Genomic DNA, 72,089 nt, shown 5'->3' on the forward strand with positions numbered 1-72,089 from the left:
GGACTCATGGATGCAGATACTGAATTACCTAATGTTAGTGGATGCTGTTACATGACAGTCCGGTATCTCTTGAGAGAAGCATTTTATTCGGGTTTTATGGACGTGCGACAATTCGAAGAAAAGTATGAAGTTTTATGAGAAGACTGAAGACAGCCTAGAATTTGATGATTTATTACAGTGGTACACTGGTTTTGTTTTATATCGTGTTCATTGGATACAATTTATATTAAATCTCTCATATCTGACACTGTCTGTGCCTGGTCTCCAGGGTTTGACATAGTCTTTACTAGATTGTTTCGAAGTGTCTACCCATGTGAAGTGTAGGTCATACTACGTTGTGTGACATAATTGTAAAATCACCATAAAATTTTCAATTCTGATGTATTGTGGTTCAAGTAAAAACGAACTAAGTATGTCATGTCTGAAATCGTGTTGAGAAATAATATTTCTTCAGAAAAGAATAGATTATATTCTCTAGAAAAAAGTGGTTCGTTTTTACTTTAACCATAATATATAAGGATTGAAATTTTGAACGTGGTTTTATACTGATGACACGCAGTGTACGTCTGTTTTCATGCAAACTATTTTTTCTTCGATATTTACGTATAGACGGTTACTATACTGTGCATCTAATAATTAATAACACTGAATACGTTTCACGTTTTCCTACTAACATAAAAATAAGAAGTTAATAGAAGATACAAAATAACAATTCATTGATAAAATCAGTAGCAAAGTATTGTTTGTGCCATTGTGCCAGTTATCAAGAAAAATTACAATCTTACCATATAAATAGGAAACCGTAAACAGATGCAACGATAGTCACGAGCGTCGGGCGATATATTTTCGGTATCACACTTCTCCGAACCAGGTTCAGAGTGACAGATCGCGCAAAAAATGGCAACCTTCGAAGTGTAGGAGGAGAAATTGATCGTGAAAGAAAAATCGCGTTTGTTTCCCCGGTTACGCTGGATTTCCGGTGGCTATTCTGTGAAACGTTTTCACGGTACATTGTCCCTAATGGCGGCGGGTCCGTGCAATTTCGAAGCAGCTTCACGTGATTTTCACGCCGACCGTATTCGTATATTTCCCAGGATATACTTTCCTTGCATATGTTTTCCTTTACTGCTGTTGGAACTATCATTCCAGATTTGCTTTAGAAGATTTCACAAATTTGCATCCCTTTATACTTATCTTTGCATACATTTGTTTTTTAATCCATCTGGCTGTTTAAAGAAATATTTTAAATCACACTTACTGTGTCCAAAGTAATATTTCGTGGTTAGTGAAACTTAAAGGAAACTGGCTGTTTCTACTTATTGCTGTCCCCAGAAGATTATGAGAATATGAAAATTTATATAAACACTTACTAGATTGGAGATAATCGCACAGAAATATTAAAATAAAAGACTCGAATTATAAATACCACGTTTTCAATGGAGTTACGATCTTTGATCTTGAAAACAGGTTACACTTAATCTGAGAAGAGGACTCATAATGGAACTCTTTTTAAGATCTACGTTTAAATCAAGTACTTCTGAAGAAAATGTACATACTACCAAATCCTGCAACATGTACACTTTCGCCAATAGAATGTGTATCCTTTCTACTGTCTTACTATCCTATTAATATAAAAAACTGACAACTACAGCTATGCAAAACGTACCAACAATTTCCATATTAATCTTCAATTACTCGCATGGGGACATTATAAGTATAGCTTCCCAATTAGATCTTTTTTATGAGATTCTGGTAATGGCTGACACCATGCGACTAGTTACGCCAAGAAGCATATATTGGGATCCTACAAGACCATATTCGATTAATCTTGCACAGAGCGGGGTGCGAGTAATTAAAGATTAATTCCACGATATAAAGGCATCGATTTTAAACACGTCAATAAAATATCCACTAGTCGATAAAACCCATAACCGTTACGATCAATTAATTTCGAAACCACTCAACACCGTCTACCGTTTTTCCCCGATATTTTTTCGCCTCCCCTCGCGGGTACACTTCACCCGCACGGTCACCGCGCTCCTCCCTTTTTTCCATGAAACTTTTCTGGTTTTCACCGGAGGGGATCACAGAGAAAAGAGCGATACAGAGATAGATAGAGAGAGAAAGAGAGGCAACAGCCGTTTGAACATCAACAGCTGCATCGCAGCCCGCCCCAGCTAGCCGCCTCTATTTGCTCCTCTCGCATTCTTCGTGGAATAGTTTGGTCTCGCCGCGGATATACACCGACTACGCCCAGAGAAACGAAAGAGATTAAGAATATCTTTTGGGGGGCTTCGGAGGCGGTCGAACCGCCGCGAAGCGTTTCCCGCCGATGTGCCCGACGAGACGGTTCGAGCACCACTGGTGGAACGAGAAAAAATACCCGTTGTTCGACCTTTGAACCCGAGCCGCGTTCTCGACCGAGTGGAACGCTGGGAGGGTGGGCCAAAGATCGGGAACAGCTCTGGAATTATAAATTTCCTCGAGATAAGGGAAACCGAGTTTCGAAGTCTGGAAGGAGAGTTCGACAAAAAAGAGACACACAAGTGTGATGGAAAGAATGGAACTGTATGAACCACGAAAAAATAGCGACACGATCTTCACTGATTTTGGGTTCGGAACAATTTCTAGTTATGATGTAGTTCGCAGATATGCCCGTAGGGAAACGAAACCAGAAACTCGATGTAAGACATTTCGGTTCCATGGTACCCGAGGACTTCCTATGGGGAAACCAGTCTCGTAAACTTGGCTAGTGTAGGAGATACTTCGCTGCGGAGTCTACTCGCGGGAAAGGCCAAATTGGGCACCTATGGACGTAAAACAACGACCAGGTTGTGGTTTCGTCGTAAAAGGATCGAATTTTCCGAGCTTGGATGTTATGGTTCTTGGTCTTCAAGCTTCTAATTTCATTGTACGAAAATATTCTTCGTCTTCTGTTTTATCATTTACAACCTTCCAAAATGGCAACTCCTTTCCTAGAAAATTAATACCACGGGATGAAAGCGCACCTTCAATAATAATTATCGTTTTCATAGATTATCCCGCCGTCGTTCCAGATTAATTTCTGATCCACCGTCGGGGGAGTATCGCCGCAGTTTCGAGTGGGAGGGGGGAACTCTAGCCCAGGAATTATCGTGGTTGGAGATATCGTATCCACAGATAATACCTCGCAGCTTTCGTGGATCCAGGATGAAAGGTATTTGGTAATTGGCAGATCCAGGGATCGAATAGAAAACGTAGACCGATGTACGTGGAAATAGTACTCCTTTAATAATACCTGACGAAGCAAATATATATAAATTCTATGATACATCCGCGGTTTTCCAGTCGTTTAAATAAAAACTCATCTTTCGACCATTGTCGTCCGTTCAGCCATACTCCGCGCGCGAACTAGAAAAAGATACAACAAAACCGGGGCGGAAACGTTACTCCGCGTTCAATTTTCCTATCTTTATACAACGCTTAAAAATAGTCCCGCGAGAGAACCCGACGGTCCTGGTTCCTCCTCAGCAATATTCATCCACGGTAGTACGTCACCACACCGCACGCTTGGTCAGCAAGCACGAATTAGGAAATATGCAAGAACCACGAGAGAACATCCTTTCAGTTTTCGCTCTCGACACGCACGCACACACATTATATCACAGACAATCGGCATTGGGCGTCGTTACACCCTCGCCATGTTCACGGAATCTTGGTCGGGTTTGGTTGGCAGCGGCCTGTTCGCCATTTTGCACGCTGGGGTCAAGGTTTGGGGTTCAGGTAGTTCCGAGTAGAGGTGGGTTGTCGCGTCGGACGGTTCCGCGTACTCGCAGAGCAGCGAATTTGGCCTCTTGTTGTTGCCAGTCTTCGAGCCACCTAGGATACTCTCGCCGAGAGCCTTCAGGAAGCTCATCGGCCTGCCTTGGTTTCGAATCGGTTCGAATTTCGGGCTGTCCGGTGGCCTGTGGTTCTCGGTCGTCGGAGTGCTGTACGTTTGGCTCGAATGACCGTTTATCAGATGATCGTTGACGACATCCGGTGGCAGTGGTTGCGGCGCTCGTCCCGCTAGGGTAGCTAATATCGGTTGGGACAGTCTGCTGGTGCTGGGTACCGTCTCGTCACCGGGTAGCTCCGCGTAGAGATGATTCTGTTCGTTCGTTCTTTGGTCCCTGGGCTCCGTGTACTCGGTCAACGGTGGCCTGGGTTGTATACCACCTGGCAGTAGTTTCTCTAACGATGGCACTTTGGTGCCCACGCTGACGGTGGGCTTGGGCGGGCCCTTTCTTCTTTGCTTCGGTCGGATCACGTCGTACGCGTTTTCCTCCCTGTCGGACGGTTGCCTGTCATTATTATTGTTGCAGCTCTCCTCTACTTTTATCAGATCGTAGAGGTGCTCTATCATGTCTCTGGCTTGGTTATAATTATCAGGATCGTTCAGCCTTTCTCTGAGATCCCTCAGGTATTCCTCTGTTAGCTCTTCCGGTAAGGTCTGCGTGGCCTTGGTCTCGGTGTATGGATAGAGTCCCTCGGCGTCTTCTTCTTCGTCCTCTGTTGCCTCCGGCTGCGTTTCTACCTCTAGGATTCTGGTCTCGGGTTGAAGACCAGCGTACTCGTGTACGCTCAGTCTTGATATCGACCTAGCTGACGTAGCAGCTGTCATTCCGCTACTGGGTGAGAACAAGCTGGCGAGATTCATTAAGTGACCGGACGTTAACTTTGGACAAACACCGTTGCGACGCATGTAGAGGATACCCGAGGCAAGAATGACAACGAGGACTGTGAACACCGCCACCACGCAGATCACCACGATGATCCGTTTCTCTCGTTGCAACTGGTCCGAGTCGCTCATCTCTAGGTCGAAGTAACCCTTGTGCCTAGGGTACACGTGAGGGCCGACACTGGGCGGACTGACACTCGGTTCCGGCTTGGCGGACGGTTTCTCGCAGTAGATGTGGTCGCCAGGCATGCAGATCACCTTCGTAAAGTTCCTCATGGACATGTAACCCTGGGGCAAGTTGAAACACTTGTCCAGAAGTTGATCGACCACGCAGTAACTGGAATCCATCATCCACGAAACCGAGCTGTTCTTCCCGGTCACCTCGCGGATCCACTTGTCCAGGGTGCATCGGCATTTCTCTTTGAAATAATTGTTGCCCACGCGTGCGGTGTTCACGCGTTGCGAGATCGCGGCGAATTTCAGGGAGCCTGGCCTAGCTTTGTGTATGTGATTCCCCGTGAAGGAGAACTCGAAGTTTGGGGCTGAAGTCGCTTCCACCTCTGCCGTGATCGCGTCAGTGTTTAGGTCCACGAAGAGATTGTAATCGATCGCTATGTGGTTCCATTGATGCAGCACGATCGCTCCCTGCTGGAGGTTCTGGAACTCGTTGTTGTTGAAGCTAACCGTCGCTGCGGATATGTCGATGGCGCCAGTCTCCACTTCGGAGAGCCTGCAGAAGTAAAGTGTTAGTGTCTGATTGAACCGAAGGTAGTCGAAAAATGAGAACGTCGCAGGGAGTTCGATCGAAGAGGAAGATAACTGCGTGTGTATGTGTACGCTCGTTCCTGTGGTATTTAATTAGGTGTATCTCGGCGTATGATTAACCGTTTACTCTCATATCCGGGGCCTCTCGCGGTAATGTATTGTAATAAGTAGCTGTATAATACGGCGGCGGGTCTTCAATTTGTGAGCCATTAACGACTGGATGCAATACAGTTTATGATGAAGAATTTTATTGGTTAACATTGGTTCTGAAACATATTGCTGTATAGTTAGTAGTATAATACTCTGTTTTGATTGTGTTCTTCTCAATCTCCTCAATGAAAATATTATATGACTGTCCCCACAGTCAAAATAAAATGTAATTGTTATTCATTATAAGTCAAGGTATCCTAATCGAAGAAATGCAATTTAAAAAATTAAGGCAGATAAAGCTAAAAATAAGTAGGACCACATACTGGGAATAGCTCTACTATCAGACATCGGCCAGATGATCTTCTACCGACTTTAGGATTCGGTCATTGCTATGTCCGATGCCTACATTAGTAACATACATGTTCAATTCTGTCGTAATAATATACGTGTATGTGTATTTGTCCTGAATTCTTGATCAGTATAAGTCAGCCTATGTTGCGCTTTAATTATTATTCTATTTAACTAATATTACTCAAAGGTCATGTACGCGTACATGCCAAAAGTGTCCTCTTACTGCATTGTTCAAAGTAGTGATCGTGTAAAAGCAATACAATTTGAACAATTTGTACATCTATACAGGACGAGTCAGCTAACGTTGGGACCTCGAAAATCTTTGTTGTTTCTAAAAGTATGTTAAATGTCTTAAGGACAAAGTTCTATGGTTCAGTGGGGTACATATAATGCCACAAAAATGATTGTTTTCGCGACGTTTCTTTTTTTTAGAGATATCAAAGTCATTTTCAGACACCTGCAATGATAGTCGATTTATTAGGAATTCAGTGACTATAGTTAGTCAGGGTCATAGCTGTTCAGAGGCAAAAGCGACTAACTCCATTTTCTGAACTTTTTCGAATTCTAGTGCCGAAACACTTGATTGGTGCTTAACTTTGTACATTTAAAATTAATTTCTTTAATCATTTTTGTGTACTCAATCACTTTGGCGAATGATGGGCTCGTATACTAAACGACTTATCATGATAATCAACGCAAGAATGTCGACCCAGGACTGCAGTAATGAAAATTCAAACTCACTGAAGAAAAACGCAGCTAAACATGTTGTCTCACCTCGAATATTGAATGGTGAGGTTGTCGTGACCAGCCCGGAACGCTCCCCTTTCGATGCTCTGCAGCCTGACGTCGACGAATTCCAGCCTCTGGATCAGGGCTCTGTCGCTGAAAGCGCCGGTCTCGATCTCCAAAATGGACGCGTTGCTGATGGTCACGCTGTAGATCGTCATGGCGCAGAACGCGTCCTTCCGTATCACTTTGGTCCAAATGTCGTCCATTCGAACCTCTGCGATCGCAGACGGAAACACCGCTGTCGGCAGCTCTGTGATTCTCACGCTTTGGAACATAATCTGCGCAAGGGATACAATCAGAGATCGAGATTATACGCGGAAATATCTCCAGGTGGAGTTGGCGTTGCGATTGGAGTGTCGCCAACGCACGTAGACGCACCAACGAGCGGTTATCGCGAGATCGTTCCCCCGATGGATTGGCATGTGGCTACGCCAAACGGGGCAAATAAACACGAAAACGATCTAACCACGGCTTTTTATAAACGTGACTCTACGCGAATTTCGCAACGCCAGAACCAGCTGAAAACCTCGATCATCGCTTTGACTCCGTTTCCATAAATGAATTTTATCATGTTGGAGAGAGTTTATTCGTTCTGCAATTTTTAAGCGGTACCGGGTGAAAATACAGTTTTCACGAACGTAAATTTTGTAAATTGTCGAGCCGGGTACCGTGGCGCAAGTTTTTCTCTTTTTTTTTTGCTTTGAATTGGTACATTGGATAAATTGAAAATTCACGATTGTAAACGGACGCTGTGTAGGTACATCTGACACTGTAATATTCGCGTTTTGGTGGAATACGCAAATTTTTTGGGGGAAAAATCAAGTGAAATATTTGGAACTGCGAACGACGGAATTTGAATATGCGAGTGACGACGAATGGAGGAACGCGCGGATGCCACGACACTGTTTTGGGAGCTACGGAACTTTAATTAACGCTACGTATTTATTTTATGTAAATTTATACAAATATTGATTTATAGATGGAATAGAATCTTTGATTTAAACTCAAAATATGGGCTAAACAATATGGAAAAGGTGTTCTACATAAACATTGATCTAAAAATATTGTCTCCTTGAATAAAGTATCAGTATATAAAGACTGTCTACGCAAACTAGATAAACAAGTGATATCGGCACACTCGCATTCTGATTATTAAATAGTACAAAATAATAAAGGAAGTTTCATCTGTATTTAATAATTCGTATGACAAATGCCACGTTTTTATTAAAATAAGTAATTCTGAACAATTCTTTTAATAAAGAATAATAAAATACTGTTATGAAGACTGTCTAACAGAGAATGGAAGGAAGAAGAGATTATACTACTGCAGTAAATGGTTGTAAGAGGTTTTCCAAGTCGACTGTTTCTCTAACCCAAATACAGGTAAGATACGGCATCCAGCAGTTGTTCTCGCCCCACTGGATAATTTAATCCTCTACAACCCCATTTTATTTGAGAAGACATTTTCCGTAACAGAACAAACAAGTAAATACTCGACGTTAGGTATAAATTATAAATGTCTTCTTATAAGCAAGCTCCCTCTGAAATGTCCACTGAAGGACAGATTTACTGCACTTCAGTAAATGTGTAACTGAATACAAGATGAACAATCCAGATTATCCGAGTTAAGAAAAATCTGAATTGTCTCTTAGAAGAATCATTGCAGAGTAACATTATAATAATGTTGGGAAAAAGAAATCTTCCACTTGGATCTTTCGCTTTCATGGCGACTGCTTCAACCAATCCATAATATTATTCAATTCTTCTTCTCCTAATTCATGTAAGATATGCTTACATATCTTTATTACTAATCGAATATATATGTACACATACATAGTGTGGTATAATTATAAAACCACCTTAAAGTTTTCAATCCTTATATATTCTGGTTGAAATAAAAAAGAATCACTTTTTTTCTAGAGAATATAATCTCCCCTTTTCTGGAGAAACATTATTTCTCAACACAATTTCAAACATGGCATACTTGGTTCGTTTTTATTTTCATCATAATACATAAGAATTGATAATTTTAAGGTGAGTTCATAGTTATGCCACGTATGTGTATGCCTTCAGTAATAACTAGACTGCGGAAGTTTGTGCAAATTCGCAGTTTTAAATATTAATATATAATAAAAATTGAATCAAATCCTCAGCCAAATACTAAGGATACCTCCTTAGTATAAAATATTATTAAATCTTAACCCTTTACGACCTGAATTATGTTATACTTGAAAACTGTTCAAATATGTTCTTTTTTGTATTTTTTTATTTAAATATCTAAATATAGTGTTTCTGAATACTGGCACAATTCTATAGCATCTCAGAGAACTTCCAAAGAAGTAATAAATACTTATAACTCCTAGTCAGGTTCTAAGCATATTGGTTCATGGCAGTATTCAATGTTTTGTACTACAAAGTACCGTCAGGACATAACGGGTTAACGCGTTTTGAAGGTTGTCGGAAGCCATAAACGCACAAACATCCGCAGTCTGTTGATAAAGTCCGATTCCTGAATGATATCTGACCTTGGTCGCTGGTCCATGTCGGCCGTGTTGAGAAGCTTCGAGCTTGAACGCGTTGCTGGACAGCTCCAGCGTGGGCACCTCCCGAACCGCGATCCACAATAACCGCGAGAATGCGTTCGGCTTGATCCCCACGTGCCTGCACCTGGATATCGAGACGCTCAGCGTCCCCCGTGTGTTTCTGAACGCGTGACTCTCCAGGATCACGCTGTTGCACTCGGAGACCTCGAGATGCGTGTTCGGCGCGCTAAGATTCTGAAAGGCCTGCCTCTTCGCCACCAGACTATAGATCCCGGACACGTGGACCCGTTTCAGGGGCGAGCCATCCGCGAACGCGCCCGACTGGATTCTCAATTCCCTGCAGTGAGAGACCTCCACCTCCATCGCGTCCGATGGAATGGTTCCCTCCAGTAACTCCACGTCCTGTTGACAAAGAAGGGAAATAGAATTGGTTATTTGTGGGTGAGGGGATTATATTCCCTTGAATCGTTCTGGCCTGACGGAGGCGTTGATCGGTGGAAAAGGGTACTTTAATCGCTCTTAGGGTTGTTTGGAAAACGGGGGAAAAGGGATTTGATCTTGGGCCGATGATCGATTGTCGGGGATACGACAGGTAGCTCCGACCTTTTTACTGACTTGCTTCGGGAATTTATGTGGGTACCTGCGGAGGTGAGAAGCTGGACCACAATGGGAGTGAAGAATGTTGTGACTCATAGACAGCGTTTGTGGTATTGTCGGTCTTGTGGTTGGAATACATTCCTTTAGATATTAGGGTGATCTTTTGTGGTGTCATTTTTAGGTTTAATTGTTATTGTGAACTGAACTAAACGGGTTGATGATAAATAGTAAAATATTGGTAATTCGATACTTTACAAGCGGCTGTTGTGGTTTTCGTATTCTGAATTGATCAGTGTATAGGAATCAGATAAGTAAATAACCGTTTCATGTGTAATATAATGGCGTATTCTGTAGTTAATTGGAAATTTTAATTGTACGAAAGAGTTTGAATGACTTTCTTTAGGGTTTGACCTCGATACCTCCAACGTCATAAAATTTCTGTAACTGCTGGTATCTTCTTTCGAATGTACTTTTCTCTCCTTTCCCAATTCTCTAGCAACGAAAGGATCGGAGGTGGAGGAGTTTTAATAGACTCCTGAGAATAATTTTACGGAATAATTCGCGTGTTACGGCTCCGACTGCGGCCAATGATAATTACGTAGTTAAAAATCTCCATAATGAAGCGGAAGTACTTTGCCCCTGTCTCGTTTTAAAATCAACAAGTGAACGCCGATTGGGAGGGATTATTCGATCGTAATTGTGGAGGCAGTTCGGAACAGGAGGAAAGGAAAACGTGACACAGCTTGATACATCGTTGACCAGTTAATGTCCCTAACGATGGTTAATTAATTTTCCCATTGAAAATTCTACATTCGTGACCCAATTTCATTTCTGTGTATTGGAAATCCAGTTTAGCGGAATTAACGTGATTTGTATGGTGTTAACGCATCCGCTGTCGAGTCATGGGCCAATTAAAATTGAATTAAAATTAAATAGAGATTTAGCAATGTCGCGAGTGCGTTAGGAGGGTACAAATACTAAGTGATTTCAACTCTATTTCTTCAAATACAAAATATTTACAATAGACTGGCTAAAAGGTTGATAAACAAGTTATCGTTATTTACACTGTTCATCTATAACCGTATCTACAGTAAATTTGTGCCGGCGATATTCTAAACAAAATTGAACGTATCACTTATTTGGTGTTACACCGATTTATGTGACAATAATATGAAATCATTTATGCAGAATATTTAATTGCAGAACATTTAACATTTTTTTCTCTTCAAAGATAGACTTAAACTGATTTAAAGAAAAATTTCATTTGTACACCATAGAAAATACAGAACAATGAATACTTGGATCCTTATTAAATCCTAATTAATTCCAAATGACCGCTTCATTTTCTTTTCATTAAATTACTACACTATTCTATATACAAATATCCTAACTCATAATGTTTGAAAATATCAGCAGATCCGAGTTTGCGTACTAAATGATGATTGGTGGCACACACACACCGAAGGATGAATCCATAATGAAGCGGAAATCGTTTTGCGCGGTACATCTTCGTGAGAAATGAATCACGGAAACGTTAAAAACACCACGCAATTACACGGGATATCTGTATCGTGCTCCATCAAGGTTACAAGTCTCTACATATTTATTATATAAATGCGTGCGTTGCAACGGGACGCCGGCAATCGATGCCATCCCGGGATTGCCATTCGCCGGGCGCAAAAAGGGTTGCTAACGACGTCAGTGCCGTCTCTTTGCGGTTCCGCGGACTGCTCGCTTCGTACCGACCGAGATTACAGCGGGACAAAAGATCTAGTCTGAAATTCGAATGAGCCGGTAACGCAAGAAATCGAATTTCTCCCTTGGTCCTCGTTAAACAACGAAACGAGCCGATTGTTTTGCCTTTATTCCGTCGTTGCTCTGTTCTCGGGACTAGGTTGAAATTCATTACACGGTGAAATGAATATATTACCGTGCCAGTTTCCATTGATTTGCCATTTCAACAGTTTTACAAATCCTTTCGAATTTCAAGTTTTTAAGAAAAATTACGTACGAATCAGATTATCATTTTAATTGGGAAGAATTTTCTTTCTATTGCCTTTGTAGATTTAGGTAATTCATATTTTAGTATCACTAGTTATTACTTTGACATCGCTAGTTATCACTAGTTGTTGTTGTTGGTATTACTAATTATCACTAGTCATCACTAGTTACCATTAGTTACCATTAGTTGCCATTAGTTATCGAACAAAGTAGGCGTCTACTAAGAATGAGATACAGAAATGACAGGATAAATAAAATGATCATAACTACTACTAAATGGTCATAATTATTAAAGTCAAGTAAGGTTGAACAAGATACAAATTTTGAAATTTAACTCTTAACTGTTTTCGAACACGCTATATTAACACATATTGTGTTCATTTGGTATTGAAGAGGGCCAACGAAAGTGACGAACGTTGATTGAATTAATCCGCTGGTCATTAGCACGCAGACACCGAAACCAGCTTTGTGTTTTCGGTGCCATACTGATCAGGTTCACAGCACGGGATAGAAAGAGATGAAGAGAAAAATTGTTGGCCCACGATGGGTTACCTTTAAAAGTACTTCCGCTGACGTCGGCTTCCTGGCTGTTCCCCGCTATTCGTACGTTTGTCAACGAGCCAGTTTAATGAAATGTTCGAACGCCATGCCAAGCAATAATTCCGACGTTTCCTCTGTACTCTCTTTTTTTTTTTTAATGTTCGAACAAGCCATAGCCGTATACGCGGAATTGCAAAATCGAGAATTGGTTCGGTCGCGAATCATGATCACATTAAGCGTTTCCGGAAGTATTGAACTAGAAGAAAAATGCAACCGATGCAAAAATAACCCATTGAAATAAAAAGGGCAATTAACGGAATTTTTTAAATTTGCAACGTACGTTTTCACGAATTATGACTAGACTGCGGATCTTTATGCTAATATCAATATTTGAAGATTTCTTTATGGAAACTAACAACCAAAAGAAAAGGGGAGAGAGAAGAATTGTTTTACTGCTTTGAAGGTTCTATCTGGTCGTACATAAAATGAAAACCGTACTAAAATGTATTCTTCTTAATTTCTTAAATATACTGAGTATTTTACCTTTTTCCAAGCGCTGAATATTTCAGAACTTTGCTCCGAAAATTCGTATTCCCTTTCCTCGACTAAAAATAGTGGAATTTATTTAGTACATCATTATTAAAACAGCATCTTTGTCCATGCACCATTATTTATACATAACACGCATTTATTTACAAATTATTCTATATTTTGTCCTACATTATAACTAGACTATGAACGTTTATGCATGTTTAGATGCATATGTAAATGTGTAAATTACAGAGAAATACAATTTTTTTGTGGAATTTAACAAAATTCTCAAAAAACAGTTGAATCTCGGTCTAAATCTACGATTCGTGCATACATACAGTGATTCAAAAAAATCTTCATTGCAGTCTTAGATAAAAAAGTTGTAAAAAGCGATATATCCAATTTTGTTCGCGATTCCGACCAATTCTAACTTTTTCCAAATTTTTCTTACACATCATTTAGTAAACTAATCTTTGTAACTTAACAAAAAAAACTCAAGTCACCTGGTCCAATTTTAAAAAAGTTGTTCTGTTTTAAAGCGTCTGAGAAGACTTTTTGACTAACTGTAAATCGTCAACGGCGTGAATTTGCATAAACATTATTTCAACGATCATTTCTAAATAGAATCTCGGAACGATTATTTCAACCACATCGGTATTACACATCCTTCGTGCTAAAAACGCCAAAACACCATCCGAGTCGAAAGCCTTCGCCAGATGACGCCGTGATTTACAAACGCGCCAGCGCGGGACCAATTATTTAATTATTCCTCGCGCACACTTTCCGTGGAAAAAGATCGTATTTCTTTCCGCGGGCTCTGCGGACCCAGCATTACAATGAATCAGGGTCCCCCCACCCCGTTGGTCGTCGTTAGAACCGCTTAGCCGCGTCCCAAATGGATGTTGTGATATCTTACCTACCAGAAATACCCCTCAGATAACGAATTTAGCTCTCGAAAAACGACAGCAGAGGGGAGAGAAAAGAAGTCCAAGGTAAAGGGGCAGTCTTTCCACCGAGAACCAAAGCGAGAGAGAAACTGAACCGAGAATAGCGTGCGACGAGAAGGATAAACAAATTGTCGAGGATTCCTCCGAAAAAGAGGAAGTTCCACGATAAAAATAGTAGAAAGGCCCAGTCGAAGAACCCTATAAAACTTCACCTATACATTCTCTCGAGAACACTCTCAACGGATGGAACGATCGATCGAGTTCCCTTCCCACGGATTTTCGATCATCCACCCATGTAATGCACGCCGTCGAATGGTTTCGAAGCCGACACTTTTCCGCGTCATTTCTCCCTCGCGGTTTGTAGGTCCGCGAGAAACTTCACTCCCTGGTTTCACCGTGGAAAAGGCTCGAGATACGAGGGTATTAAGGGATTAGAGGCATCTTCTCGTTGGACTTACGTCGAGGATCGACGCCTCGACTTTGTCGCTCGACGAAGACTGACGAGGACTCCTCGAAACCGGCTTCACGCATCTCCTGGTTGGCACAATGAACCCTCGTAAAGGTGGAGCTCCCTTTTGTGCATCGTGGACCGCCTACACGTCGTCCAGGACACTCACCTGTCTGTGTCTGTCACTGGAAAAATAGGGTTCTAGATTGCGCCTCTGATTCGTCGAGGTTTTTTTTTTATATTCGGAGGGTTGGATACCTACCCCGCGTTATCGTTCCCATCGCGAGGCTACTTTTCCGTGAATGAAACGTGTAACCACCGGACATGCCACGTTTCCTCATGTAAATTCCAAATTCACCTCCTCCGTGTTTGGACTACCCGTCCCGGAGCAGATTTCCCGGGCTTTCTGTTTACGCGGGCCGAAACACGGTCGTGGGAAAACGGAGCTTCCCTGAATTGTTACTGGAACACCACGCGGGGCCCGACCATGCGTGTGCCCCTTCTCTGTACTCTTTTGCGAAGATAAACTTTGCACTGGCGCGAATATAAATCACCGCCGTAGTTTCGAGGAATCACCGGGGGGAAAAATGAGATACGGCCGGGCCGAGTGACAGGCGAACTCCATTTTTCCTCAGCCCTTTTACAAATTGGGGAGGAAAGTTTCCTTCGTACGGTGGTTTGTGGATGGAATATAGTCTTTGTTTGGAAGGTTATTCTTGTAGAAACTGCGATCTGATTGGATGTAAAACTACTCTGTTTACATATATTGGGCTGGTGCAGAAATTTTGTCCATTGTTTTTTTTTTTTTTTTTTTTCGAAAATAAAACGAGGGAGATTTTGTGCACCTGGAGAAACTGGCCACACAGATATTATATCGGAAGATGTGGAAATTGATGATATTAAACCTCTTCCGTCCTTCATTTTCACAACTTAATTTGTCCCTCGCTGACAAGTTTACACTGTAGTAAAAACTTACTATAATGAAGAAATAAATGGTTAAATTTGTAAATTTTTTAAAATATATCAAAGTCGCGGAGCCCCAGCTAGATTTATCTGCACATTACAGAATAATATATTTTCTTAGGAGAAAAATGTGTCAAATTGACACAAGGGACGAATCAGGGTTAAATATATGTAAATTAATATAGAATGCAAACTTTTTTAAAATAAAATTCAATTGTTAGCTAGTGTCTGGAAAGGATCAGAACTTTCGCAGCAACCTAACACAATTGAGCATTATAAAGAGATTTTTAATGAGAAGTATTGTATCGATAGATTTGGAATTTTAATTATGCCTCACAGAGTTTCAACAGATTGGAAAACATAAAGGCAAAAATCAGTGAAGCTGCTAAGAGGATTTTCACCACACTTTGTTTTTCCAATAAATCCCGATCAGATATTTTTTCGTTATAGGTAAACACTTTACCGTTTTCTCAGGAAATTAAACGTCAGCGTATAATATTTTGAATGTATGAAAACAGAAAATGTGCTTGAAATGTGAAAGTTTATCATAAAGCAATTCTGTGAAAAATGAAACACCTCATAGAGTATTGTGTTTTTAATGACGTTACTATATACGTTTTATACGCTGAATGGCACAAGGAATCAATTTATGCAGAAAAAATCGTAGTCTTCCGTTTATAAGAAAAGTGCAATTGCAATTGCACCGATGCACTTGTAAAACAGATAATACAGTCGAACAACAGAACTTGTTAAACAAGGCAAAATGTTCCTCTGCAGTTTCTTTTCTAACTTTATTTGGAACAGCGATATAATCCAGTTACTAGAATCACCTTGTATTATACATATATTTGGATCTCAGAGCGAAAATGTATTAAGTTACACTTTTTAAATGTTAGAAAAAATCGGTAAGAATTCACCAAGAAACAATCACTACTTTCGAACTATTAAATAGACTTAAGACAAGTCTGGATGTGTAGTAATAGTGAACATTGCATTAAGTCCCCTATGTGATAGATTTTACACCATTTGGCTCGAAAAAAGACATAGACTTAATATCATATTTAGGTATACTATTATATTACAAACTAAACGATTTAGAACGATATAATTTTGTGCACTCTAAAACGTAAATTAAGCTTCTAAAGAGCAACAGACTCAAGCGTTCGTTAGCCACCGGCATGATTCACGTCGTCTCCAACGACTTTCAGTCGCGTTTATAGTTTCGACTTTCCTGTCGCGGTTACACGACGTCGTAATACGAATCCACACGGCTCCCGTAACCGTCCTTTTTCAACCTCGCCTCCGCGCAGCGCGATTTACCGGCTCGATTTCCAACACAAGTTCGCCTTGAACTCGCACGCGCGCGCACTGCCAGCTCAGGTGAAAAACGCGTCGTTTCCGATCGAGCATCCATCTAACCGCACGACAAGTATTAGCGCCCACGCGGATAGTTGTTGTTAATTGAAGCGGGTTAACCGAACCGTGGATCGCAAAAGGACTAGAGAACGGTGTCAGGGAATCCGAGCAGGGAGAACAATGAGGCCAGTGTGCCTCCAAGAGTCTTTTGATCTAACGAGGCGTTGCAGTGCTCCTCGATCGGGAACCTAGATTCTCCGATTCGCTCGAACTCTGGCCCCTCTTCTGCCCTCGTTTCGTCGAAGAAGAGTACGATGATCGTATCTTTTTTGTTGTCACGATTTTTCAAAAAGAAAGAAGGAAGAGTAACGTTTTATAATTGAGTCTTTGACGTGCCCAAGGATCGGTAGACATAGTAAATGAATGCTTTGTTCAAGATCTACGATCTGCGGAGTGATAGGTTTATAAAGTTCGTTTACTCTGTTTTATGTTTCTTTTAATCGTTGAAACGGAGATTAATGATCGTTAGAGTGATTTATCTAGGATCGGGGGAATTTATGTTTTGTTTATAGGGCGGAAGCGTGAATAGATACGAGGACGGTTGTGAATTGGCATATTTAGTTCCTTGCTTTGAATTGCTGTGGAGAGTTTGAGAAGAGAGTGATTTGACTGCAAACTACAGAAATGTTTGCAAATGGTGAATTTCGAATAAATAAATTTATACACTTCATAACTTAAAACCCCCCAAAAAAACTTAACTTCACGGGAATGAAAAATTTGTTCGGAGATTTTCAAGGGTTGTTTTAACTTTGGTTATTGATCTAATCTTGAAAAACTTGGAACAGCGATATACATATGTATCGCCATCTCGTTACATAAATCTGTTCATGTAGAGAAGGAAGCCTAGAGGAAATCCAAAGCGTCTAGATCGAGCGTTTAAGTCTAGCGGACAGCGTTCGCTTTACGCGAAAGACGAAACCGTTCGCGTGACGAAGAATGATCGAGCACAGGGTGCGGCGATGCGACTGCAATTACTTCCTGCTGATAAGAAATAAACTCGAAACGGAACCGTCGAATTACATTCTGTTTCGTTTATTACCGTAATCTTTGCATTGAAACGATGATCACACGTTACACGGACCATTTCACCCCGATTAATACACGGATTTGAGTGTTAAAATGGATTAACCGTTTGTGATTCTCTATTAAAGAGAAATCAACACTATATTTCGTTTATTTTTAGTTTTGTGTTTATTTGAAATAGATCGAGGAATAATGTTGGATGATAATGACTTATTACCATATGAATAGACACATGAAGAAGAAACTAATATTTGAGAAAAATTTTTATTCAAACTAAAATTTTAACTTAGGATTTAAAAAAAACTAGGAGTATTATAACGTTGGGTGATCTAGACTGACAACTGAATAACCGTGGACTGAGACGAAGAGGAATGGACTTTTGGAAATATTCTGAAGGTGGATGGAAATGCCCTGGGGTTCTTAATGATTTTCTGGAAGGGTAGTAATAGTGGCGGGTATAGGAAGCAAGCATTCGTAAGGATGACACAGTTGACTACGACCAAGGGTGAGGTAGCATTCCGTCAATAACGCATAGAAAATCGAGGTGACGAATAGATAAGGGGGTGAACAATATTACAATTAATTCCCTCGGTATTAGTGTATAACAAAATAATTATAACGGTCAATTACTTATTACTAGACTGCGATCATTATGCAAAATAGCATTTTATAAAATAATCTGCAAAGACAGAATTAAGAACAGAAACTTCGTTATCCTCTTAGGGTGTTTATCGGATGAAGAATAAAATAAAAAATACATTAAACCTAATGGAAGTTATGGTTACTCATGGAATGACCTAAGATTATGCATATCACGAACTAACATACTATTTTTACGAGAATTCGATGCTTGTTCAGTCAAAATGGAACGTAATTTCTAAAGCTTGAGCGGTAAATAAACGGATTTATTAAGAGGTGCTCTTCTGCTCCATAAAGAAGGGAACGAACCCGAGATTTACGAACACGATTCCCCGTAACCCATAACAAGAGCCTCGATGCGTTTTCTCGTGTGCATCGGTGACGTCACACCGCGGTGCATCGCTCGGGAACAGCTGGGACGTTCACGTCGAAATAAAGAGGAACGGGGCCAGTGGCTGTTCGGAGCACACGCTTCTTCCTACCAGTTTTCTGCGTAAGATACACACAGAGACTCGGGTTCCATGGACGATGAATGACTAAGACTCCTGCTCTTAAAATTCCCGCGATTTCGCGCGCTGACTCAAAGGATGGGTCGGGGCTGCTATTTCTGCAGCTAGTTGCCACAGCACAAAGAGAGGGCTCCCCCGAGTTATGAACGGCGCCAGAATTTCGATCATTGTAACGAATCGTTTCTTCTACTGAAACGCTCGCGAATTACATCGTGGAATCTATCGAATAGATTCTGGACAAATTACGGGCTGAAACAACGAGTTATTACATATTTCGGAGGAGAATAACAACGAATGGATCTCGTTTCGAAGATGACACGTTGGATATTCTTGGATGTTGTTTGGCCTTCGATTCGGAGTTATGGATTCTTATACGATGCACTGATGTTTAAAGATATATGTGATGATAAATGGTTTTTACACTTCGGTCGAGTGGGTATTACGAATAGGTTTATTATTAGGAGGTTTATGCATTCGTACTCTTTTTCTGAATCACGGAACGTGTTGAAATACAGGTTTTAATAGAGTTTAATTGTTTTTGTGTGTTATTATTGGGTTTAGCGATAAGAAATCCACTATGTCTGCAGGAAGGTTGTGATTAAACTTAAGTTCAGAATACCTGTTCGATATTTTGTTTAGTCAAAATTGTTGATGATGTTGAAAACAAACAACAGATGTTCACGTAGCGTGAGTATTGGAGTTCTTTCGAAAAGGAGACAGAATTTACCAGAAATAGTGAATTACTTATTAGTACACCTAAAATTGAATGAATTAGTGCACCTAAAATATTATTACCGTTGTAAAGCTTCTAGTAGATTGTTTAAAATTTTGTTCATTGTTAATTTCTACAAAGTATTATTTAAAATTGTAAATTTGCGTCGACTTAAGAGTCTAATTATAAATGTGGTACCGGTGACATACAGAGCCTCACACATTCGTTAATATACTTTCAAAATAACAAGTACGTGTTAAGATTTTTATGCAATTCTTTTGTCTAAATCCTCGTTACCTTTACTTTTCTCATCCTTTGGTGACGTATATATCTTAACTTTAAACTAAAATTTGCAGTTTGGTACGTAATTTGGGCACATAAATGTGACAGCCTTCTGGGAACAACTTTGTGACTCACTGTATTTATTCCGAACATAAAGCCTTCTATTAATCCTTTTGGTCGTTTAAGAACATTAATGACAGCAGTTGGGTGTATATTACTACAACCACATAAAATACAGTTTACAAATCCTATTAAATCTACCACCACTAAAAAGAGAAACCACAATAATACTTTTCATCTACATCCCAAAGTAACAAGAGCCCAATTAAACAAAAACATTTCAAATTCTCCAAACTGATAAAGATAATCACTGCGATGGAATTCCTCGAATCTCGGCCAAGAGCATTACAACATTCAACGCCGTAAAGTCTGTGTGTGTATGTCGCCGAATAAACTTTACTTCGGTCCCCTCCGTCTCATTCATACAAAAGAAACTTCCTCCCGGCCGCTGAACCAACGGACGATATTTATGTCCGTGGACCGCGGGCGACGAGAAAAGAAAAAGAAAAACTCCGAAACTCGTTACCTCGTTATCAACCGCCCACATAACCATGCGTCCTCAACGCGCGATAGCTTCGACAATGGGGGGTGGGGCTGGTGGTTGAAGGGCCAGAATGGAAATCCCTAACGGGGTAATCGAATTTGGTGTCGGGCCGGGTCATAAGCGACAAGAGGGATGACGTTACTCCAACGTTCGTCGGCTTTTGCGTAAGGTTTCCCCGTTGGAAACTTCGTCGCGCGGACAGAATGTTTCCAGGGGTGCTCGAAGAAAGGGGTAGCAGGCGAACCCCCGGAGGCGTCGTCTGAGAAGAAAGAAAACAAACGGGGGAAGGGAGGGCACAAAGTCTCAACGGGAACGGTCGCAACCGCCGCGGGGGACGACTGGCGAGGAATTCCTCGCGAGTCTCCCTAGTCGGAATTATACAAGGGCGGCGCACGCTCGCACCCCCACCCCAAGGATAAACAAACGTTTTAAGATTGTTCACCCAGCCTGTCCGCGGCTGGTTGCGTTCGAGGCGCAACGAGATCTGGGTAAACACGCCGGATAAACCGGGCTTCGGGGAAATAAACGAATGTTAATTAAGCCCGCAATTAACCGACCTTTGTTCGTCGACAGAGAGACGAAACTGGTGGAACACGGTGTGTTTGCCGACGAAAAATAGGCTAGTCCGTAATACTGTGTATACCTTCACCGCGTAACCGAGTCGTGGGACCGAACAAGGTGGAGGTAAGTTGCAACCGTGGGGAAATGTAGATCCTCCTTGGAAGGCGATCGAAGATTCTGAAGTTTCGTTGTGTCGCTGAATGTGGTAGGATTTGCGTTGGTGCAGTGGGATTGGGAGCACTGAAAAATATTGGAAGAGCGAGTGCATATTTTTATTTTGCTAAGCTACGTCTACACTGTATAGTATAACATGTTATATAGCGAGATTATAAAACTTATTAGAAAAACAGAAACAAAAATATTGTATAATGTGATACATAACATTTTTCGTGTTATATAGCAAGTTGTATGTTATCCATCAAGTGTGATACTATTATTAATAATGAGTTGCGAAATGTTATACTAATTTGTTACATGTTATAATCTTGTAACAAGTTATAAAAACATATTATATAGCAAGGTTATACAATAATTTATTATATAACACTGTTTTGCTGTATAGTGTAGAAGCAGCTTTAGGCTCGATCGACACTTGTGGTCATTGAGAATTACGCCATTAGGTCGGAATGTTGGTTTCGTTTTGAATGTGACATTAACCCTAGATTACTGGGACTTACGCTATTACTAATCATTCGTAAAAATTATGACTGAAAGAAAACACGTAATATTTTCGAAAAATATCATTTTGATTGAGATACTACGTCATAAGTATTTATGGTAGTTACACGTAAAAATAATGAAACATTAAGACAGTAGTTATTCAGCATAACCTGCAGGCACGTTGACATCATTGACAGCAACGTGCCGATTTCTGAGAATCGCGAATATTCAAGGTCGTACTTTTTACGATAGTTCAGTAATCTAGGGTTAATATTTGAGTTCTGATCCCTTTCCATTTATTCCCGCATAAAAATATTGAAGGAAACAGTCAACAGTTACTTCCTCAGGTTTGGTCGAGTAACATATAAGTGGTATGTGTCACTTTAACCCTGCTACGGTCTTCAGGTCTATCTTAATCGGATCACATTGTCGTTTTTTTTTAACGCTTTTTCAATTTTTTACTTTTTCGACTTAACACTAACCGTACCGAGACTTTTATATACCTATTTGTACCGTATTTAAAACCGGTCATTTAGCGGTCGGTACGGTTAGTGTTAATCTCGTTTCTTGATGGGTTGTGACCAGTGTAAGGAAATTATTATCGGTCCGCATGTTTCTCCTACCATCGTCATTATTTCGAATGTATAAGCTAGACCGAGGACCGTAGCAGGGTTAAAGTAGCATTGTCTAAGCGTAGAGCCCCTGAAGCGATCACGTCTCCCTCACCATATCGTATTCTGTCTGCACAAAACACGTGATACTCTCTACCTACGGAACGAAAGTGAGGGAAGTAATAGAGAGACGGATCCTTAAGCTCCGAGCGGTTGAATCGAACAAACGCCACTGTGTATGAATTATTATCGAGATATCCTCGAGCAGGTATTAAGATAACTCATACCGAAAGAATGCTATAATCCAAAGTGTTATTCCACCAGGCGGTTCCGCGCGATTCTCCGAGAAGTGGAAAAAACTGGCCCGCGAAATTTATCGTTTCCGCGGGGGAGAACGCGTGCCCCAGTGGCGTTAAACGCGACGATATAAATTATGTCTCGGGAAGATACAAATGTCTCGCTGCGCGAGCGAACGCAAAGCGTGTTCGCCGTTTCAAGGCTCTTCGAATCGTATTTCGAAGCACCGTCGACCCTCAAATTATACGGCCGAAGAAATACTCGATCGGGAAAGATAAATAATTAAGCAGTTTCGTGGCGCGTGCCGCGAATACCGTAGGTGGAGGAAGGAGGTGAAAGAAGCGAGATCTGCTCCCTTCGGTTGCAACGGGGATTTTAAGGCTACCGGTCACGAACTATCGGCGATCCGCCGGCTGAATCGAAATTGACGAACGACCGACAACGGTGGATTATAACGCGGCTCCTCCGCGAGCCCTGCGAAACACCAACCTTTGCAGACCGAGCTTGATTTTATGTACGAGCCACGGGCACCGACAACGACACGAATCAGTTGTGTGTTTGTGTGTTTTTTTTTTGCTTCGTTCTCTCTTTCTCGTTTCGTAGAAACAAAAGGCTTCGCGTTTGGGCTGAATGTTAAACCCGACTGAATTACGTGAGCAATAGCCTCGTTTTTTTTCTGGGCTACGTGCATGGGAAGGATGCTGGAACTTTCTTCTGCAATGATTGCCGGGTTAATGGGAAATTGTATTGGACTCTGGCGGAGAACAAACTCTCTGGAATTTCTTCGTTTCTTGGTCCAGGCGCAATATGTAGGTAGTAATGGTTGTTGATTCGTAACAATGTTTAAGTGGTAATTATTGAGTCGTAAATAACTTCCTCCAAGGAAGGGGGAAATATATTTTTTCGGAAAAATCTGTGATTACCTAGCCCTGATCAAGTGAAAAATAACTGAAGTGTGATCAGTAGACTGTGGATCTTTAGGCAAGTTCAGATTTTTATGGATTAATTTACTGAACTGAAATTATATCAGAAATTGTTTCCTTTATTAATACGTCGACTGCCAGTGACAAAGGCCGTAGGTAGCCGGGCATACTTTAGTTCGTTTTTTCAGTCATAAATCGTTAAAAATACATGCGTTTACTTGTCAGAGGCTGACGGTCTTCTTTTAAATTATACTGTCATATTAATTATACACAAGAAGTTTGTAACGGTATTTATATAATCCAGCCTGTTTGCAATATACGTGTCTTCTATATTTGGGTTATTTGGCAGTCACAGTGTTAAAGGTTTTGTTAGGTTCAAATCAAAAAAATATGTATGGTAATGTTTTTGAAAATTTTTACTGTATTGCATTTTGCACATTCGCATTTACGATGAATACATAAAATCCATTGTCTAGTGATGAGTATAGTAATGTAGAAGACTGTACAAAGTAATGTAAATTATAAAGTTTCTACGAAAGAAAGAAAAAGTAGGAGTGAAAGATAATTATGAATCGAACTATTATTCGTTTCACGAACGAAATTGTTGAACATTAAAGGCAGGTAGTAAATATAATAGTAAAAAATAATAAAAGATAGATATTAAAAATCTATCCTGAAATTTTTATTTGTCTTTCCATTACGTTTATCGACAGATATTTGAAGAACACTGTAGACTAAACTTTTGAAACTTAAGAAGGTATATTACCCTTCAGACAGCGATACCTGGGGCTCCTTGAACCCAAGATTTCTAAGAACATTCTCTAATTTGTCAATTATACAATATCTGATTCAACCCTCCGTAGGCAATGTGAGTCGTTAACGATGCAACCGAATTCTCACTTTTCCGGGCCTTTCCTCCGGATTTTTATTGAAAAAAGTTTTAAACACTTGACTCAACAAACGATTGTATAATCTAGTACAGATAGAAAGCCTAAAACAGTAAACAAATTAGTTTTCAAAGAATGTAAAAAGGAGGTTGAAGATAGTAGTTGTATATGTTTAATCTAACAAAAGGCCAAAAGTGTCTCGACGAAATACATTGCAAAATATAATTATTCAAATAGAAAGATACCATTAAAGCTATCCGTCTACCAAGGGATAATACACGAGTTAATGCAACGTTTCACCTCCATGAATCTTTCCTATGCAATTGTACCACGTAAAACTTTTATTCTTTGATTTGTTTCGCATTCATAAGCGACTTCTCGCTTTATTTGCATTTTTCCCGTGCTTATAACGTAAATTACTTCCCGCGATTAAAGTCTCAACGGTTCCGTGTTGCTTTGTCGCGATAATAGGTCAAACGTAACGAAGTCCGAGAACAATGAAGAGCTTTCGAAAGCATTTGGAAAGTAACGCCTCTGTTTCCTTCAGCGACGAACTTGGCCGCGAGGAAGGAAAGCTAAATGAAGAAACCTAGAAACGGTTGCCCTGTCACCCTTCTTCACCCTTACTCCTGCGCGGGGACGTTTGGCGTTTATAGTTGTAATTCCAGTTGAGACGACGGTAATCGAGTTATTCGAGATTCGATTAACCGCGCCCGACGCATTGGAAATTCTGTCTTGTTCAAGGATAGAGTTAACTGTACCTACTGAATTTTTCCTGTCCGGGGTCGCGACGGTCGCTTCCGGTTCGTGTGTTTCAAACGCGTGTTTTGTAGTCGATGAGGCTCGATCGTGTTCTCCATATAAAATACTAGTAATCGCTATTTAATCATCTCTACCAGTAAACGAGAGTGAAAAAAAGGATAAAATAAAATTGACGGCAGAAAAGTACAAAGACAACTGCAATTTTGTCGATTTTCACTTTTTACATAAATAAAATCCAAGTACATATTTAGATTCTGTTTATGTAAAGAAACGAAAATCCACAAAATTGCAGTTGTCCACTTGGAACTTTGTTGCCGTCGAAATATTCAGTAGTTCGAGACAAATTATATTTCAAAAATAAATTTTATCCATAAAGAACTGAGTTATACCATTCTATTAGTTCGACGTGAATTTTTGTTACTGCAATAGATGATTAACAGTATCTAAAGGCGAAAATCACGAGTCGGGAATCAACACAATATAAAAGTGAGCTTGGCCCGTGTAGATCGAAGGAAAGTAGAACGGTAAGTGGGATTACGGCAAAGCGATGAACAGGAAGAAAACAAGAATCAAGAAAAAGGACTTAAGAAAAGAAATGTGAACGATAAAATGGTGGAAGGGAGGTGAAAGAGTACCGAACGGGAAATAAAGGAACAGAATACTGTAAGATAGAAAAAGAAAGGAAGATAAGAAATAAAAATAGTGAGAAGGAAATGGGGTAGGGGGGGAAACAGAAAGGGGGATTTCACGGAAATTCTATGGGTGGTACGAAGTAGTTAGGGTTCGTGAGTTCGACCTTCTGTAAATCCTTCGTCGAGATACCGAAAGTTTCTCTTTGTCGAGCACCAAAAGTCGCGCGCGGGGCGGAGGAGGGGCGGTTCGTTACTTGACGCAGTTGCTGTTGAGCAAATGTTGAATCTAACCGCAACAGGGATTTAGTTGGTTGTTCTTCGCCGAAGCAAAATCGAATTAACGTTTCGTCTGTCACGAGAGAATAAAGTTTTACTCGTTTTTTGCTTCGTTTTATAAGCAAACTGATGTTTCATTCATGGATGGTAACGTGGAACTGAAGAATCGAACTGAACTATACTAAATAAGAGCGTAATGTTTACGATTGCGACTACAATTATGAAAATTATCGGAGAAAAATTAAATGAAGTGATTTAAGAAGATATGGTAACTTTGAATAGTGAGAAACCGCCAGTTGTAATAATGGAGAGAAATTACAACAAAACGGAGTGAAATATCGCAATAAAATGTTTTAACATCGTGACACATTAGCCTGGAACCGCCAACTATATCACTGTTTTAAGTATTCGTTTCTTTCGCGTAAAACTGATATGTTCGCAATCGGTTTAAATCTGTTTTCGTGCGCGTTACCAATTTTCGTAAACATGACAAACATCGCATGATAAATACTCCTTTAAAGTTCTTATTATGTAACACGTTTTCTAGCACTCACGATTCCATGCATATCGCGCTCTTATTTCTCATTTCCCCTGTTTATCTCGAAGTTTATTCGTTTCGTGCGAGGGTGTTTGCCTCGGGGACCATAACACTTGATCCACATCATTATTACCAGATAAAGAACGTTACGAGAATGGAATTTCACAATTTTCACGTTTTCACGACACCAAAATCCGAACTCCGCGAAATCGTTGGGCCGCTTTTGTGACGGTTCTCCGATACATTAAGCTCGATTCGTTTACAAACACGCTCCGAGTGCATCCCATAAAATACCCTCATTAATACCTTTTCAGTTCGTTGATCGAGATGAAATTGAATATTCCTGGCGGGGGTTCCATCGCTCTCTAAAATAACTAACAAAGGGGCGTGTGTTTCAATCGCGGTGAATAAAGTTTCCATCTTCCCTCGATCATAGTCAAAATATAGTTCCGTCGATGATTCGAATACAGTTCGATGAATAACAATGTATTCCGTAATAATTCCAATTTTTGTTTAATACGTCTACAATACGAAATCCACAAGAGGGAAAGAAAACGATGCAATTTTCGTTTAATGTGTCTACAATATGAAATCCACAAGAGGGGAAGAGATAGGAAGTGGATGATGCAAAATAAATGACAGACGTAGTTCCAGGGAACAGTCTGTTCGCGAATTATGCCAAGGAAGAATGAAACTTCCGTTTCAACTTGATGCATGAACACGCGCGCGCAACGGTCGCAAATGAAACGCGGATAACGTTGCCTCGTTGTTACACGGAATACGAGACGTGTTTTCGAAGATGGTCTCGGGGGTAATAATCGATAACCGGGACAGTATCAACTGGCATTCTCGGCTACCATTTACACTTCGAGTCGTGTTGCGAGTCCGACATGCACCGTACGAAAGGAGAGACCCGTGAACACGAGACTCCAGAGAGGTGTAGTACGAGCTCGAGTTCAATGTCCGGATCGATGGATCACCTTGCAGCCAACCGGTGCGCCACGGATGGCGAGCTGCCCCCTCGTATCGTTCGAAATTACCCCGACCGCAAGATGCTTACGCGGATATACTTTGACCTCGAATTCGCCCGGAATTACCGCCCCCATCGATCCCCTGGAACTTCCCTCGGGTTACTTTAACGGGAGTTTTGTTACCCCTGATAATGTATAAAAACAATGCTTTTGGATTGAACATTCGGGAACACTGCGGTATAAGATGACCAGATGAAATTAGAGTTACGTTAGGTTTTTAGAGAAATGTATTTACGACTGTGGTAAAGATTCAGCACTTATTTCATTTTGAAGGGTTTCGATGGTCTGATAGTCAAGACTAAAAGCACTTCGTATTTCGCGTGTATTTGTAACTAGACTGCGAAGGTTTATGTAAATTCACAATTTCAGATGTTAGTATGTATCTAAAAATTTAAATGGAGCAGAATTTTGAATTTTGTTCTAGAAGCTACAGTACGTTAATAACAACATATAAGTAGTATTAAACTTCATTAAACCTTTACTTTATTGGATTTTCCAAGTTAAGAGATGGTATAAATTGCATAAACATCCATATTTTTAAAAAACTGGGTATGTGATTGCTTGGAATGAAATAAAGTGTAAAGATACTTTCCACTCAAGGATGAAGTATATCTATATCCTAATATTAGAACGTTCTACTAACCGAACTCCCAGTGTCTTCCAGCAACAGACGTCTACTCTGTTGCAAATACGTAGTGCTTACATACGATGTATACTTTCTTCTGTTCCATCGAATTCTCGCGCAGTTATTTATCTTGAAATATTACTATAAGTTTTTAGCAGCCAAAAAAATGTGACATTTAGGAACATTCAGACAAGCCATGTATTTCCTTGATCTCTATTTGTCATACTGGGTCAAATTGACCTAGAATTTGACGTTGAAGTAAAATATCTTTGTGGCATTATTGAGAATGGTACTTTATTGCCATGGAGTAGTAATTTCAGGTATCCTAAAATAATTTCTTCTAGAATTTTGTTTGTTTTCCAGATTTTTTTTAAACATGATGAAACTTTCCATGTCAATTGTTACCAATGAAAATATAATCTACAATGTTCAAACTAGATCTCAGAATTTTTTGCGACTTAATTTAACAAATAGTTTTTAAACAACAGCTGCTTGAATATTGACTTGCGTCAAAATGACCTAGTGTGACAAGTTGTCACTGACAACTACGCTTGAAAAAGGAGGTATGACAATGGAGGGTTAAATAAATTGAGTGTGGTATTAGAAAAATGATCGCCCTATTATCTGAAAATTCGTTTATACGAACATTTTTCTCTCCCCTACTACTTCGGAAACAGGAGGCTCTGTAGTACTTGATTAATTAATACATGTAGCTTAACTGTGAAAAATCTTTGAGACATCCATTTCCAAAAAATTTCTGATCTCGTACTCAATAGGAATCTAAAATGAATCACCTCCGAAGGTTTCAATCAATTTCTCTATTTTCCATCACAAACGCTCTCAGCACTCGACACTCTCCTCTAAAGCCAATTATCCACTATCCGTTACTTATATCCCCAACAATAGTCTTCACATCAACCTCGACCTATTTCCACCGTTACAAAACACGAATACTGCTTAGAAGTGTTCGTCGAGTGAAATAAACAACACCGACGAAATCTGAAGTCCCCAGGTGCTGGAGCATTATCTTCCAGCATCCTCCGTTGACCGAGCCGCAACGTCCAGGCCGCAAAACCACCGTGTTACGCGTACGCGTGCATTACCGTTCCCCGTGCACGGTGAGCGCAAAGTGTGCTGCTCTATCTCTGTCTCCTCCTGCGCGAATATCGCGTCCCACGAATTTCACGTAGAGAACCCGTGTGGACCGTCATGGTTGTCACGGGAATGCCGGAAGTTAATTCGCGGAATGACGATGCACGGGCGCTGACGCTTCCTTCTCCCCGCGGAGCAAATTACTTTTGCCCCACACGGTGGGAGGGCGTGTATGGGGGACCGGGTCAGCGCGCGCGACACACGAAACCAGGGAGATACACCGGATCCGCCGCCATTATGCGAGAGCGCCCTCGTCGCCGGATAATTCGGTTAATTGTCGGAGCATCATCGCGGCTGGACGTGTACCGCGGACTAAAGTGCTGTATATTCTTTAGGTAGGGAGGAAAGATCAGTGACCGTCATACCTTCTCAATGTACGCTGGACTTTCGTTATGCGGCGTAATTTTGAAGTAATGGCGGGAATTTTAAATGAACTCAAAAGAAATTGTAATGGATCAGGTTTCTTAAACTTCTCCTAGGATGAAACACTTTAACAATCCTGAAATTTTAACGGAACACCTTGGTTTGTTTTATAGGGTAAGTAGATATAAATAATAAATATAATTAAATTATAAATAATATATACATTATTCTCGAATGTTCATTATTTAAAACAAAACACGTAAAAATAATTTTTCACGCAACGCTTATTGACTTTTCGCGGAACACCAGTGTTCTGCGGAACATAATTTGGGAAACGCAGGTCTACAGGATAGTAGTTTCTTGTTTGGAACATTTTGCTCGTGGTAAATGCGCAATATGGCTGTGAGTGGCAACTATTCAATGTTATTAGTAGCCTGCAGATTTTTGTGCGAAATAACATTTTATGAAGGGATTCGTAAAGATAAGAGCAAGTGTAGGTATTTCTTTCTACTCTTAAATATCTTATTAGGTTTGAAATAAGAACGAAAATTCTGTGCATCCGTGCAGTTTTGGCTTTTAATTAATTTAGAGAGTCCTGTAGACTATAAATGCATAAGAGCCGCAGTTTAGTTATCAACAATGACCCTAAAAATTTCTATCGATATTTAGAACATAACCTCAGTAATAATATAACATGAGACACTGAAAAACAGTATGCACATGTCAGTGTAATGGATTATCAATGGACGTACTCAAATGTTTTAGAATAATTTTTTATCTAGAAAATTGTAAGTTACTCGTATATATTTCAGTTGTCTTTGTTCAACTTTCGTTGTCAATTATAACGCTCGACATAACTTAAAATGCTTTAAAAATGAATTTAGAACCGCGGTATGCTACAAAATTTTTTGTTAATGTCGAGGTAAAGAATATTATACATATAACGTTTCATTTTTCTGACGAGGTATGGACGGTTCGGTAAATATAGAAGCCCTGCATCGGGAAATAGCATGGGGCGAGAGAGTTTTCCATGAGAGGGTGTGACGGAAATGTTTAGGAAATAAGCCAAAGTGGCTGACTGAGTGATGTCTGTGAGCGTGCCTTGGCTAGCCTGCGGGGGAGTCTGTAAGTACAATTAGCGAGTGTGAGGAAGAGGGTTCGTTTAATTTTTCTAGAAGCTCCCGGAAAACTAAGATCGAAATAGAACAGAAGACAAATAGACAGACTTACTGTAAGTGACAGTCTGTAATCGTTTCTATAAAAAGAAAAGGATTACTTTAATTGGGATTGTTTAGCATAAATTTTCTAGCTATTGCGAACGCACGCAGAACATTTGACGATTATGACAAATGTGCCAAGGATATAGCTGTTTCGCGCAAGACCTCTCGCCGTCTGGCATGTCGAACGGAGTTGGAGATTGTGGAACTACTTCAAGATGTCGAGCACCTCTCGCGAACTAAAGCCACTCGAGGATCCTTCTGTCAGCAATATTGCCTTCGGGATCAACAGGAACGTTGATCCATATTGATCGTTTCGGCTTCCGTTGCCCCGGTGCACACAACGTTCGAGGTCCATTATTTCAAGGTTGACGCCTCGACTACATCGTTTCACTGAACGCAACGGTGATTTATGTGAACATTCCACGGTAATCACCATACCGAGGCAAAGAAATCTCGAACCGAGATCACGCTCGATAAATCACGGGGACGTTCGAACGTGAAATTCCCACGTATGCCTGTTATGTCGCGTCCTTTGTAAAACGAGCCGAGACGAATTCGAGTTTCCGCGGAAAACGTGAAAAGCCTGCGCTCGGGGCCGGAAGTGCAGGAACGGAGGGCAGAACGAAAAAAAACTTTTGGTCACGCTTTATCTCGGTTGTCGAGGGCCTGACGAAGTAATCATCGTTGCAGGCAAGAATTTGAAACAATGACTTACTTAAGTTTCCTTGATCTTTCTCGTTGTATCCATTCCTGAAGACATGCCAACACGTCTTGTATTCAAGGTTCGAGAAATGTTCAATATGTGAATTGGGATTGTGATCTCGGCGAATATTGTCCATGAATTTAGACAATACTATAAGAAAGAAGATGATGTATTGCAATTGCTGTGATACTGTCTGTGCATAAGGTTGGTGCACAGGACTGTTTAAAACTTGAGGAATGTTCAAAATACGGACTATATGTCTGTGTTATTAATGAGATTAGTTCGTAAATACTAATGATTATAGAAGGATAAAAGTGAAATAATCAAAAACTAACGAGCTTTGATGGTGTTCAAAATACAGTGATTCCTCGATGAATGCAACACAAGCAACGGCGCTATTGTCTAAGTCCCCCTGTGGAACTAATCAAAGCAGAGTAAACAGAAGCTAAGCAGAGGCTGGGCTTCGGGCAAAAAACAAATTATGAGAAGCTGAGAACCTTTTTGCCTTACCATGAATGCTCCGAAGTGTCCCTAAACTCTTGTGAAATACAATAATTTTTTAAAATACAAACTAAATATATGCAGAGGGTAAAACTGAAGATGGTATATTTTTTAATTGAAGTGGCTATATAAATTCCATCTCTCAATTTATCATTAGATAAAACATAAATATCTCGAAACTATTTAGAAAGAATTAATTGCCAACTAATAAATGTACAATGTAACGACGATCACAAATATTTTCGTTGCATTGAATTCTTACCTCAATACATTCTTAACAAAGCTCACACATTTTCAGAGACCTAATAATACACAGATATTTATAGTCAAATGCGGCAGACAATAATTAGAGAAATAATGTTCACAGACAAGCTGTTGCATCTTCTGTGAACTGATATATTTAACCGAAAAAAGAAATTAATTTCTCGCCGTATTCTTAACACAGAAAAAAAAAACGAGTATGAGAAATTAGGCTCATAAAATGACTATTTTTATTTCGTGCAAGCTGCCCGGAAGTTTACACAAGCTTTTATTTCCGACGAATATTATTTTTGCCAGCGCATAAGTCATCGAGCGTTTCAACTGCGGTGAGTCTGTCTCTCGATCAACATTCACGCGGGAACGAGCGTTCACGTGCACAGACTCGATTGCGACATTTCCTTTCACGACGCATAGAATCTCGACGAGTGCGCGCGTGTTACCGCCGCCCGTGCCGCGCCGCTCGGCAAATAACGCCTGCAATTAGTAAGTATCTTTCTGGAGCCGGTAACGAGTCGCCGATGAGTAACCGTGCGAGACACGCGATTTGACTGACACAGCGTCCGTGTCGGGAATCTGTAGGTGTCTTGTGGAAAAAATTACATGGAAATTATAAGAATAATCTTGGTCACCAAGGAGATCCATTATTTAGTTCATAGAACGTATTTATCCGGTGAACTGAAACTGAATATTCTTAAGTAAGAATTCGTGACAATTGTTGAAAGAAAATGAAAGAGATCTCTGGATAGAATGTAGTAATATAAAGGGAGCATCAGGGGGAAATAAAATCTGAAAAAGGGAATTCCATGAAATGGGAAGAAAATATAGTATGATATTGTTATCTGAGGAAATTCGAAATTTTGTTAAGAAAATATTAAATTCAGCTGAGGGTGTTCGTATAATCTATATTCTTACATTGATTATATTCAGAAGGTTAAAAACTATAGAATGATAAAGCGTGTACATTGTTCTAAAAGTGATTGCACTAACTATGCTCTGAGATTCTAGAAACTGCAATATCAGAATCTGTTGAAAAAAAAGGTCCAAGGTGTTCATGGTACTCATCGAGTGGAGTAAAAAATGTCTAATCAACATATATTATCAATCTTTTCTAATCAATCCTTTCGATGAAAAATGCAGAAATTTATTTTCACACTTGTTACAGATGTTCGACATGTCTTCCTTTCATTTCGGTACAAAACACATCTGCGGATCATAGATCGACGTACATTTTCAAACATTTATTTCATGTCCTATATTACGTGTTGTACAGCCTTGAATTAAGTGCACTTTTAAACCAATTTTTCTGTTTACATACAATATGTTCCGAAGAGACTCATTTACGATATCGGACGCTCGTAAATATAAAAAGTTAATTATACCTGTTGTCGTACAACCTTGAATTAATCTAAACCAATTTTTCTGTTTACATTCAATATGTTGCAAAGAGTCAGACTTACTTACTTATTTGTACAACGACGTCAATTATACATCGAATGAATTGATTTTAGGACCTATGTCTATTTTCTGCTCTATTTCAGTGGACACTATAAACTCCTAAAGTCTTAGACTTTTTTCTTTGAACACCCCGTATCGCTATGTAGTTATTTAAAACCAAATAAGCACGTGTAAATAGTTTCAGTACCCATTGTATGATAAAACGGAGCCCATCATTACCCCCTCGAGATCTCTTCAGTGGCGTCACGAAGTTACAAAAACTCACGTATCTCCTTCAAGCCACAATTATCCAAACCTACAGTCGCCTCGGAAAGTAAGCTAACGACCAACCGTATGTAACATAATATTTCGTCAAGATGCTGTTAAAATAAATACTAAACACGCTAATGAATCTCCAATAAATGCTAAAACGAACACAAGAACGTTTAATCTGATACAATACCAGATTCATCATTGTTCCCAAATCCTACCAATTCAGAGGGACCGTTTATTTCCCGAGACGATTGTATGTCAGAATAATAATAAAAAAAAAGGAACGACCGTTAAAACTAATTTCAACCAAGCAAATAAAGAACAGAAACAATCGCCACAGCAGATCCCAAACCAAGGAAGAGGCAAAGTCCATACCGCACCGCAGGAAATAATGACGAAGTCCTCGAGCGAGGAGGAACTGGGCAAGGCCGCGGAGCGTCTCGAAACCGCGAGGATCCCGCTCGGCCAATCGACGGGTCGTTAAGTGAATGCTCGAGCCCAGGCGAGCAATCTACAGCCCGTGACTTTACAAGCGGCCGTGCAGTGAATTACATACACACGGTGTACAAAGTACAGGAATCAAAGCGAGAAGCACAGACATAGAAAGGGAGAGGGGGTCATTTCGCACGTGTGACCAATCGCGATAACTCGAGTGTGCTCGCGGGGTGTTACAGAGAATTATCGTCGGGAATGAACGAAGCAGGATGTCAGCTATATCTACCGCCCCCTCCGAGCAAATTCTCCAGACAAAGCCGGCAAACCACAATCGGGCCAGATGCGCGATGTTGCGCCCTGTATATGTGTGTATGTATCATGCCACCCGAAAGGCCCACGTTCGAAAATAATTTATCCGACCGAGTCGCACCAGCGGGGACCAATAATAAGCTGTAATCACGATCTACACGGGCTCGTTTATTGGGTTATCGAAGTTATCTGCTGCGTTAACCGGTGTCAGCTTAGACCCGCCGCCGTGCTCCACGAAGGATTTCCGCGGCTTAATTGCGATGACGCATGGAAGGGCAGTGCCGAGATACGGAACGTGGCCGGCGTATCGCTCTGGCCTAATCACGATTCCGTCGTCTAAACGGTGGTATTCAGTTTTCGAATTAGACGAGGAGACTGGTGAATATTTTTAGGACGGTGTTGAGGTCGTGATCTGGGACCGGAGATGGGCAAATTTAGAATTCAGATATAGGGTTTTGAATAACTAGTAAAAGATAGAAAGGTACTTTGCTATTTTTAATCGATTGACAGTAGAACTACCGAAGATGAAAGTGTTTCTATTTTCGTCACGATGGTGGAAAGGACAACTTGTTCAAAATGTGAAAATTGATAAATTAACGAATTTCTTAAATTTTATATTGTAATATAAGTTGCGAAGAATCTTAGAAAATACATGTATTGCTATAACATTTGATTCATTTTTATAGGAGTCCACGAATCAGTTATTTTGAATACTTTGGTAGTTCTAGTGGTAAACGTGGAACTTGCAATTTTTATAATAAAGTAGTACTTCTTCTTGAATGAGTAGAGACTTAGCAGATGATTATTTAACCCTTAAGTTGGCAATCGGGTGCCCATTTCTATATATTGCCTACATTTTTTTGGATGTTTTTACGTCGATTTACGTTATAAAAATGAAATTGTGGGAAAAGAATATTGTATATCAAAAATTTAAACAAGCGTGAAAATGTTTGTTGCCAACGGAAGGGTTAATCTCATTAACTGTTTAAAGCTCAGGATGACGCTCGTAGATACTGTTGCTTTTCATTATAATTATTCGAATAAAATTGTACCCAACTCTGTCTGAGACCAACTGCTTTTTCACCTGGTCGAGAGGTGAAGTTGTATTTAAAGAATTTTTTAATGGCTCTATTTAATGATACGGATAATTATAATTGTCTAGTATTTACACTCCTGCTCGTAAGTGTTACGACACTTATCGAATATGCAGTAAATGTTACAAGGCTGAAATAATCCGAAATAAATATTGTTTAGTTAATATTAGAAATCGATGGACAATGCCTATGCTACAACGAAGTAATAAAAGTGGCCTGAAATATATCACTTTTACGAATTTTTCATCGCGTTTCCTTGATATAAACCGGGTGTCCTAATACTTATGAATGGTAGGTAGTGTATTTACATCTTATTGTTAGATGTACCAAGGTCTACTATTTCTTAAATCCTACATCATTTTTGCGTAAAATGAAAAAGATGTACCTAAATTTTACTTATTCATTATTAACTGGAATATTTACGGGAATATTTGTAAAAAGGTATACAGGCTTAAATAAATTTTTAAAATTTTAAAATCATACCAAATTCATAGTTACTATGAGAGCAATTGAATATATTTGACTACACATTCTTAGGAAAAGGTCCATACACACATATAAATGTAAATTTGTTTTATTCATACTTGATTTATCTGTATTTTATACTGCCCACTGAATGCACAGATTCCCGATATTTATCGCGTTCGACTCCAGCAGAGTTCAAGAAAACGCTCGTCCGGAGCCCCTTCCTGTCGGAATGATGTAAATTTTCGATTACCGTGGGGGTCTCTCTTATCAGATCGAGCTCAGCAAGCCTCGGATCTAATGAATTTTCTACGAGTTTCACAATAAGTTTCATCCACGATAGGGAAGGTTAGAGGTTTCCTCTCTATTTCAAACCCTGAAATCGCTAACTCCCAACTATCTAAAAAGTCCCCGATAACAGATCCGAAAGCGACACGAAAACCTATTCCTTATCCTCCCAATTTACTGATAAACGAACCAAAAAGAGGATTTTCAAAAAAGCGACAAAAAAGATCAAAGAGTAAGAGGAACTAGTGGATACGGTGGAGCAGAGCATCCCATGATAAACGACACCCATAATTTTTTCCCCTTCGCGCCTCGTCCCACCGCGACACAGCGCGCCCGCATGATTACCGGCTCCGCTCGGTAACACCCAGAGAGATTCGTCGTGGACCGAACAGTAATTCGTTGAAAGAGCCTATTGTGAATAAATTGAGCCGGGGCAAGGATTGGGCAAACGGTCCGAGGAGAGTTCGACGCGGCAGTATCGTGTCCTCTTGCTTGTGTGTCGGGGGTTTTGTACGCATAAAATTCCCACCGCGGATCGTAAGCTTCCCCCCTTTCCTCGCTTGTCCCTCTACACCCTTGTGGACCGTCAATTTATTAATCCAACGACCGCGTTGGACAACGGCACGAATAAAAGGCCCGCAGAGGTGTGGACCGATTCTCGAGGACACCGAGCCATTGTCCCCGAATCGAACTTCCCCGCGAAATCCGTGGATGCCAGCCTGTAACACGATCAAGTCTGTGACACAATCCAGTTTGTGACACGATCGAGCCATTTTAGGGTGGGAACCAGTCGGAACGATAATTGCTCGGGCTAATTAGAGCTCGCAAGAGCCATTCGAACGTATCGTTGACGCGTACGGGGTCTCGCTAATATCCATGGAACGTTCGTTTCCGGCGTAACTGGGGCTGTGTGCTTTTATCGTTCGAGCACGAACAGCTCCGTTTCCGATCGCAGCCGCTGGCATTTATTTGCCCTCGTCGAGGGCACACGATCGCAGTAACGTTTACATCGGCGGTTATTGTATCGCGGAGCAGATAGCGAGTAAGGGGGGGGGCGGTATACAATGGCGGAATTAATCGAGGACGCACGCGTTTGCCTGCGTATGTTATTAATTGACGGGATCATTTGTGGCTGATCGCGTTGATATCGTGTCTGCAATTGAATGAACGACACGAATTACATACGCGATACGTATCGAACACACGTTAATCGTGAAATCGTGTAACAACCGGCTCTCACGTCTAGGTCAACGTACCCCGTTGACGGTGTGATAAGCTTAATCTTCCAATTTTTTTCCGCGAACTGCGAGACTAAGAATAGCCTCGACGGGGAGATCGAATCGTTTAGCGAGAGGCTGATCGAGGAACAATGCCCTCGGCTCTGGGGTACGAAGAAATATCTCGTGGACGCCGATGACTATGCGTCATGGTCTCCTCTCTCTCTTTCTGTTGATGACTTCGAGCCATGGTCACAACCCCATCGACCGGAAGTCGCGAGCAGCGGAAGCAAGCCGGCTAGGTTTAGGCGAGCGACGATTTCGTGGGACCTATCGCGACGATCTACACAACGGGGTCTGGCCTTCGCCCGAACGCTCATCTGAATGCATAAACGCACGCGGCGCTTCGTGTTTGTACGAGATTCCTCGAAACGGTGTGTAACCTTGCTGACGATAGTCCCGTCCGTCTGGGCATTGTTAAGACTAGAACGACCGATGATGAACGTCTGTCTATTTCTATGGAATCGATAAGCATGACAAACTTTGGAAAATATACAAATCTATTGGGAAAGTATGAATTTTGATACGCCATCTAGTGATAGAAAAATTAACTACGGAGAGTAGGTCGAGTATCCATATTGTCCACAATGTTTAAATAGACAGATTGAGAAAAATCAGTGTTTTTATATTTATTGTGCTATTTAATGCTTTTAAATTAATCGGTATAATAACAGTTATAATTATTTAAACATTATTTTAAAAATGTACACCATGGAACTTGCTCCTAGGAAAAATAAAGCAGTGTTCGGCTGTAACAGTCGTGCATGTAACATCGCTTTTACCATTTTCGCCGGGAACAAGTAAACTTGGCGAGATTACAAAATAAATTAAATCAGGAAGAAATTGACCGTTTCAGTGCATGGGTGAAATTTTTACAAATGGGCTAGAATGTATCGTCCTCTATGAGAGTATACTCATTACACTTTTCAAAACACGACTTTATCCCAACAAGCAAGTATTATTGGAATCAATAAATAGTGTTGGACATAAAATTTATGAGTTCCAGGTTGCATGCGCGAACTTACAAATATCGTTTATGAAAATTCGCATTGTTCTTTCAATTCAAATCACAGACTTCCGATTTAGACAATTTTAAAACTGTTAAAAGCTACTTCGCATTTGAACTGTAAACAACTATAAACTGTAACCAACATTCAAACCACGCCTCCATCGATTTTTCCAATACATTAACATTCATTAATCTTCACTTTTATATTGCAGTAAATGTTGTAACAAATCTCAGAAAATGCATTGTTGTAACACATTTTAATCGTCATTACAAGAATGTACTGACCAGTAATTTGTACTGTTTTGGTAGTTCTAGTGTTAAGGAAGCGTTTCGAAGCTGATCTTACGTTACACAGTAACAACAGTCATTTTTGTAGAATGAGACCAATATTCGTGTCGATGAACGCATTTATCAATCACTGTCGGCACAAGATAAGATAACGTTTTCAGCTTTAATACCGATGAAGGAAATTCTCGAGAAATTAGTTAATGATGTTCTGATGCAACGATTACGATTTGTAATCGCGTAGGTATTTCATTCAACGAGGTATCAGTCGTCAACCAACCGAAAGCCCACGATCGAAGAAAGCCTGACTGGCATTTAACGCAAACAACCGCGCGCCAGCAACGGCCTGTAAATGGAATTAACGACGGTGGAATGATAAGTGGCGTCGGTAGCTGGATCTGATTCGATTAGGAAGTATATTTCGCCCGAGAGACTGACTCGTGGCGAACTAACGTGGTGTCAACGAACTGCGCGCGAGATATCATCGGTCATCGCGAGAAAAACCATCGGTTTTAATCGTTCCCATGTTCACCGATGATTAGAGAGACACCCGGTATACATTGTAATGCGTGTCACGCCTACGCCTGTCGCGACAGGCGTTTGTCAGACCGACAGAAATTGCTTTCAATAATGCGAAACATGGTCAGGCATAACCGTTCGCTCGCGGTGAACACGTACATACATATGTACTTGACAAAGAAGCTGGAAAATATTCCATGATAATCGTGTCATGAGAACCAGTAAGGGATTAGCCCAGTTTGGAGCTGATATAAAAGGTATTTTTTGGCAATTTTTTCGTGCGAACATAAGGGATTAAATGGGAAATCTATTAAAAGACATTTATTGTGCACATCTTCAGGTATGCGAAAAATTTTTTTGTAGAACAAAATGGCGACGTTGGCGGTTTTTAAGTGAGCACCTAATCGGCGTACAGAATAACTTGACAACAGTTTTACGTAGAACAAAACATTTTTACGATCTACATGAAAATTCCTAAAGAAATACGTCGGGATCTTCCGATATTTTAAAAATTTTATTTACTATGGAGATTTTTGTATAGAATTTTTCGGTTTAAAAACGATACTTTTTTCTTCAAATATTCACTATTTGCACAAAAATCGTATTTCTAAAAATCCTTATGTATTTCTTTAGTAAATTTCATGTAGAACGAAAATGTTTCGGGTTTTGTTCTAGGTCAAACCGTTTTCAAGTTATCCTGCACACCGATTACTTACATAGATTCTCTCTTAAAAACAGCTAAACGTGGATCAACCCCAGCGTCGCCATTTTCTTCTATAAAAGAGATTGTTCCTAAATCTTATAAGTATATCTTAATTCTAATAAATGTATGTTAATAAATTTCCCATTCACTTTATCATTTTTGTAAAAACAAATTGCCAAAAAAAAATTGCATTTTTAGACTTCAAAGTGGGCTTAACTCTGCAACGGAGAAAATAGTTAACACGGTAACCGTAAACCTTCTAATCGTTCCCTTTCGAGAGGATTTCTTTCGTAGAAATCGGAGGGAGTTCTCAGGTTCTCGTCAGAACTTTCCGTCGTTCTCGTGACTCTCCCATAAATAAACGTTTATTTGCAAACTTGTCGCTACAATGTTTCGAAACGTTCTAAAGGCAACGACTCTTGTAAAATTCACATACGAGAACTCGGTCCGAGTAGACGTTATTTCGTAAAACGTGAATGTGGCCGCGCAGAGAACTGGTTATCCTTGCGTTTTCCACACGGTTCTAAGATCCGGGCATAAAGATAGGCAATAAGCAGGGAGGCCCAGTTCGCAGTCGAGGAGCGTAGCATCGATATTTAACCCCGGACGGCCGACCTCAGAAATCGAGACCATCGTCAATTCCCCGACGCGTTACATACAATTAACATACGAACTCCTTCCTTGTGACTGCTGCACCAGCACTATCAAGCGAAAATTCTGTACTAAAATTAGATCCTACACTTTATCGATCCATTTGACCAGCCGTATTTATCCATTACCATATAGCAACCCCCGAGTAATTTAATTGACAAACTCTTGGTGTCGGTCGTGAATGAAAATTATTGTGTGTCCATCATAGTGATCATTAACTATACCAGTAAATAAAATTCCAAGAATCAAGTTCTGGATTAAAATTAGATCCTGCGGTTTATCACCGAATTTAATTTATTATTACCGAAAGTAGCTACCCTTGAGGAATTTAACACTTCGAGTACATCGAAAGGAAAAAAGACACCAGTACCTAGCTTGAATTGAACCTTAATTTTTGAAAACGTCCTCACTTTAAGTCCCTTCATTATTACTTTAATTAGCTAGTTTTTATGAGCAACCTTCGAGTCATTTAATTCACAAACATTGTTAATTGTGAAACATGTGTCCATTTTATAGTGATCGTTAATAATACCCATTCGTTATCCCGTTAATGACGGTCGCGTCTGCCGCGATTTTAAGTTTCTTGCGAAAGTTCCAGATCGAAACTCGAAAGAAAGAGAGCCGGTTTCTGCGCGGTACAACCGTAACACGTTCTCTCTCTTCTCGAGGTGTGTATATGGTGCCATCAGTTGGACTGCATCCAGCCAAGCGCAGATGACAACGAGACACGGCAAGTGGAACTCCGGATATGTACAATGTTCCGAAACGTGTTCATAGAAGACGACTGTGCAGCAGTACGGTCGAAGTCTCACATGTGCACCCTACTATGTGATTCCCGGCTTGTTCACGGACCAATGATTTGTATGCTAATTCTAACCGGAATACAATCCCCCTGAATCCTCTGGGAACTTTCTCCGTTCGAGAGCTGCGAACTTGCCGTTCACCTTGAACAACGGTCATTAGCAATTTCGGGCGATCGCGAGATACCTCGACGATATAGACACACGTGTTGACTGAAGAAAACGAGTTTTATAAAATGATTCCTTGTAGGATCAACTTATCTAATCTATCTTTCAAGTTATCTTCAACCGATTTGATATTTTGATGTTAAATTTCAGATTGGAGGGATTTCTGAAGATTCGTGTATGATTGAATCAGGAAGATTAACATGTTCACTGCGAAGCCTATTTTGGCTGACTTTCCAGGCCAACAATCTTTTGATATATTTGAACTGTGATTATCTGTTGACATGTCGATCAACGTTGGTCGATGCGACACGAACGGAAAGTTTTCTGGCGGTCACCGGTGACCGACGCGACAATGACTATGTCAAAGAAAGTATCAGAGTACTTGATTTCCTAAGATCCTAACAAGGTTCTTTGTTTTCAAGCTGCAGTAGTATGAGACTGTACCGCATAGTCACAGGGGCATCGAAGAGTTTCCATTTTTAGATCACGCGGTCGATCTCACTGAAGATACCCAAAAGTCATAATCCCATGTACGAACGTAGCTGGAAACCTAGAGAGAGAGGGTTAGTCACTAACTACTACATTTGCGTCGCATGTTTTCGTTATCATGGCGGTCGCGAATTTCAACGACAAAGAGCCCTCAAACGGTTAAGAGGGATCCAGTCGATCGATTTCCAAAAAGCAGAAGCATCGTCGCCGGTATACATACATACGTAGATTCCGTGGGTTAGTCACGAAGGGTAGTGTTTTATTCACCTGATCGTTGGAGAAGACACACTTGACGTTAATCCAACGGTGTGCCTTGACGGTGCAGTTGCACCCGTCCATCGCGCATATCCCAGGCGGTGCACTCTCGACGTTACCAGGCAGAACAACAAGACACCACCACATGAACACCGACCATACGACAGCACGATCACACTTAAGCCCGTCCAGGGCACTGAACACTCTCCTTCTGCCGTTCATCTTTCGGATCCGTCGAACAGACCCTCGAGACAAAAGGCCGCGTTGTTCCACGGTCGCGATCGATCGAGCCTTCGATTTCCTCCGCGCGGAGAGAGAGAGAGATCCTCTTCACATCGTTTACAAACACACCGTTATCCAGTTACCACTATCCCATCCACTTTGATTCTTCTTCCCCCGATACTCTCGGAACTTTCACATCTGGCTAAATCAATCGTTGTGAACCGATCCCACAAGAGACCCTCTTCGATCCGTGACGGATCCGCGTGTAGAACAAAGGGAAGACTGTATACTCTTAGGGAACTTTCAAAAGTTTCCAATGTTATCGATCTTCCTCCTCGAACACCAAATTCCACTGAGGCGACTCGCGGGCGCTGTCGGGGCCCAATCCTGCCTGGCCGAGATGCCGGACGGGAAACTGCTCGCGCGAGTATTATAACCGCCGCGCAAGCAAGTCCAAACACACACACGGCGGACCGACGGGCGGGCTTGTTTTCCGTTGAGGTGGGGGGCGACTAGAGGCCAGCTGACGCGATCATGACGGAGGTTGCTTTCAAACTGTGGTCGGTGGCATGCACGATCGGTGTCTCCTCCCCACCAAGAACCCCGTGTTCCTTCGCTCGCTACGCTCCCGCGTGTCTCTCCCTCTTCGGGTCTTTTAAAAGATAAAAGGCCAGCCAGCCAGGCCATGGTGTGTGCACGCCCGTAGGGGACGCACGGCGAACGCTCTTCGACACCGGTTCAGGCAGGGTTCGCCCTGATCGGGACAGAGGGAAGGGATTCCGAGCGAAGGCGACGCCACCGGTTTTCGAGCAGGTCGCCCCCCAGGGTCGGCGCACTTTGTGCCCTCCGAGGACCGACCTTGACCAAGTTACCAAGCGAAACGGCTCCTCTGTCCATCGCGAACACACACGGTACGTCGGGACCGAGGGTTTATGTAACGTGTGTTTGTGTGTGCGGTTTGTCCGGAGCAGGTTACCATCTTCGGAGAGCACCTGCGTTTGGTCAAGTGCAGTTGGTATTGGTTTGTACGTTTTTTTTTATTTTTCCTTTTGCCGCCTTTGGATGATTTTCCTTGTGGTTTGGATCACGTGTTGTTTTGATCGGGTTTATGGTAATATAAAGTGGTAAACAAGGGGTAAAGGAAATAGACGATCGTCTACTTTAGATTGTAAGTTTGAATTGAGATAAATGGTTGTGATGATAATAGAGTGAGAAGTACGTAATGCTTTTCGATATATCAAACCTTCCGCTACTGGTAACGTCAGCCGAATAACGATTACAGTGGATGATCGAATTATTATAGTTATCGTACGAGAAATATACCCTTTTGTGTTTATGTAGAAATAAAATCGCAATATCAAGGTTTTTATAGTGGATAATTTTTAATTAATAATTGTCCACTAACACACACATACACAAAGAATGAAACTTAGCCTACGTAAAGTTAAAATCGTTTTATGCAGGTGGCTTTAATAATTTGGTCACCCCTCTATGTAGTGCAGTAATGTAAACTGATAGGAATCACGATACGTTTTCTAATTACTTCATTGTTTTAATTCATTGCACTAAAAATACGAAACCGTATTTATATTTGTATTGTTTATATCGAGTATATTTAGACATTTTCGGAAACAATTAATTATAGGTACTCCATGTATGTACGTGCATCAAGAATTTTAACACTTTCGATACCCTCATGTATTTTCGAAAACATTCGTCACACACCACTCTATAGGTCTCCATCGTTCTATTCAATGGTACGGTCTTACTTTCTTGATTAGATATTCAAATTACATAAAAACAGAGATAACGAATAACATAAGATATGTGTAAGTATTGCAGAACACCTGCTTTTATCAAATAAAGTATGCTCGCTTCGAAATTGGAGTGTCACACATATGTAACGCCTGGTAGCAAACGTGTTGCAAAACTCAAAATCCAAATTTATCAATCCCATTAATAAAAGTGCTATTTTTTAAATGCATTGTTTAAATAAATGGATTATCAAAGACACAATCTTGCAATTTATACCATTTTTATATTTTTTCTAACAGTTTCCGAGATATTTGAATACAGTTCACACCCCTAACTTCGAGGGCTGTTTTACCCCTTCAACGCGAATAAAACAAGCCAAAAAAAAGTACGTGTCAAATATTTTTATGAGAACTACAATTTCAGACTTACATCAAAATCGGCGATTGTCAAATCCGGATGTTCCCTTGTTAGTTCGATTGCGATACCAAACTATATGTATAAATAAACAATTTATATCTACACAAGAATAGTAGCTTCTTTCTGTGAACTGTCAACCAGTAGACACACTCGGCTCTTTAATCCCAACTCTGACGCACCGCGTTTGTAATAATGTCTGGCCAAAAATTACGCGAAAAAGAGATGCAACAGGGGTCGCCGGAAGGCAAAACGGGCCTCCTTTATAGCCCGTTCGTGGAAAAGCACGAAAGCCAACGTCGGCGGGACCATCGTAAAAACGAGACGAGGCCGGCCAGGCCACGAAAGCGTCTCTTCATAGCCATGTCTCGTTTTTCATGGTAGATGGCGTTTCCCTAAAGCGTTGTACCCCCTCGTAGCTCTTCGCTTTATGAGCAGAAGCCCCGGCCATTTAATTTCCCATGAGAAATTGCGCGTGTCCGTAGAACTCCTGGCCCGCAGGCCGGCCCTGTGTGTCCCTCCGTGTCCTCCACCACGTCACACATACACATACACACGCGAAACGTCCATTCATTCATAACGCTCCTCCTCAAACCAGGAAGCACCTGACGCCGGCTGAAGTGGCCATTTCCGAAATGACCACGTGCTGACCATACGTCACATTGAGTCTGACCTTAAAGCCGGCATATCGTAACGCGACATTTCCAACGGCGCGCAATCTTCCATCCTCCGGCTAGAGGACTCGTCCTCCATAGTTCGATCGTGTTTCACGTTTCTACCATCGATCCTCCTCGGTCTCTTATTACCGAAGCGATCGGTAAAACAACACCCACATACGTAGCGAATTCTTTCAGAGCTTTGTATCAGAGAACGCGTGTCGAACGTTCAGGTCAAATGAAATTATCGTGATATAAATCTCTTAAACGTATTATGCTTGAAGCATGACGATCTGTTCTAATAACTAAGGATGAATTCATTTTGTTTCAACGTAAACGTATGCTCTTTCTCACGAGGGAACTTCGGTACCCTGAAAATTCCGAATCTTCTGCTAAAGGTCGTATGTTTATAGGGGATTTTAATAGAAGCGTGAGGCAACTTTTCGTTTTTCTGATATCGACTATACAGTAAATTATCGATGAGTATTCAAAGGTTCTTTGGCTCATCTTCGAACACTTATCGATGATTTACTGCAGTTTCAAGATATACAGGAAAATAGGACAACACACATTAACTTTAAATAGATGGTTTTATACTAAAGAACCGAATTTCAGCAAAAAATGAAAAATTGTCCGATGCTTCTACTGAAGTCCCTACAAACTTATAGAGTTTAAAGTAAATCGGAATTTTCGTGGTACTGAAATTCTTTTGCCAGTGAACGTAGAATGGTCTTGTCGATGGTCCTGTGAAAGCCAACTGCTTCATTCAATGGAACCAACATACATGTGTTATGATAACAGAATGTTTCTACCAGTCAGCAATCTATCATTCCATAATATTTTTCCAAGATATCCACTTATAAAGATGGCAGGTTTGAAAAATTGCACAACTATGCGGGTAATTGACAGTTACGGGGTTATTGCCAGGTTCTTCCACGTCACGTTTGGATTAAATATACATTGGAGCTTCCTTCGATACCGGTTTGGTAAGCGCGACTCCACGAAAGCGATCAGGTTCGATGGCTTCGAAGAAGTCGTTCCAGCATCTCGTCAGAAGCGAAGTCGGTCGAGACACGCGGCAGTATACGTATTGGTAGCGAAGAACCCGTCACTGGCGAGCTGTGCGCTGAACAGAATTGCCGATGTGATTGCGCCTTATTAGGGATGAGTCCGGCGATGACTCGCTAGGGGAAGCAACGATTGTCTGGCTGGCAGAGGAGCATCGTCCTCTGCTCGTGATCTACCCAGACGAGATCCGCGGAACGGAGCACCAATTAGGGGCATTTCAACTCGGAAACTCGTTCAAGCGAATCCGCTACCTGCATCGCTCGTGGCCTCGTTGAGGATACGCTTTTTGACCTCTGGCGACATTCGTGATTCTTTCAATTTTGTACACTTGAACGGGGAACTATTTTCATTGATACTTAGTACAGGTAATAGGATACTAGCCAAGTATAGGTAATTTTAAATGAATCAGTTTTAATAGTGGGTATTATATAATGAAGTGAACTATGATAGTAAAATATTAAGATTAATACTTGACTAGGTCTAGTAGTGTAATGGAAGGATTTCGTTTGATATTTTTCAGTTGTCACTCGAACGAACGACTCTTTCTACGAGATTTCGTCTCGTGTACAACTGGTACCAGCGGAGGACGTCTCGCAAGATGGCTACAACCGGACAGTTTTGTGGATCCCTCGAAGTGCGAGGTGTTTTATTCGAAGGACGAAATGAAGTGCGGATGGCCGGCCATCGTTACCATATTCACGCGAGACCAGTACGGAGATGCTGTTCACGTGCCCAATTTAAAGGTACGAACATGAATCCAAACGTTCTGACTTGGCTTCGAATGAAAATAGTTAACTAAATTTTCTAGCTTGATTGTAAAGGTCATTCTAATTGGAAAATATTCCACAGGTGGAAGTAAAAGCAGTGCCCATCGACAAGAAAGACTTAACAGAAAACGAACAAGGAAGAAAGATTCGACGGGTTTCGCAGCCCGATTCGATGACGTTCGGTGGGCATCCTCAGCCACCACTCGATGTGCCGTATGAGGTCACGATCAACAACAAGACCTGCTTCTACGCGATTACCATTATGAAGGCTTATCAGAACTATTCGTTCGAGGAGCTGAGGTTCATGTCACCAGCTATAAACAGATCGAGCGAAAGTATGCTGGTCAGACCGAATGGCGATGGAAGTTACAGCGCGACCTGGACACCGTCATCCGTTGGATGGTACTCGCTGATGATCACTGTGGACGGCTACAACATGGATGATGTGAGTACTCGACTATTGTTTAAAGAAATTATTCGCGATGATTAATAATACTTGTGGTATTTTTTAGAATTACAAAGTGGAGGTGAAAGAGCCACCACAGAGGATGCAACCACCGACTCAAAATATCGTGAAAAAAACGCAGCATCAGCCGAACAGGCTTAGAAAATTCGTGGCGAAGAATAGCGTGGGTTTAAGGATTCGAGCCCATCCATCCCTTCAGAGTGAACAGATTGGTCTCGTTTCGATCAATAACACGATAGCCTTCATAGACGAGGTAATCGAGTTTCTAATAAATCAATTGGCCCCTTTGAAGGTCGGTCTTCTGGATCATTGTATTTTCTTACAGATTCATAACGACGATGGTGTTTGGTTAAGACTGAATGCGGATACGATAAAACAGTATTGTAGTAGCAGTCATCTGGAGGCCTGGTGTCTACAGTACAATCAGCACTTAGGGAAAACCTTGCTTCTCCCAGTGGAAGAACCGAAGTCGATCCTAGATCAAGTCATCAAGGAAACTATTTTACGGAAGAGGCCCGAAGTGATCGACGAGTATGTAAAAAAATAAAACTAGATTCCATCTTTGGTGCAGTTCTAACATAAATCTGAAATTTAATTTTCGCGTTTCAGCAAAAGGAAAACGGTCACTTTCGACTCCGGTAGGAGCATGGTGGTCGTAAGGTGCGGCGCTTCCGGCCACAATATTAGAAGCAGACCAAGCTTAAAGGCTGCCCCGGTGGGAATATTGGCTCCCGGTAACGCCGTAACCATTCAAGAATATGTGAGCCTTGATATTACTATGTTCTCCAAAAAGAAACAAAAGATATCGATTGAATCGTAGAAGTGTTTACGGATCGTGTAAGACATTGCTTTTATTATTTTCAGTTTGTGAACAGCGAGGGTACATGGGTGCGAATCGACGACGAAGCGATGTCCAAGTATTGTTTCGACCGTGGTCGAGTCGCAGAGGGCGAGGCATGGTCGCTCGCGATTAGCAAGCAGGGCGTGACGTATATGAAAACCGAGAACGATCTCGAGAACGACACGGCGGAAAAGAAACCGATCGTGGTAGATCCGTCCGATTCACCTAACCATAAAGGTTTCGATTTCTCCGTGCCCTCAGTTAGTCACGAGGGCTTCAATTTCACCGCGCAGAATTGCACACCGGGCACCGCGGAGTCTGGCGAAGGTAGCAACACGAATCCCTTTATTTTTGGTTCATACAATCAGCACGATTCACCAGGTACAATCCGATGAAATCGAGTGTTAATTAACAAAATCACCGCGCTCGTATATTCCGTGTCATCTAACAATGTACCTTCGTCGTGTATTATGTTCCCAGGAAGCGATAAACTCGCATTAGAGAAGACCGAGGTCTCACCGAAGTTCTCCAAGCCCCATTCCAAGGAACGAGTGGTGAAGGAGAGGGAAAGAAAGTGTCACGGCGAGAAGCGAAGTTCGCCCGGCAGGTGAATAAAAAAGAATGGGAACGTCGGGGATACGTGCAGTTAGATTAGTTTCGTTCATATAGTTTTGGCATATGCAGGGATTTTTCCGAGTTCGTCGGCGTGTCGGTGAAAGAGCTCGTGAAAGCGATCGGCGAGAGCCGTGCGAACGGAAACGGTCCGACGCCACCTGAGACGCCGCGAAGATTGTCGAGAAGTTCCTCGCCGAAGAATCCCCAAGGTGGGTCACCAAGATTTCACAGCCCGTCCTCTAGCCCGGTACAGATACCCGGTACGTATTACGAAATTACAAACAATTGAACGAGAACCGAGATTTTGGCGAAGCCGCGATTAGATTTTTTATAGATATTGTATACATATACAGGGTGGATCACGAATTCTGATCAGATTCGATTATTTTGCTACTAGTTGTTCGATCGAAAATTTCGTTGGCTATTATAACTAGACTGCGGATTTTTATGCAAAATAACGTTTTCTAAAGTAATTTACAAAGACAGGCGAAAATGTAGAAATTTATTTTTTCTTTTATGTATTTTATTGGGTTCAGACTAAAATGGAAAACTCAAAGTTTCGTCCTTTACTGTATTTCACAGAGCCCTATGGGCTATAAATGCATAAAATCCGCAGTCTAATTACAATATAATGTGCTTCAAAGAGAGCTTTAAGATTATTGTACTAAATTTTTTACTATAGTTTTCATGGTAATCTTCCGTTTTTTTATATATAAACTTATTTTTTTTATGCCCATCTTTTAGCGGATATTGAGACGAATTCGACAAGCATCATAACAAATAATTTTTTTTTCTTGTAAACTAAAGAAGCATTAAGAAAATATTATTTACCTTAATTAAAAGGATGTTCAACATCTCTGCTTACTTCTATTTACGACGTTTGCACCGATGGTTAAGTTTGGAAAAAAATGTGTTGGTCGAACAGCTAGCAGTAGAATAATCTAAGCTGATTACGTTTTGTGGTCCATCCTGTATATTTTTTATGGCCCTGATCATTTAATTTCATATATACATTCATGTGTGTATGCGTGTGTGTCTTACTTCACACTACCGGCACCGTAACTGGTCTGTGAGAAGGGAATCATTACAGAAGCTGAGAGACCCGATACTGACACTTGTAAGACCGTATTTAGCGTACCGCAAAAACGTTTCTTCCTTACTCTGCGGAACGAATACTTTTTTTCCTTCTAGTGTAACACATTTAACAGCCTCCTCTCCGATTTATTATCTATTCTAGCCCCCCTCCCCCCAGAAACGAATGATCTTAGGTTTACGAATATATTAAGCAAGACATTATTTGGATTAGTTATAACAATATAGTGATGTTGCTCTTATTAGCTGGGTCCAGTCGACAGCCAGTTGGTTCTGGTAATTGCCTCTTCCCTCCTGCTGCTCATGCACCAGGTACTCGATCCTTTCCTAGTCAACATAATCCTCAATTTTTGTACAGTCGAGAAAATAGCGTATAGCGTTTATGTTGTTCAGAATCACTTCACCACGATACACACCACGATTACGTTTAAAGAATGCCATGGCACTGTAGAGTATATTGTATATTCCCCCGGTGAGCCGAACTGCATGCAGACAATAGTACTTCGGAAGTTATACGACTTTATATTATTTGTTTCATGCACGTACAACACACATGTAATCTGTATCACCCTTTCGCCGATTTAGAGGTTCGAATAGTTGCATATTCAACATTATTTCACACAGACTTTAGCATATTGATATACGATAAAACACTGCACATATAAATTCTACAAATGATCCAACAGTATCGGGTGGGAGAAGCTTGATAGGAGGGGGAGATAGTGTCAGTAGCAGCCCTGTGCTCTGCGGCTCCCCCCGAAGTGTCGGCCTCTCCCCATTAGGTAAGAATACCAACATATACATTTATACTCTTTGACATTACACTAACATAATCTACTACTAACATATCGGACTGGACACTTATCGAATCGTCATTGTATAACACACTTTCTCGATCGTAATCTCTCATTCCGTTCATTGTCGTTTCATTCGTTCACGATAAGACAGCACGAAATTGCACGAAAGTAATAAATTATGCAAAAGAATGTTAACACGACATACAACTATCGTTCATCTGTCCGTGTCCATTGCCGTTGACACGCAAGGTGAGATAACGACATTCTTGCTCTAGAAAGCAACGAGACTAGTTTTATGTTTTACGCAAACAATTCTAATTGCTTTTACTGAATTTTTTTCACGTTCTCTTCTTTAAGTTTCTGGGGGCATGGTGGACAGCACCACGTCACAGCGACGGGGATCGACGCAAAGCGACACAAGTGCCTTGGTCAGTAGTCTAACGAGGGATCCCTCGCAATCACCCAGTGCTGTCAGCACAACTGCCAACACTCGCGACCTGTCTCCGAGCCCGAGTTGTAGTTCTTTGCATATAAGGTCCGAGGGTAGCATAGCTAGTCCGCCTGACACACCGAAGAAAGATGGCGGGGTAAGTTGAGCAACCCTTGCCAAAATCATATCCGTCACGAACATACGATAAACAGGCCATTTGTTTTCCAAAGGATTCCCAGAAAAGTCCACGAAAAGTCTCTCAGGCCCAAACGCAGACGAGTATCTCCTTTCACTTTAGCATCGGCTCAACTGGTCCCAAAGACGAACGTCATTCGCCAAAGTTAAGTAAACGAGATCACTCGAAGATGGTGAAGACTAGGGCGAAAAGAGCAATGTCTCCGGCCAGTTCGCAGCAGAGTTCGAATCCAAGTAGAACGCTGAACTTGAGCAAAGAGAAGGTTAAAGAAGCCGTCAGTCCATCGGTAGCGGAGTGCCTGAGAGCTGTGTTCGCGGCGTTCCTTTGGCACGAAGGAATCGTGCACGACGCGATGGCTTGCGCGAGTTTCCTTAAATTCCATCCTAGTTTACCGAAACAAGGGGCCCTCGTTGTGACCAGACAGCCAGTGACGCAGTCGAACGATAAGGAGGAACAGGAGCAGAAAGCCAGGCAAAGACACTCGGTCGAGGTGACTAACGCTGGGAATTATTTACACATTCAACCAAGCACGTTAGAGACTTTGACGCGGTCGGCTGCGAATGCAAACGCGAACCGGAACAGAAAGAAGCAAGAAACTTCCTCTAAAGAAGAGGTCCAAGCAAACGGTAAGCTTGGTGCTGTTCCAGAATTCCAAACAGTGGCGGTATTACCACCGGCCTTGAAGAGCTTGGTGTTCTTATGGGAGGAGCTCAGTACCAATTGCCTTCAGGCTATAGAACAGCAGTCGGTATTGCCCAGCCCGATATCGCAGATACAAACGATGAAATTGGGCAAACGACCGATACCAGAGAAACGACCCCGAGAGGAGAAAGTCAAAGACCGCGAGAAGAAGGGCAGTACGAAGAAGAAAGAATGGAAACCAGTTGGTCGACCAAATGGGGCTGAAGTGTCAGCTGGGATTGAACGGGAGACCATTTGTGAACTCTGCGGTCTGATGTTTCCGCATCCAGTGACTTATCACATGAAGATGATGCATCCTGGCTGCGGGTGGCACGCCGGTGGAAAAGGATACAACAGCGGGGGGACTTATTGCATAGGTTGGACGGGGAATTGCGGCGATGGAGGAGTAGGCGGAAGCTCGTGGTATCTCATCTGTGATACGTGTCGCGATAAGTATCTGAGAGCTCGGAAGGTCAAGCTGGCGAAGTTCTTAACAGGAATGTCGAAACGGAAGAACGGCTCTGGAAAGATCCTGTCGCCGATTACCAGTCCGAATGGGAACGAGACACACATCGTTATGAAGAACAATGCTATGTTCCTGTTAGACCTGGCTAGCGCTTCTGGACTGAGCATACCGAAGCAACAGAGACGACCTTCTCAAACGCTGTCATCCGTAGCCGAAAATTATAGTCCTCCGGAAGCAGCGGGGCCTTTCCCGGCAACTGGGCCATTTCAGTGTATGCAGGCTTTAGGCGTCCATCATTCGCAGAGTCATGACGAGAGGTACTACGAGGAAGTATTGAGACGACAGAACGGACACCAAAATGCCTTTGAAGGGAACAGCGGCATGTTTAACACTACGAACGGAAGGGTAAGAAATTGGTTATCTGTTGCATAATTTCAATTGATAACGTGTTCCCGTTTACAGCCTGTGTCGGAGTATCCTATGAGCGATAGCGACAGCGAAAGTGGCAAAGGTCGAGGAATGTTTCATCGTTCAGTGTCTATGTCCACTGGAGCTCCCTGGACCAGAAATACTAACGATGGCAGAGTTGTTATCATGCGGAAAAGGAATAACAGTAGCAGTGAAATGAACAATAGTATGTACAGAATTGTAATACTTGCTGTTTCTCTGCTACAGCTTTATAACCTCGGAAACTTTCTTTTCTACAGACGGCGGGTTGTCCCTATTATGTTATCCGTCTGCAGCTCTTCAGAAGTTGGTACCATCGATGGATCAGTCAGCGATTGTGTCCACGAGTCAAACAGAAGCAACGAATAACGACAGAATAGAGATCCTTATGCGACCCGTAATGCTTTTTGTTCTTCAACAGCACAATTTGCAGCATTTGCAACTAGCCATGAAGCAAGCACTACGTCGTGCGGCTTGTCGAGTTTACGCGATGCAAGCATTGAATTGGTTGTTAAGGAGCGTAACGCAGCCGGTATCTCTACATGACTTGCTTTGGTGGTTTTCTTCCTCCTTGACGCCAGCTGTGTCGCCTGAGGCTGCAGAGTCGAACGAGGAGGACAATCGAACCGAGAAAAAGGACGATCATGTAAGCACAACAATGAATACGCTATTACAGCGAACGTCAACTGTTGCAAACAACATCGGTCTCAATGTATACAATACCAGACCACTGATGTCCGATACACACGATACCAGATCACTGAGACACAATACAAACAACAGCAGTGGGAGACTCAATAGAAAATGCATCAGCGTTGCTGTACACTGTACACGATAAGTGACCATTTAGATTCGACAGAGATGGGGTCAGACCTGATACGCTAGATAACAGATCATTGTACCTCAGTACATATTCTCTGTCTTTTCTATTTTGAGTAAAAACGATCTCAAGTTAAAAAGCTAGGTCTGTATTGAATATTACTAATACGTTTTCAATTTTTTAAGGATATGATTGGCGTGTGTGAACATCCCTTAAGCGACTTGGTGATAGCAGGTGAATCTGTCAACCCACTACCAACAGTGTTCCATACATTGTTACAAACCATCGCCGATCTGATGCTTTTACCACCTCTCGGTAAATATCTAATGATATTTATAACTTATGCGATCATATAAGAACGAAATAATTTCGTGCAATAATTTTTAGGTTCACCGTTACAACAAGCTGCTATCCGATGTTGGGGTATTAAATTCACCCCCGCGGATCATATGTTCCTCCATAGAAGTCATGTTTTTAGTAACATTAGTAAAATACTCTCGAGATCCGAAGAAGACGATGACATTACGATGAGTATGCACGAAAGTCATCAGTCTACACATTCGCAGCAGATAACCAGTTCCGTAGAAATTTTGAAAGATTTGACGCCTGGCATTAAAATCAAAGCTTCGAGTAGGCAGGCCATGATCGCTAGCTTGACCGACAATTCAACAGAAACTTTCTGGGAGTCTGGTGACGAGGATCGTAACAAAACAAAGACGATTACTATTTGTTGTAGTGCTCATTCTCTTCCTCGAATGGTGTATATCCATATTGATAATTGTCGTGATTTAACGGTAAGTTGTAACCTCAAATTAAATTACTGTTTTATTGTAACAATTTGTTATTTGTGATATCTGTGTTGGCAGCACAAGGTATCCAGTGTAACATTTCAATCGGGCAATAACGCGGATGAAATGGTGAAGCTGAAGACAATGGAAATTGAAAGTCGCTCAGCTGGTTGGATCAACTGTCCGGTTACAGGTAATTGAAAGAAAAATATATTGACCCATTCGAATGTTACAAGAACTCTGACACTACTATCTCTATAGATTCACGACATGTTGTGGTTGGTCTCGAATTAAAAGGGCCAGATAATTCTTTGCGAGTCCGTCAAATAAGAATTTTGGGTGAGATAGAAGGAGAGTCATTGAAAATTGGAAAACAGTTAAGTGCACAAAAAATTCAACAAAGAACTTGCGAGGCCGAGACGTTGAAAGTGTTCCGATTAATTACTTCTCAGGTAATGTATATATTGATTTAATAGTTTGATCCTGTGCATTCCTAATTATTTATTTTTATTTGTTAGGTATTTGGCAAACTTATACTAGGAGACCAAGAACAACAGCAAATGGAATCTGCAGATGGTATTAACGAGGATGTGGAAGATAGTAATGATCTTCGAGAACATATGGTTGGCATTTTGTTCAGTAGAAACAGTCTCACGCATTTGCAAAAGCAAGTTTGTACACATATCGTTCAAGCTATACGAAAAGAAACGGTTCGATTAAGGGAGGAATGGGAAGCACTGTTATGTTCGTCAACACCTGTTAATAGTCTAGTGAGCGACAACAGCGACTTATCAAAAGCAGCTGACACATATTGCTTCGAAATGCTATCTATGGTTCTTGCGTTAAGTGGCAGTTCTGTGGGACAATATTATCTATCACATCAGTATGGATTATTAAAAGACTTGTTGAGTTTGTTACACACTGGATCGGCTAGAGTGCAACGTCAAGTATGTGTTTTATTCTTTCGAAATTTATACTTTTTAAGCTGTGATATATAACAAAATTATTTTTGTATGGTTTAGGTAACAGCTCTTTTGAAACGAATATTACCAGAAATTAAGCCCGAAGTACTAGCCAGTGTTATTAGCGTCGAACGATTACCACCCACAGACTTCAGTATTGTATCCGCAGCGAACAATAGTTTCACGCATACCACAGATTTCAACGAACATACACCAGGAATACTCGATGTTTTTTTAAGTTGTATCGCCAAAGCATTGACAGTTCAAGTTAAAGTGAAGGGGAAAGAAAATAACGGAAAAGCTTTGCAGACTGTTTCACTAGCTACTAGCATTCATCCGAAGAGTCAGGTTGGGGGAAGATGGTGGCTAAGAGGGTGTATGACTCGAAAGTTGGCTGAAGTAATCATTCAACTTCTAAAAGATATGGCATCGGTAACTATCAATTCAAGCTCGATTCTTAACACTTAACTGATTACTTATTCCCAAAAATTTATTTCAGGGAAAACTATCAGACGCATGGGCGTCGGTAACAAAGGCAGCTATTGCTGAAAATATTTTAAATCTTACCCGATTAGATGAGAAGAGCCGCGATCCGACGGAATGTCTCCGAACGCCGACATTATGGCTGGCCCTTTCCTCCTTGTGTGTCCTTGACTCTGATCATGTCGAAAGATTGTCCTCTGGTCAATGGAGTGGTTCAGAGGGACAACCACCACCCCCTAGGGTAAGATTACACAATTTAAGTTGACCAATTCACTGTATGTCTTTTTAAATACATGACATTGAATATTATTTTAGCCAACATGCAATAATCACGATGATGGTGAAACAACAGCAATCATTCAATGCAACGATTGTGGAAACCTGTGCGGAGAGTGCGACAGAATCTTGCATTTGCATAGAAAAGCTCGAATGCACATAAGACAAGTCTGCAAAGAAGAGGAGGAAGCGATACGCGTGGATCTTCACGAAGGATGCGGTCGAACGAAACTGTTTTGGATTCTGGCCCTTGCCGACAGTAGAACATTGAAAGCACTAATAGAGTTTCGCGATGGTTCACCCAGAAAACCGGTTGGAGCTACGTCGGGGATCTGCAGATTTTGTGGAATCACCGGAAACACAGGTTTGCTGGCGATTGGCAATATTTGTACGGATAATGATTGTCAGGAACACGCTAAAAACGCGTGCAGCAAGATGCACAATTGCGGACATATCTGCGGGGGCGTTCGAAACGAGAAAACTTGTTTGCCCTGTTTGCATAGGTGTTTATCGGATAGCGACTTGAAGCAGGACGCCGACGATATGTGCATGATTTGCTTCACAGAAGCACTGTCAGCCGCGCCAGCAATTCAGTTACAATGCGGGCATGTCTTTCATTTGCATTGTTGCAAACACGTTCTGATGAAGCGATGGGTTGGGCCGAGAATCACTTTTGGATTCTCTCTTTGTCCAATTTGCAAGGTACCTATGGAACATGCTACTTTGGCCGATCAATTGACAAATATTAACGAACTCTATGAGGATGTCAGAAGGAAGGCTTTAATGCGTCTGGAGTACGAAGGTTTATGCAAGTAAGTGTTAGGGTAACAGGAATATTGGAAACCTACATATCGTTCAGGTTTATATGAGAATTATGTGTTACAGATCGGAAGCAGCGTTTGGACCAGGTGCAAGATATCAAGATTCCGCTGCATACGCGATGGAGCGATACGCGTATTACGTTTGTTACAAATGTCAAAAGGCCTATTACGGCGGTGAAGCGCGGTGTGACGCACAAGTGGGCGGGGAAACGTTTGATCCGACGGAATTAGTGTGTGGGGGCTGCAGCGACGTGGCAAGGGCTCAGATGTGTCCGAAGCACGGGGCAGACTTCCTAGAGTATAAATGTCGTTATTGTTGCTCGGTGGCAGTCTTCTTTTGCTTTGGAACCACACACTTCTGTAACCCCTGCCACGACGACTTTCAACGTGTCACCACCATTCCAAAAAGTGAATTACCTTCATGCCCTTCAGGTGAGCTAATTTTTGGATGTAGTTGAAGGTTTGCGCCACTGTGACGAAACTGAAAATTATTAGCTTCCTATTCAAAGTGTATTCATTGAACAAAACTGTGATCCCCAATTCTACGTTTGTTTCTTCTATTTCATTAGGACCTCAAGCAAAACAACTGGACGGGGATGAATGTCCATTACACGTGAAACATCCACCAACCGGAGAAGAGTTCGCGTTGGGTTGCGGTATATGCCGCAACGCACATACATTTTGAAGATATTCCAAATAGATAGAGAACAGAAACTATTTCATGATTTATACTCGATATTAAGAAGGATCAATGGTTCTTGTTGGATCTTCACAATACAACTATAGTAATGCAAACAAATGGATATATAGGTCGTATATCTGTATTCGCAGTAAGAGCTATCATCTGCATCGATTTTTGGGGAATTCTTATGATTATCGCAAACGTGGAATTGACGCAGTAAAATGATGCAAGAGGAATCAAGTAGTATGAACTGAATAGCTGCAAATCTTGAGTGAGAATCCAATGATGCGTGGAACTCTAATACTTGTTAAGTATTACATAAGTCATTTTTATTCGTAACATTAGAAAATACTGAAACGCCTATGCGTTAAATAATCTCTATAGAGAAGAAGAAGAAAAGTGAGATGGAGAATGTTGTATGTGTATTAAACTTCCATGTAAGAGCAAAACAATAAGAGCTTACATGTGTGTAAGTCACACAGAGTGTAGAGATTCATTTGGTAAATATTCTAGGCATAAGCGTTTAATTTAATATATATATATAAATATATATATATATATAATATAATTCTCTACACCACTTAAGAACTATTTAATTATTATCGACAATGATCATAATAAGTTATGTATGTAGGTAAATTATGTATGTGACAGAAGTGTGTTATTTAAAATTGTGAATTGAATTGTGAAGATACATAAATTAAAAGAAACAAAAAAATTAAATTCAGATAAAGGAAGTGAGAGCAAAGTTCGTGCTGCACTGAATAATGTGTCAGTGCTCGAATCGTTGTCATTCGAGATAGTCATAAACTCTGCATTTGTCGTCTTTAAACTGTTCATTTGTTTTTATACTTTTCCAAAGGAATAGTATGCGCACCGGCATGCTTCCAAATGTTATTTATTTAATCGTCAGTGCAATTGCCTTGAACTACAATGCATTGTTGGCGGAAATGATATAAAATCATTGTGTATATTCGTATACGAATGAAATGTGTGAACGATAACTATGCGTCAAGCGTTATCGTCATTATTTGTGTTTAAATCTTGTGCAGATTAAATGAAAGTAATGATTGCAAAACAGATCATGTTCTCTTTACTTACCTACTGTTTCATCTTGGGGTATTACCACCGGCATACACAGAGATTTACAGACTCTTCCGAAATTATCTTGAGAAACGTGATACACCCGAATATTCTACCCTTGTTGTTGTCCCGATATTCACAAGTTTTCGCGTAATTTGGGGCGAATATTTGGATACCCAGTAAATATTGACGGTATTACACTCATGATCCACTTTGAAATGTAACGGTCACTAAACTAATCGAAACTCAAAACCAGCGCACTTTTCGAGTGCCGACTGATCGATCCAAGATGGCGGCGGTCAGCAGCGCCGCGGCACGGCAGTTTGTCTTAAGCAGTGCGAGGTGTAACGTGTGTGTGTGCGCGCGATCCTGACGTTTTTCGCCTCGATCAGCGGTAAGTAGCCTTTATTTATGAGTCGTGCAACAATAGTTACATAATTCCCGAGCCGAGCGAGCCGTATGTATTCATCCATTAGGTCGCTTTTGGCGGGAAATATATGTTTTTCGATAGGAAACGGTTGTGTATTCGCTCGGTCGGAGATGATCTCCTACGCACGTTCGTGCCACCCTGCCAGCACTGCTGTCAACTCGCTCTGTTTATTTTTACCACGAATTGCAGCCAATTACGAGCCGACCGATAACTTAATTGACCAAAATTACACGACTTCTCTGTTCAGTGTGCTATCTTCCAGTCAATATTTACGACAATCGACGGATATCATTTTCCATCCTCTAGGACACACTGTCGGAAAAACAATAAGCAGATCACCTGTATCCAGACAATGATCTCGCACGCACTATTCGTCCCTCTGACTCATATACCCTGAGCACTTCTGCGAAATTATATTGTCACCGAGTCGAATTCCTGCTAAGTTGTCGTCTGCTGTGCCGATACTTAACCTCACTTTGTTCACTTAACTTGGACTCCTGTCAAGTTATAGACGGTTTTCAATTCTAAACGGTCCGTGAATTCGGCATGCCAACAGCAACTATAGAATCGATGTCTTTCCATTTCAATCTACCGGTGCAACAAAACGACAGCATCTTATGCTATCCTTTAGCGAACCTTTTTTGAACATCTTAAATATATCAACGGACATTTCCGTTGAACCGGTATGAATCAAGTTAATGGTGCGGATGGTATACTCAGTGCTTTAATATTAACCACCACGCCGTATGAATCACGATGAAAGTCAATGCCGCAAAAGTAGTTCCACTGGTAGTGAATTATTACTACGTGCGGCAAGGGCTACACTTTGGGACATTCGCAGAACGTGCTTATGCTTTCTTTCTCATGCGACTGGACTGCTAATGCGATCGCAACGAGCTGACAGGAAAAAAACAACTCGGAACTTTTCATGTTTTCATCCGCACGCGTGTTTATTATCGTCGATCTATTATGGCGTTCCGGTGAATTTTTAACGAATCGGCGACGCGTCGCGATGACCTGGGGGAGGACTCGTTACTTGGACAGTCCGCTGGGAAATACGCTTCGCGGGAGCCGTTCGGTTTCACGTGAAACTGGTTTTAGACACGTGCGTACCACGCGGTCTAAATGCATTTCACGCATCTCACGCATTCGAGCGTCGAGCACGCGCTTGTCGTTCGAGGAGTCGGTTGCACGCACACTATCATTGTACAAGTGAGTACACGTTACCTGCAATAATGAATGACTTGTTCCAGGCCATTTCCGTTTGCTCCGGAATCGCATTTCAAAGCGACTGACAAATAGAGTATTTCCTTTGTAACGATTTAGAAGGATCTTTTTTATTGTCACTCATCGCGAAAGTTGGGAATTCTTAATGTTGTACCAAGTTTCGGTACTTTTTTTATTCCAAATTACTAAAACAAACCGATCTGTTAGAGACTATCAACGTAGAACTTTTGACCTAAAAGAGTGGAAGGGTTCTTGTAGGAAGGTCTAAAGTAAATCCCTTAGTAGGAATATTCATTATTACTTACTCTAGTTCAGATCCTCTTTCCTGATTACTCAAGTATTACAACTCTGGATTAAGGTCACAGTAAGCGAAACTTTAAATGAAGGATTAGGATTAAAGAAAGTGAATGACAGTGGAAAGAAACTATACCAAAAATATAGTTCCACTACAGGATATTAAGAAGAGTCCTCTTTTAATAATTGTAAGATTCACCGAATAAATATTAATTCTTCGTGTAAATTCTGTTCGCTGATCTAAAATTCAGACTGATTTCATTAATAATATACCCGTTTTTTTTTTCATTTTATTTGACATTTCACTTTATCGTTTCACTTAACTCATGTTGAGATTAAGATTTGAGCGTGTAATTATACTCTCACTTCGCGAGAGAACGAAAGTCACTGTCACCGAGTAGCGTTGGCTCCGCCTTTCGGCTTGAATTAATCCGAGCGATACTGAACGAAACGTCAACGCTCGTGTACGGTAGTCAGCCGGCGATGATCCCCACACTCTCGCGGGATAGGACCTCTGAGTTGATTGTAGTCGACATCCCGATGTGTCCCGGAAACCAGTTCCAGGAGAAGATCATACTGTCCCGTTATTTTTACTGATACGCATGCATCGCACCACGCCATATGTTGCGGCCGATAGCTACCCGTGGCGTCGATGAGGAGATTTACATGGAACTTTCCTCGTTTCGAGTGAAACCGAGAACAGGTCGTCCACCAAATTCGGTTGGTAAACGCATCGTTGATGCAGTACATCCTCCCCTTTTTTTCTTTCCTTTTCAACTTGAGGACGTTTATCTTAGCTTCCATCGTGAAGCATTTTCGCGAGGTTATTTGAATACTTTCTGATGCTTCTTGATGTTTACAGCTGGATTCAAGAATCTGTGGATGTTTATTTGGTACTTTTTTTCTATAGTGCCGGCAGGTTAGTTTGAATAAATAAGAAAGGACTGTAGAATAGAGTAGTCGATATTTCATGAAACAAGAAAATGAGGGAGATAGAATTATGTTTCTAGCACCTTAACAAAAAATTGAAGTCACTATTTTTTCTAATACAAGTACTGACTTTTGATAGATCGTGTGTCTACTAATTGGTAATTCTGAAGTAACGATCTGAATTCCTTAATAACGGCTTTCGATTGAACTTCTTATCGTCCAATTAAGGATTTTTTATAATAGGTTTCCACTGGTCATAATTTCGATACTTGCTGTGGAATTTTTGAAATATCACCTTAGTTTTAGTGTCCCCGGCTTTAAATTTAAATAATGCTTAATTGGGCTGTATTTTTCACTTGAATCGTCGTTTCGTGGACCAGGAAGTATGTAAGCACTTGCGTAATCACGCACTAGTAAAGGAATGAGTGTATCCGTAATCATTTCGTATCGGTGTAATTAATGAACTTACACTGGGAATAATGCTGTACTTGTTGGCATTTCAACGGTCCTAGCCGCGCGACACCAAAATTACTGTCATGTTCGTAAGAACGTGTATTTTTTTTTTACACACAACATTTCGTACTTGCCACCAGAGGTAATGATCCACCGCGATCAAACGTTTCCGTTACATTCCACGGAACGATCGACCCCCTGTCATCCGGCATTCCAGGACAATTACATTCGTTCAAAATATACAGTGGGTAAAAAAAGTATTCGCACACCTTTTAAAATGGAGCAACTTTTTTTAAAATTGAACCAAGTCACTTGAGTTTATTTGCGAAGTTAGAAAGATTCGTTTACTAAATAACGTGTAAATAAAATTTTGAAAAATTTGCAATTGGTCGGCATCGCGAATAGAACACTAAAGATCGTTTTTCACGACGTTTTTATCCGAGACTGTAATGAAAATGTAATAAATACATTATGAAGATTTACATTAGTTATATATGTTCATGCTGTATACATCTAACGTAAATCTTCGAAATGGATTGATTATGTTTCCATTACAATCTCAGATAAAAACGTTGAAAAAAGCGATCTTTACTATTTTCTTCGTGATTCCGATCAATTGTAAGTTTGTCAACATTTTTCCACACGTCATTTAGAAAACTAATCGTTCTAACTTCAAAAACTCAAGTCACTTGGTCCAATGTTAAAAAAGTTCTGGTTTAAAGATTGTGCGAATACTTTTTTACCCACTGTCTATACCTATCAAATGATTTCAATATTTGAGCCTTGGGTCGTTATATCTTGAATCTTTTCGTCTCCATTACCGCAGTATCAGTATGTTACTCCTTGTTTGGAGAATATAAACCGTTCAGAAATATTTTTGTTATATACAATATTTACTTATAATTAGCGTTTGTTTTATTTGATCATCCAGTCGCAGCGATAGATGGATCACTCTTGTCTACGAACCAATCCTGCACTCGGATCGCTGGCGCTAATTAATGACCGAGCTCGCGCAGGTTGTTCGTCGAGAGCTCGTTCAATGTCGCGCGCTTATCTACAGGTTTGAAAGCTCTCCGAGTTCTTTTTCCATCGTCCCTGAATTTTCACCGCGACATCCTTCTCGCCCCCCGCGTTAGAAAAACTGAAAAGGCGCCATTAACGCATCGGTGGACGTTTCGTGTGTATTAATTAGACACGTGTCGCCTAATAGCATCGAATGACTCAATAAATGATCCAACTTGTGGCAGACTTTCTTGGAATTTCCACGATCCGTAATTTTATTTCCATTAATACAGAACAAACAGTATTTCTCTTTCACGTTTGAAAAGAAAAAAAGGTCTCGATTTCGGAGTGTGAGTTTTAACAGTAACGGAGTTCGACGAAATCGCGTCGGTCGAACGACTTTCGATTAATCTACTCGGTCGAGGAGAAACTCCATGGATTTGGTTAACAGATTTTTCGGATACACAACGAGGAAACCGTTTCACAGGGCTCTGTCCACGTGGACAGAACGAAGTGTATCACTCGACGGGATCGCAGACGTTATTTAAATCTCGAGTTTCATCGTATTCAGAGTGTGACTGCACACCGTATATTGTAATTACGTTAAAGCTCCGTCAACGCTCGTGCTCTCATTACCGGAATTAACGGCATTTTAATTACACTCGGAAGTATTTAAAGTCTCGTCCGACCGTCTGGTCTCCTTCCGATGAGCTTAAGTCCCCCTTTTCTGTCAGGTTGCTGTTCTTTTAACTTACGTGCGCTCGAAATTTTGGCTCTGAGCAAACGAGATGTCTATGGTTTATTAACACGTTCGTAAAGAGACCTGCTTACCAGGTTGTTGCAACTTCTGAACACTTTACGTAGTATCAAAGAATCTCTGTAATTTCACTGGAATATGTACATTTTTTTAGCAACGAGGCTAGGAAAGTTACTTGTAGTACAGGAATTCGTTGCACGCAACTCTCAGCCGATACAGGCTTTAGTAGAATTAGTATCACGTGAGTGGTTCGATAATCGACCACTTTATTCGTTGCTCTTATTACCAGTTCATGGAACACAGCCTCCTTGATATAATAATTAATTCACGTCTCTGTTAATTCTTCAGGAATATATATTTGCAGTTCTTTTACTACGTTGCTTTAATTCTTTCTATTGTCATTTTTTACTCCAATTTTTATTCTACACACTTGAAAACTGTTGAAATATGATTCTTTATCTTTTTAATTTTTGGGTTTCTTTAATCAAATAGCTAAATATGGTGTCTTTGAGTGCTGGCGCCATTTTATAGCATCTCTTATGACTTAAGAAGTAGTAAATAATTATAAGCAGGCTGCGGACTTTATGCATTTATCGCAAATATTAATGAACAAAACAAGACACAGTAATAATTTTCGCCGGGATTATCATCAATTTTACTTTATTTTCGACTTAACAAAACCGATAATAAAGGAATCAAATCGTAGATATAACTTGAGTTCACCAGATTAATCCATAAAACTTTGAATTTGCATAAATTTCCGCAATCCACTTATAAATCCTAGCCAGGTTCTAATCATATTGGTTCATGCCAGCATTTTATTACCACATAAATACTACTAGAAACTACCATCAGACCATAAAGGGTTAAACTAAAACATAGTACTTATTCAAAATCACAACTACCAAACCCCAAAATAGAGCGGTCCAAAATGATCTCAGTATCCCCGGATCAAATTTCTCTCATTTCCCCTTTCCATCGGGTACGCCTGTTTACGGTTTCCTACCACTGTGAACCGGTCGCGGGCTGTAATCAACGACCTTCGAACCGCAATCGTGACCCACGATCGTTAGGCGCCTCCAGAGGCAAGATCAAGGTCCCGGAAACGTTCCATGGAAGCAACTGATTGGGCATTCGTGGAAGGTGGGGGGGGGGGGGGGCACGAGCGTAAAATTCGCGCGAACTTTATGTCCGTAGAACCGTGTGCGGTTCGCTGGTCAAACAGAGAAACAGAGAGCGAGAGAGAAAGAGAGAGAGAGAAAGCGCTGGATTCGCTCACGCGTGCACACAGGTGCGTGGAGCCAAGGTGAATGCGCCTTGAACGCCGCCAGTGGAGCACCTTCAGTCGTATCTTCTTCGTCTCTCCTCGGAACAGTGCAGACACACGGTGTGCACCAGGGGGGAGGGCTCATCGCCCGTCACGCGATTCGAAGCGCGTTTGCTCATTTCACGTGGCTCCTTTGATCGGGAAGCTACCCCGGTGGCGGTTGCGTTTCAACGAACGGTGCGTGGAGGCCCCCCTCCCCCAAAGCTGGAGGTAGAAAGAGCGACACAGCAATTAGTCCTCGCCAGTGACTCGGTTTGGGATGTTACCTGTGAACGGTGATCGTTTCCTGGAGTTGGGTCGGTTCGAGGAAACGTTTCAGTGACTCCGTGGGCATTCGAGAAATGTGACGCGGTGGAATCGAGGGGATCGCTAGGGGTTTGACGGTCTCGATCGGTTGGAGTGTCTTTTGATCGTTGAACGAGTGTGTATCAGTGGGGCGACGATTCCGGGGGTGGCATCCTCGATCAGGTTACTGCGCTTTGATGCTGGCGGTAGACGTTTCCGGGCATTCGGAGAAGCAACAACAGCAGCTCGTTACTGACCTAGGGTCACGGACCTGATGAATATTGAGTGGCGGGCGGACTCCTAGACACGCTCGCGGACGTCGTCCCTCCATTTCCATTAACATATCCCTGACGTTCGACGTTAATTGGCGTCGTTGTTGGGTCTTTTGCTTTTGGATATCGTTGCGCGTGTGAGTTACGGTGTTTCGGGGGTGATCTGGAATATTCAAAGAAAATTAGAAGTACCTGATTTAAAGTGTGTTTTTTTTTTGTTTTCATTGGATAGAAGAATTGGATGATTTCGTGTTGATGATAGTACAGTTGTGACCTAGTTCTGTGCAACGATCTGGGTTGGGTAAGAGTTCCGAATACGAAAACATCGGTCATCGTCGAGATATGGGAGAACAGCTTTACGATGATCGTCGTGGCTTCGTCGGAGATCACCGTCATTGAGGATTTTTCGAAGGATACGTTAGGAAGGTAATCCTGTCGAATCTTCCATTTCCGTTTTCTAGGACACGAATAATTGCGGATATTTTTAATTTTCAGTTCAAGTCTTTTTATAAATATTCTTTCCACGGACAGTAATACATTCAGTCCTTAGCTGACATCTCGCGACTATTCGTACGACCTCGTTATACGTTACCTATGTGGGTCCACCGAGTAACACAAACAGACAAACCGTTAGACGATGTGACTTTCGCTCTAATAATTCCTTCCCAAATGGAGCGGACAAGATTCGGCTCGTATCGAAGTAACATACAACCAAAGGAATACCGTACACCGTTCGATACTGTTAGGAACATCATCGTGTCGCGCTTCATAATCCTTCGTTTTATCGCAGAACCGTGACGTTTTCTGTCTAAGGGTTAAAGTCTTGCTCGAGTTACGCGAAATTACATTAATGTCTCTCTGTAGAGGAAGACTAACGGGCACGAGACATACGTTTCGAACGAACACATAAAAAGCTGCACTTAGCGTGGCGCTGGAGTTCCGCGATGTTAGGTAAACAGCCACCGTAAGAAACGACATTATTTCACGGTATTGTTGTTCCGTCGTGTCGACAATTTCGTTCCAACAGCACACGAAGCCTGACTGTCCACGTTCCAGGTCCACGTGATCGAAAGACAGTATTCTCGATCTTCTCGAGAACGTTCTCCATTCAGACGGTTTATCGTCGAAATTCACGAAACGGCTGTCAGAGATGTTTTTTAGGTCGGTGAAATTCAACGGGTCGTTTCTCCGTCGTGGATAAACCATCGTGCTGGTTCGTCGATCGAAAGTATACACATTCGGCCCCGCTTTTAGTCACGATCCTCCGCTGGTACCGCGCGTAGACCGAAGGTCGGCCACGAACTTGGCCTCGTTCGTCGTCGAAATCTGCGATTCCCTCGGTTTATCGGTATCTGTGTCGCTCGAATGGCTCAAGTCGCGCGATTGACAGCTGAAATCGATCGATCGATTCACGACAGTGTTATTCGACTTTCCTCGAGAATTCTGCCTGTTTCCTTAATGGCTGAAAGTCCCGCGATTATAACGGTGGATGGAGAAGTAATCGATTGTTTCGCGTAGCCACCAACCGCCTGGATGTCTCTAGCTAAATGGTATTTGATTATTTTTCCCGGCGGTCAAGGGGTCCCGTTTCCATCGCGCGACACCACCAGAATGCTTAGAATGTCCGAACAGCGATTTATTAACTCGATTCCGTTTTTTGTGGTAATACCGGTTAAAGGAGGAGGCCAGCCACGATTACTCACTCGAGACGAATCGCCGACGACCTGTAATCCTCTCGTGCGAAACCAGTGGGACACAACCGTGCTCTCCGCGGCGATGAATCATTGATAAGACGCAGACCTACTTGACGATTACGCGCCCCAGGATTCCGTTTAATGGTACACTGGCCGGGTCTACGTGATTTCGCGGTTGTTGGAGTTTTGCATGATAATTTTCTGGGTGCATGGTATCGATTGTGATAGTAGACCTCTGAGCGACGCGATTTGTCCGTAACTAGGAAATTATAGATTCAACGGCGTGTATACCATTCTTCTTGAGGCGGTTATTAGTAGACTGCGGATTTTATGCATTTATAGTATGAAGAACTATGTGAAATATAGCAAAGGATAAAAATTCAATAGAGTTTGATAAATTTTTTATTTTATTTTTGTCCTAGTAGAATTCCTGAGAAAGGAAAGAACTTTTTATTTTTACTCCTCCCTTTGTAAATCACTTCATAAAATGATATTTTGTTATTAGCTTCATGTCGGATTTATTTGTTGGTTTCGGGTATGGAATTGTAAGAAAATGTTAATTATTTACGCTAACAGGGTCTACGTGGATCGAGGTCGAATTGCAGACGCTTCCCCGTCACGAGGTCACTTAAGAATTCTTCAGAGTTCGACATTAAGCACACTTCTAATAAGTTTCACAGGCGAAAAACCGGTGGAGTAACTTCCGAGCTCTACTTGCGAAGGAATTTATGTGTGAACATAACTTTCTGGGGTATACGAAGAATCTTATCTTGTGATTAAATAGGAAATTCACAGTTTCAACGAGTAAGAACTTCAATGGACAATGAAGCTGGGTATATTACTGAAATTGTAGCTTATTATCGAGGACGTCATGATATTTCGATGGTGAAACGATCGATTGCCATTGAAAGAGACCGCAAGGAATGGATAATAGCCGTCTGGGGCTCGATATCGTTCATTAGAATTCTTGTCGGTGTACCGAACAAAAAGCAATTTCTCATCCCTTTGCTTTTAAACGTTTCCAGTTTTCCAACTGAAATTGCGGTTTATTGCGCGCGGTTCAATGTTCAACGAAGAAAATATCGAAGATGGGGTGGAAGCAGCTGGATGGGCTCGTGGTAGAGAGGGGCAAAAGCACACGGTCAATTAAAGGAAGCACACAGTCCGGAACGAACGTTGCTCCACGGAGTCGCAAGTGTACGTGAATGCATCCGCGTAAAACCGAATATGCATGGCCTTCTTTTGGTTAGCCTTCCCGCGGCAACGTGGCCACAAGATAAATCGAATTGAACATCAAGGAAACGTTGACCTTTCCTGTATTTTAGTCTGCATTTCCAAACTTAACCTTTTAAAAAATTGTTTGTGTCGAAAATTATTAAATCATTATATAAATTATTGGAACGCAGAACTGAAATCTAGCGATAATGGCAATTGGAATATTCTATTAGAAATTAGAGTTTAATAGCTATGTATATAATGTTTGAATAATGAACTTGACGTACATTTCAAATTACATATATGCCAAGTAGGGACGAGTTTCTGCAAGAAGTTCTCTCGAAAGCATTCTGTAACGAGAATAGAGGAGCATAGAATGCAATTACCATTGCAATTTTCAGTTATATGTTTTGCATTATGCATGTGAAACCACAAGAATCCATACAGTAGCTCGGTACTTTATCCTGTATGTACAAGCCTATTTTCAAGCTCAAAATAACGTTTAATCTTCTTTATGTAATGTCCCGACATGTCACTTCGATAGGACTTCCGAACATATTATTTCAAATAATTCACTTTTCACTCAGTAGCTATCGTTTCATATTCCACTACATTAAATTAATTTAATATCGATGAAACTTTCCTCTTAATTCGCTAATTTACCATTCAATAAACGCTGCAGACGCTCCTATTAATTCTATTCACGTTTTATCGCAGAAAAATCCGTATTTAACGTGCGAATACACTTTCCAATGCTTCCAGTTCATTAATTGGAACGTTCTATCACTTCTCGTCGTCTCGTATGTACATCCACAGCTGCCCAAAAACTCCTCGAAACTTCCTTTATCCTGAAATTCCCTGTCGTTTCGGTTCATCCACCTAATTGCCAATAATTACACCCATTTAACTGTACTTTCTGTATTTCCGATTATTAAGATGAGCCTCGATAAAGCGTCTTGATCACTCAAGAGGTACACGTAGTCACCGAGGAAGACGCTGATCTCGATTAATTAGCGATTAATTCCCCCGGTGTACATACACTTTCACCGGTGGAATCAGGTGTCGTTTGGCAGCTGTACAATAAAATACATTCCCTCTCGTTTCGTATAAACGAACGGTGAAAAACGCTGCCCGATTATCATAAGTGGAATCGACGAAATCGTATATGCATCGTATCATGCGACTGTTTCCTCGCTTTTGGTTGCGCCTCGATCTGCAACCAAAGACTTCTACCGAAACGTAAAATACCGGTATTATACCGCTATTTTCGGTTGTACCTTTACCATATATAACCCTATATAAGCCCACCCCTTATAGAAACCTAAAAAATACTGGTATTTATTTCGGGTTTCGGTAATATATCGGTTTCCGTATAGCTTTGATGGCATAATACCGGTATCAAAATCATACCGGTTTAAGTCCCCGTCCGCAACATTCCCTAAACGAGAAGTCGGTAGAGGATTCTCGGGAATCGCGTGGTAAACAGTATTATATATCGATATGTTTCTTACGCGGAAGCTCGCCAGGCCGAGGTTCAGCGTGTAGGTGAAGGTCAAGGAAAGGTCAGAGAGACCGGTATATACCGTCTATGTGAGAAACGTCCCGTGCTTCACGCGGGCCGTTAGGGTTCTCATGATGGTACCGACATCGTGCAACGAAATGTACTCTTTACTAATGAAACAGAAAATTTCAGAATGTTTATCGCGACAGTTATGGCTCGATGAAGAGTACGATCGATGGAAATTTTACTGGTATGATCGTCCTGACGATAAAACTCTGTGTTCAAAACGCTTTTCAAGCCGTAGCCGAGTTACATATTACCATTCCAACGCGAGGAAAGTAGGTTTAACCCTTTATCGGTGGAATTTTCTTTTGGAAATATGTAAGCATTTGATTCTTTTATTCTAAAAAAATATTAGTTTTATTTAACAAATATTATTTAGTAAAATTTCAATTTTTGTAGCGATAGGTATTCAAACAATAATTTAACACAAAAAGTGGTCTTTTCCTCATGGCTAGTGTACTCGTCAAACACTGTTAAAGGGTTAGAACAATACATAATTCAGCGGTTAGTGCCGCCAGATCGTATGAACATACAAATTGCTTTTTTCAGTTATCGATCGTGTTTTTTTGTGGTCACCCTTGCAAGAGTGAATGACACAGGCGAAAAAAATTTAAATCGGTGACCCGGGGAAAGTCGATGATAGTAAATCTTTCGACGTACCGCCGTCATGAATGGCGGGCTTGAATAAAACATGCTCATCACTCGGAAACAAGGGGGTGGGTTGGGGGTGTTGAAGTCGATGGATTTTCGGGGCACGTATACTCGAAGTAATCTGATTTTCTAGACAGTATGGAACTTCTTGGCACACTTTTCGCCAGGTTACCTTCGACGTTTTCGCGTGACTT

At 41.3% G+C, this 72,089-nt stretch overlaps 3 protein-coding genes across 3 annotated transcripts in view; 2 read left to right on the forward strand and 1 right to left on the reverse strand.

Moving 5' to 3' along the window:
• Positions 1-3,258: 3,258 nt before the first annotated feature.
• Positions 3,259-43,188, reverse strand: LOC107186538. The gene is made up of 4 exons (XM_015574431.1): positions 42,979-43,188; positions 9,280-9,699; positions 6,740-7,032; positions 3,259-5,429 (listed from the first exon to the last, which is right to left on the reverse strand). Exons 1-4 carry the CDS (start codon positions 43,186-43,188, stop codon positions 3,668-3,670), a joined length of 2,685 nt encoding a protein of 894 aa, XP_015429917.1. The 3' UTR covers positions 3,259-3,667.
• Positions 43,189-47,572: 4,384 nt separating this feature from the next.
• On the forward strand, positions 47,573-58,714 carry LOC107186519 (E3 ubiquitin-protein ligase MYCBP2-like). Its single transcript, XM_015574402.1, has 22 exons — positions 47,573-47,824; positions 47,931-48,293; positions 48,361-48,567; positions 48,640-48,845; positions 48,924-49,074; positions 49,179-49,536; positions 49,636-49,762; positions 49,840-50,030; positions 52,017-52,246; positions 52,302-53,837; positions 53,895-54,066; positions 54,140-54,525; positions 54,885-55,014; positions 55,087-55,493; positions 55,566-55,680; positions 55,749-55,939; positions 56,006-56,434; positions 56,510-56,881; positions 56,949-57,173; positions 57,248-58,020; positions 58,094-58,461; positions 58,599-58,714. Exons 1-22 carry the CDS (start codon positions 47,573-47,575, stop codon positions 58,712-58,714), a joined length of 7,305 nt encoding a protein of 2,434 aa, XP_015429888.1.
• Positions 58,715-60,142: 1,428 nt separating this feature from the next.
• The window catches only part of LOC107186633 (WD repeat-containing protein 47), a 123,123-nt gene continuing 111,176 nt past the window's right edge, over positions 60,143-72,089 (forward strand). Inside the window, exon 1 of the mRNA XM_015574535.1 lies at positions 60,143-60,188. The gene's annotated coding sequence lies outside the window, so the exon portion shown is untranslated. The remainder of the gene's footprint in view (positions 60,189-72,089) is intronic.

The sequence above is a fragment of the Dufourea novaeangliae genome, unplaced genomic scaffold, assembly GCF_001272555.1.
Source record: "Dufourea novaeangliae isolate 0120121106 unplaced genomic scaffold, ASM127255v1 scaffold65, whole genome shotgun sequence".
Lineage (NCBI taxonomy): Eukaryota > Metazoa > Arthropoda > Insecta > Hymenoptera > Halictidae > Dufourea > Dufourea novaeangliae.

Excerpts from the sequence above, each read along its gene's own strand:
- LOC107186519 (XM_015574402.1), top strand. The coding sequence starts at position 47,573 with ATGGAAGGATTTCGTTTGATATTTTTCAGTTGTCACTCGAACGAACGA. Across the intron at positions 53,838-53,894 it reads TTAACACTACGAACGGAAGG|CCTGTGTCGGAGTATCCTAT; the intron begins GTAAGAAATTGG and ends TCCCGTTTACAG. Across the intron at positions 56,882-56,948 it reads TTCTAAAAGATATGGCATCG|GGAAAACTATCAGACGCATG; the intron begins GTAACTATCAAT and ends AATTTATTTCAG.
- LOC107186538 (XM_015574431.1), bottom strand. The coding sequence starts at position 43,188 with ATGAACGGCAGAAGGAGAGTGTTCAGTGCCCTGGACGGGCTTAAGTGT. Across the intron at positions 9,700-42,978 it reads GTGTCTTCTCCAACGATCAG|GACGTGGAGTTACTGGAGGG; the intron begins GTGAATAAAACA and ends CTTTGTCAACAG. Across the intron at positions 5,430-6,739 it reads CTCACCATTCAATATTCGAG|GCTCTCCGAAGTGGAGACTG; the intron begins GTGAGACAACAT and ends TTACTTCTGCAG.